The sequence below is a fragment of the Callorhinus ursinus genome, unplaced genomic scaffold (genome assembly GCF_003265705.2).
Source record: "Callorhinus ursinus isolate GAN/ISIS: 27379988/994484 unplaced genomic scaffold, GSC_fseal_2.0 scaffold26, whole genome shotgun sequence".
Classification (NCBI taxonomy): Eukaryota; Metazoa; Chordata; class Mammalia; order Carnivora; family Otariidae; genus Callorhinus; species Callorhinus ursinus.
In genome coordinates, this window is record NW_027397088.1 from 14,209,078 (window position 1) to 14,277,853 (window position 68,776).

Here is a 68,776-nt window from a genome sequence, read left to right on the forward strand (position 1 = left end):
CTGATACAGAGTCTAAGTTAAGAAAGGCAGCATCCTCAGTTGCAATAAGAAAACAGTAAGAAAAATTTCCTAGTGTGACATGTACCCTCATTCTGTCTAACTATGTCATAGCCATGTTGTTTAAGGGGGTTGCTTCTCATAGATCCTTCAGTGCTACTCAGCGCATGGAGCTACACGTGATTTGAATTTCAGACTTATTAGTAATAACATCAGTAGTTTGTCTTATAATAAAATCCCTAGTGGGGCACCTGGGTGACTCAGTCCGTTAAGCATCTGACTCGTGGTTTCCGGTCAAGTCATGATCTCCAGGTTGTGGGATGGAGCCACCCATGGGGCTCCATGCTCAGTGCGGAGTCTGCTCAGAATTCTTTCCCTTTCTCTCCCTCTCCTCATGCTCTCTTTCTCTTTCTCAAATAAATAACATCTTTAAAAAAAAAATCCCTAGCAACTGCATAGGGGGTGGATATTAGTCATCACCACAGAATGTTAACTAGTTTGACCCACGTCACTAAAATGCATCAGACCTGGACAATCTTGACCTTCTGACCAGTTGCACCTTCCAATAGTCCTTGTGGAGATTACTGTCATTTTTTTTTTTCTTGCTGGTGTTCACAATGAATGCTAACATACTGGCTGGGTTTGGGTCGTGCCTCCTATTGGGGTGATATTCTCAAGCCTTCCCTAATCACCCCTATCTAAGACCCCGGCTGGTCAAAACAGACCCAAAGCAGAACATCAGGTCATCCTGACATGCAGTACCCCCATCCCGCCCCTGCTGGGGTGCTCAGTGGCAGAACTGCTCTCCTTTAAAGGCTGGAAGCAGGGAAGAATGCACGTGGGTTGCCAAAACAGCATGTGAGCCTGGTGAAGAGGATCCCGAACTGAAAGCCTGTGAAGAGGGCGAGGCAGAACGTAAACAGCAGTCTTTCTTCTTGGCAAAAACAAGAGACAAAAGCCACCTCGGAGGGGAAACAAATACTATTTTTAGATGTGAGAGTTATAGCCATTTTTAGAGGATTGTCCTATCAAACTGAAATTTGTGTTGGTTTGTTTTTGTTTTTAAAGTAGAACATTTGAGGCTGGTTCTGTAAAGTAATTGGATACACATGTACACACAGAGACCACTTGCCCATTTAGTTGGCTAGGGGGTATCTGAGGAAATCCAACTAGCATTTTGACTGTGTTATGTGTGTCAGGGATCACAGTGGGTGCTGCTGAGTATTCTCGTTCCCTCTGAAACACCGAAGGGAAAGACTGCAGGAGTTTAGGACAGGGTTGGCCCTGTAAGGATCTGCTTGTTGAGGTTCTCCTTGTCCTCGTTTGCTTGACATTCGAAATCAACATACTCTCGTGCTTAGGAAGAGACCCCATGGGAAGGCGGCCAGCCAGCAGTGGACGGTATAAACCAACTCTCAAACACACAAGTGGTTGGAAATGCTCCCGATCTGGAAAACTGAGCAGCTTATGCTCAAGAGAGGCTTTGCGATGAATTCTTTTGGTTAGCCAACACCCCAAAATGATTTTGGCAATGCATCCGAACCTTCACTTACCAGGTTCTCTTAATTTAAGTTCCACCTGCATTGAATCAGATTGTTGTTGAAAAAGACCGCCAACGATTGCTTTTTTTCATTTGCCAGGCTAGTCGGGAGGGGGAAAAGGGCTTGACTTACGGAGTCAGACCTAAGTATAATCCACTTCTGTCCCTCAATCCCTGAGTAAGAGCAGGCAGGTCAGTGAGCCTCTCTGATCTTTAGTTTCTGCATCTGCAAAATGGGGGTCAATTTTCCCACCTCACAGAACACTCTGCAGTCCTCAGCACATTTCTGGCCCAGGGCAGGTGCGCAGAGAAGAAAAGTGATGTTGGCTTTTGTTAATTAGAGAGTCAGAAACCTACAGAGGTTGCACATCATAGAAGGTCGGCAGCTCTGATCTAATTCCTGCCTAGGCCATGAAGGGGGACGAACTGCAGGATGTTTGTCCTTCAAAACCCATGGGAGACACAAAAGGACAAATAGTGTACGATTCCACTTAAATGAGGAAATTCATAGAGACAGAAAGGATAAGAGAGATTGTCAAGGGCCAGAGATCATGGGAGTTATTGCTTAATGGGTATAGGATTTCAGTTTAGGGTGATGGAAAAGTTCTTGAGTTGAATGGTGGTGATGGTTGCCCAACCACGTGACTGTACCTAATGCCCCTGAAATGTACATTTAGAAATGGTTAAAACGGTCAATTTTGTTATGTTTATTTTACCACAATTTTAAAAATAGGGAAAAAATGCACTGGAATGATGCAAATCAAGATACATTCCCGGGGCACCGGGCTGGCTCAGTCGGTGGAGCAACCGACTCTTGATCTCGGGGGTCATGAGTTTGAGCCCCATGTTGGGGCTTGTAGACATCACTAAATAAATAAACTTATAAAAGAATATACATCCAATTATGGAATATCATATAGCTGTTAGAAAGAATGGGGTAGATTTTATTCTATTGACATAAAAAGATGCCAGTAAAAAAAGCAAGCTGTAACAATATGTGGGGTATAATGCTAGTTGTTTTTCCTGCTTCACACTTATTAGCTCATCTTATCTTTGCAACGCCCCTATGATGTGTATATGATTGTCGTTACCCCATTTTGTAGATGAGGAAACTAAGCCACAAGCGAGGTGTGGTGTCTTGCCCAAGGACATGGATCTAACATGCGGCAGAGCTAGAATTTTGATCCAGCTCCAACTATCTGGCTCCCAAAGTCTGAGTTCTAGATGCTTCCATATCATCTTCACCTGGGAGCTTTTTAAGTATGCAGGTTCTCTGGCCCCACCCCAGACCTACTGGATCAGATCTGCAAAGTTCTGAGATCCAGGAAGAATTCTTGTATATCTCGGAGGCTGAGAGGACTGCAGCCCAAACCACCAGGCAACACTTAGTGTCTGTTTCATGAGAATAATAAATGTTAACATATGCATAGGCAGGGGCACCTGGGTGGCTCAGTCGGTTGAGCGTCTGCCTTCAGCTCAGGTCCTGATCCCAGGGTCCTAGGATCGAGCCCCACGTCGGGCTCCCTGCTCAGCGAGGATCCTGCTTCTCTCTCTGTCTGCCGCTCCCCCCTGCTTGTGCTCTCTGTCTCTCTCTCTCTCTGACAAATAAAATCTTTAAAAAAACAAAAGAGTTATTTTGTCAATTTAGAAATGTTTTTCTCTCGAGACTCCTGCCTCCGACCTTCCAAACTCAGTCTTCAACAATAGAGTAAAACCTTATCAAGTTGAACTCAATTCTGACTTGCAATGTGTTCATTTGGAATTTGGTGAAGTCTTTGAGAAATTGAAGAAATTGTTTAGTAAATAACTTGTCAAGCTAGTCACTAGACTTGTAGGGGGGCATATTTAACCCGCCAAACAAAGCCAGCCCAGCTTCTTTTTTCTTTCTTTCTTTTTTTTTTTTTTTTTTAAGCAGGAGTAGTAGTCATTTCTTGGCAAATGTCCAGTACAAAATCCAGACATTCACATCTGTACTCAAGGTATCAAGCAACAATGAGGCTGGCTAGGACAGAGTGCAGCAATCAATCGCTGGGATGCAAGTCAATGGTAGCTGTGGGCTCTCCACCATTTATTCCTTATTAAGATATGGCCCATCCAAAGGGAATGTTGGTCTGTTCAAATGAGGTCGCTTTTCCTTCCCCAGTGCAATTAATCTTTTCATCATCTTCTTATTTCTCTTAGCACATTCAGGACATAACATATTGTCTTCTAGGCCTGGGGATGGGAACGTGCAGGCAGGTAACAGGAAGAGACAGATCATCCTTTTGGGAGTGTCAGGCACCCAGGCCTGACCTGCATGAAACTGCAGGCGAACCCAGCCTTGTGTGTCTGCCAAGAGGGGTCTGCCATGGACCACACACCACCGGACACCAGAGGCTTGCAGCAGAAAGGTCTCAACAGAAGCAGGAATGGAACGTGAATTCACAGACTTGGATTGACTGGCTCTTGCAGCAATTCTTGACCATGCTGCCAACATGCCTTCCTGTACTGAAGTTACCACCTCGACGGTATTAATCCCTTCCTCTCTCTCACTCTTCTTACAACTTTTCCAAAGCCTTGCTTTCTCGGCCACCATCTTGCCTTTCCTCGAACATGACTGCAATTTAGCTTCTGGTGATGTTTCAGGAATATTCTGGTTTATTCCAGGGTAAGCATGTTTCTGGAGACTCAGATAAACCTCTATTTTCCGGCCATCGGTACTCAAATTCAATTGTCGGCACCAGCTCCGCAAAGTGTCCCAATGTACTTTATTAAATGGAGGCAAACTGGTTGGCAAGGGAAGGATTGGTGTATTACAACAACTATGTTTTGGGCAAAACTTGAATTGTTCATTTATTTGAGGATGACAAACTTCTATCATGATTCCCGATGATTCCCAACTCCAGCTATCATCAACTCTCACTGGTAGATGCAATAATTTCCTAGCATTCCAAACTCCATTCTGACACCATTCTTTCTGAAGATTGCTCTCCTGCTGCTCGTTGTTCTCGTAAGTTGAGTGCGCCATTTCCCCCAGCTTCTTTTTTCAGTTTTAAGGATCTTAGCACATTAATGGTGTCTGATTGCAAATGAGACATTGACCTTCATTAGGGGCCAGAACTGTTTTTGGATAGACATTCTGGTAGTACTTCAGTTTTTGTTTTTGTTTTTTTTCAAGATTTTATTTATTTATTTGACAGAGAGAGACAGCGAGAGAGGGAACACAAGCAGGAGGAGGGGGAGAGGGAGAAGCAGGCTTCCCGCGGAGCAGGGAGCCCGATGCGGGGCTCGATCCCAGGACCCTGGGATCATAACCTGAGCTGAAGGCAGACACTTAACGACTGAGCCACCCAGGCACCCCACTTCAGTTGGGTTGATGTAATTTAATGCACTAATGTCTTAGAAATGACTCTACAACTCACATGTTTTCCAAGTCATGTAAATTCTACCCCCTTTCCATACCCACCCTTGCAACTGGGCTGATTCATGCAATTTTTATCTTATCAAGTCTTGAATATAGTATTATGTAGTTGGGGTGCTTTTGATTAAACCCTGAACTAAGAAAGTTTCCCTGAACATCTGCATGCCTCAGTTTCTTCTCCTGTAAAATGGGTATATTAAGGGTTATAGCAGGGTCACCACACGTGGTTGTGTCGACTGAGAGCAGCATAGGGTTAGGGGGCACCCATCACAGCTGCTGGCTGTAGGCCGCTGCTCTGCTTGGAGGGTTCCTGAGAGTATATTATGAGCTAATAGACATGGATCAAGTGAAATTGTGCCCGGCGCAGGATAAGTGCTGTTTGAGTGTTTGACAAATTTTAACAGAATAGGTCTTGACTCAAGGGATTATTGCCCTCAAATAAATATGGCGATGAATGATAAGAGAAATGAACTTGGAGAGTAAGATGTGCTTTCCTCAATCAAAATCGTTGATTTGGTATGCAATTAATATATTCTTCCACTAAGAAAAAATTCAGAAAACCTGCCTATCATACAAGATGGAAGCGTAATTTCTGCCTTCCGGGGGCACACGATGAAGTGATAGACACAGGAGTACAACTTGCTGGAGAGGCAGGGATCTTTGGGAGGAGTTAGATGCTGGGACCACACAAGCTCTCAATCCCAGCTATAAGACCTTCATGCTAACTTCAGATGAACCCCCTTTAAACCTCAAGTTTCTTTATGAGTATAGTGGACAGAATGATAACTTCATCAACCGAGCTGTCAGGAGGGTAGAAGGAGAGAGGCATACAAGGACTCACCACTGTTTTGGGCACTAGTGAGCTCCCAGCAAGCCCTTCCTTGCTTGCCTGCTTATGGTCTTACCAACAGCATCATAATTATTCCAGAGGCAACTCTCTTCTCTTTCCACTTCGCTTTCTACTTCCCTGCATGCCTACTTTTTTTCCAGAGGGCACTCATTCCCACCACTATGATGTCTATCCATTGTTTTCTCCTGCCTGGCTGTTTTCCTCCAGCATCTATTCTAAACCCTTGAGTTGAACCAGATACAAGACTCATCTCCTGGGGGAACCAAGAAAGGCCAAGAGAGATGGAAGTCCACTTAGATGACTTACCAACAGTTAGCCTCCATTCCTATCCCTTAGGAATAACAAAATGACCATGGTTTTTGTCCTCATGATGTAAAATGTGGTTTCCTCTTCATCATGTCCTCACTATGTAAATATCCTCAAATATAGAAAATATGTCCTGGGTTTTTCTTTGTATCATGTTTAACTATTTCTTGCACCTAAGCTTTAAAGTAGAAACACTAATGGTTGCCCCACTTCGTAAGTTTTAAAAAATGGAATTTGTGAAAAAAAATCATTGCTCGTTTGGTTATTAAATGAGTCTACCGGCTACACGTTAGCCGTAGACCAAAGAGAAATAAAGTTGAGATTGGCCTCCAGGAATGTATATAGTCTTGTAAGAAAAGCACAAGGGGATGACAGTTACGTAGCGGGTGCTAGGTTCTGTGGCAGAAATAAGTTCCGATGCTAAGGGGTGTTCACCGGTCACCACAGGTGGGTGCTTAAGGTCTGCCAGTTTCCCCAGGAAATATGGAAATGTTTGAGTCCTTGGGAAAAAAAAAAGTGTCATGTCCAAAATATGAAAAGGAAATGGCAATATCAAATACATATGTAACTGAATGCCTGCAAAACGTACCATATGTCAACTGCATCCAAATTATTTATAAGAAGTGATTCCATCTGAAGATGATTTGTAAGCTGGGTTTTTTTTTGCTTTCCATTGCCTCTCCCCCAGTTCCACGGGGTTTACAGGCAATCTCTGGGGCTTCTTGGCTTGTGGCGGCCTGGCTCCTGTCTTCCGATGGCACCCTCTTTGCAGTTCTGTGTCCAAATTTCCCCCTTTCCATAAGGACATCAGTCTTCTTGGCATAGGGGCCCAGCCCACTGCAGGGTGGCCTTGCCCTAATTTAACTCATTACATCTGCAGTGCTCAGTTTCCAAATAAGTTCCCGTTCTGAGGTCCTTGAAGTTAGGACCTCAGCATATGAATTCTGAGGGACACAATTTACCCGAGAAGAGTGGGCAAAGTAGTCGTAGGAGGAAGGCCAGGGAGGCATGTGCAAAGGCCCTACAGAGACCAGAGAGCACAGGGCCATACGGGGAAGAGAATCAGGATGAGCCTGAGGTGGGGGCGCCTGGGTGGCTCAGTTGCTTAAGTGTCCAACTCTTGGTTTCAGCTCAGGTCTGATCTCAGGGTGGTGAGTAGAGCCCCACATCAGGCTCCGTGCTCAGAGCCTCGTCTGCTTGAGATTCTCTCTCTCCCTCTCCCTTTGCCCCTCCCCCCACTCGTGCTCATGTGCATTCTTTCTAAATGAATAAAATCTTAAAAAAAAAAAAAAGATGAGGCTGAGGTGTGTTCAAGGGCAAATTACAAAGCACTTTATAAACCAAATACAAGTTTCCTCTAAAGGCCAGGGTTTTCCAGTATGAGATTTTCAGATCAAAATGAAACAATAAAATGATCCTTATGCTTTCCTGCCTTCCCTTGCCCTCCTTTTACCCAAACTCCCCTCACCCCAAGATCCTAAAAGCCAACCAGGAAAGAACCAAGCTCAAAGGTGTAGGGAGTCACAGGGCATGTTCCCGGCACAACCCCGGACAGAATCGGAGGCACTGATCCTTGTTCGAAGGGCCTCCTTCTACGCCCGCCATTTTCCTTTGTCTCATTTGGAAGGTAATTCTTTGGTTGTTGTTGAATCTTAGATCATAATTTGTTAGGCCAATTTTTTAAGAAGTAGTATTCTGTAATGCTAAATGAAGCAATCTCATCAGTATCACTACCTGTATTTAAATGTTTTATGAAGGGGACGCCTCGGTGGCTCAGTCAGTTAAGCGCCGCCTTCAGCTCAAGTCATGATCTCAGGGTCCTGGGGTGGAGTCCCATGTTAGACTCCCTGCTCAATGGGGAGTCTGCTTCTCCCTCTCCCTCTGTCCCTTCCCCCCACTTCTGTGCACTCTCTCTCTGTCTCAAATAAATAAAATCTTTAAAAAAGTAAATGTTTTATGAAGGTAGAGAAGAAATGGGAGAAAACTGAAATGATCTGCTTATGTGTCTGTTTCCTTCACTCCCCTGTAGGTACCTCCGGGACAGGAACTGTATCATTTCTATATCCTGTATCATTCCTGTATCCCACTGCTAAATACCATGCTCAGTAGATATTAAAGGGGCGCCTGGGTGGCTCAGTTGGTTAAGCGACTGCCTTCGGCTCAGATCATGATCCTGGAGTCCCGGGATCGAGTCCCGCGGGGGGGGGGGGTCTGGGGGGGGAGTCCCTGCTCAGCAGGGAGTCTGCTTCTCCCTCTGACCCTCCTCCCTCTCATGCTCTCTCTATCTCATTTTCTCTCTCAAATAAATAAATAAAATCTTAAAAAAAAAAAAACTAACTAACTGAAGGCCAGAGACCTCAGCTCAGGAGGGCTGCTGTAAGTTTGGTTCCCCTCAGTGCCCTTCTCAGACCAAGGAGTTAATAGTTTATAATGTCCAGGAGGCCCAGACTATTCCAGAAGCAAATCCCATGGTATGCCCCAAACCTAGGAGTGATCCTGTGATAGAAAAGTCAAATGTGCTTCAAACATTCTGAATGGAAAAAAAAAATTCTGAATAAAAACTATCCTAAAAAGACACAATCCACAAGCCACAAGAAAAAAAATATAGGTAAAAAAATATAAACTAAGAAACAAAAGACATTAACAGACATAAGACAGGCTTGAATAAAATATTTACCTCATCTATTTTAGACTAAGGTTTAGTATCCTAAATGCACAAGCAATTCACGTATTACAAGTGGCTGGTAAACGATGAAAAGGGTCTGCTACTGATCCAAGACATGCACATTAAAACAGCAGTGAGTAACTTTTTTGCCTCCTGGATTGACAGAAATGGAAAAGATCCAGTATTGGTAAAGGTGGGGGCAAAAGGCTTTCTGGGAGAAAGTATAACTTGGTTTATTTCTGGAGGGCAGTTGGCAGCATCTATCACAATATAAAAGGTAAATGAACTTGTGTCCAGAAAGTACAGTTCTAGAGATTCATTCCAGTGATATAACAACAGACAGCCTTCATAGAGTGCTTACTGTGTACCAGGTCCCATGCCAAGTGCATCACAAGGACGTCATCTGCTTCACAAGATGACCTATCATTACCTCCATTTTCCAAGAAACTGAAGCTTAGGGAAGTTAAGTTTTCGAGGTTAAGTTATCTTAGTGAAGCCAAGATGTAAATCCAGGCAGTCCAATTCCAAAGCCTGTACATATAATCGCTCCCTTTAGCATGCCTCACACCTGCACGGGGAGGCTCTATTATAATATAGAGACAAAATCCAAGATTCTAACATTAGAAGGATGGGGGGGCACCTGGGTGGCTCAGTCAGTTAAGCATCTGCCTTCGGCTCAGGTCATGATCTCAGGGTCCTGGGAGCCAGCCCCGCATCAGGCTCCCCACTCAGTGGGGAGTCTGCTTGTCCCTCTCCCTCTGCCCCTCCCTCCTGCTTGTGCTCTTGCTTGCTCTCTCTCTCAAATGAATAAATAAAAAGTATTTTAAAAAATAATCAAATCAAATCAAATCAGAAGGAGGGTTTGATAAATAAGTTACAGTCATACCTTGGGATACCCGGCAGCAAGTACAGGTAGTTTTGTTTGTACCGATAGGGAAACTACTCATATCATTTTATTAAGTAGAAAGAAAGCAAGTTGTAAAGTGACATAGAGGGGTGTGAGAAGGACACACCCCAAGTCATGTACAGTAGTTACTCCTTAAATGTGGAAGCAGGGGGACTTCCGCTTCTTTAAATATGTATCATTTAGGTCTCTTGACTTCATAAGTGACAAAAAGCCTAACTCAAACTAGTTGAAATACTACAGGGGAACATTTGTTCATGCCACTGGAAGGTCCGGAGGTCTGGGTATGATCTGACAGCTTGACAAGGCTGGGATTGGTGGGATTTGGCAACGTGGCGATGTCTTCAAGGAGTTGGTTTCTTTCCATCGTTGTCCTCAGCCTTCAGCTGTGTCAGCTGCATTCATAAGCAAGATTCCCTCATGGTGGCAAAAAGGTTGCAGCTGTTCCAAGCTTCACATAAGCACTCCCATGGTATCCAGAAGCAGGGATGTGTTCATGTCCACTGTTTCTCAGCAAAAGTCTTCAGGTTCAACAGCAATGGAACCAACCCTGAATGAACTCCTGGGGGCCAGAGGAATGGCAGGGGTATATTGGCTTGGGCCTCTATACTCTAAATAAACCACTGTGGCAAGGATTCCTACTTAGATTGATCAAGGTGTCCCCTGGAGCAGGGAGTGCGGTCAATCCCATGCGAATCATTCATGGCTGCCACGTGGTAGAGGAGGGGTAGAATGTTTGTTGTGGAAACAACACTACAATACACAACTGCATTATTTAAATTTTCTACCAATTCAATAGACACCAAAGCATCTAATACTTTGGTAATTTTAAAAATACAACAATGGACCTTTTTTTGGTTCATGAAAATACATTGCAGATGATATATTTTTTTTAAGATTTATTTATTTATTTGAGAGAGTGGGTGAGAGAGCCTGAGGAGTGGGAGGGGCAGAAGAAGGGAAGGGGGAGAGACGAGAGAGCACAAGGGTGGGGGAGGGGCATAAAGGGAGAGAGAGAGAATCTCAAGCGGACTCCCTGCTGAGCTTGGAGCCCAAAGATCATGACCTGGCCAAAATTCAAGAGAACCAGCTGAGTCACCCAGGCGCCCCTGCAAATGATCATTTTTATAAATATTTTTATTTCTTCCTCACGTTCAAATTACAGAGCTAAACTTCCTGCACCAAAGGGTCATCTAAGAGGTGTGATGCAGCGTGTTGTAGCTAGAGGGACCAGTGCTGGACTGAGAATTAGTAGCCCGAGCTCAAGTTCTAGCTCAGTCAGCAACCATGAGGTCTCAGGAGGGTCACAGAACTGCTCTGGACTCAGTTTCTTTATCAGCAAATGATGGCGTTGGAGGAGATGATCATTAAGGTCCCTTCTATCTCAAGTATTCCTTTCTCTTTGTTTATAAGATATTCCTATCTATCTATCTATCTATCTCCATTCATTCGTTCATGGCTTTTTTCTTTTGGAAATAATACTATATGCATAAGATAAAAATATTCTAACAATACAAAAAGCTTCACAGTGAACAAGTTCATTCTTCCTCCTACCCTTGCCTCCCGGTTTCTGCTTTGTGCCCTGCCCTAGCCCCTGTTAACAATCTATCCTATATGCATGGATTCTCCCCCTGCCTCATTTATACAAGTAGTGACCTGCCGCCCCTGCACCCCCCAGTCTGCTTTTCATCTATCTATCTGTAATGGACCTCTTGGGTCAGAAAGTTACATGCATTTTGTATTTTGATCGAAACATTGCAAAATGACCCACCAAAAAAAGGATGATGCTTATTTCTCCACTACGTCATCAACACCTTAGGTTATCACCGTTTCATTTTTGTTATTGTACAGGATCAAAAACCACATCTCCTTGTGGTTTTACTTTGCCTTTCTTTCATCCTGCTTGAGGCTGAGAATGTTAATATGCTTCAAAGCCATCAACAGTTGTTATTTTCTAAATCATCTGTGCCAGCACTTGGCCCGTCGCTCTTGTGAAGCTACCAGTTTTCTTGGAATACCGACGATGGGGCGTCCTTGACATCCCCTCTCCGGGGACGGTGGAACTTAGGGACCATCCCATTAGGCTGTGGGGTTACAGGTGGGTGTTGAGCAGGGGCAGTGGGCAGAATAGCCACAGAGGGGGGACCCACGGAGTGAGGGGGGCACCACCTAGACGGGGAGCACGGCTTTCACAATGGAAAGGGGTTGGGACATCAACAAACAAACAAAGAACAAAAGAATGTGCGATAGGGACCTGAGGGCCTCCTAGACCTGAAATATTGCCGACAGGGAATATTTGCAGAAATAGTTTGCAGGTCCTGGAAGGGATAAGGAGACAAAAGCAGAGGCTGGGAGGCAGGAGGGGACTCAGACAGATGGCAGCTCAGAAGGGAGGAATCCCCAGTTCTCTTAGTTGGAGAGCTTCATGGTGTCAAGTCTGGCCAAGATTCAGGAAGGATCGAGATTCAATCTGGGGCGCATGGGTGGCTCAGTTTGGTAAGCGTCTGCCTTCGGCTCAGGTCATGATCTCAGGGTCCTGGGATCGAGTCCCGCATCGGGCTCCCTGCTTAGCAGAGAGTCTGCTTCTCCCTTTCCCACTCCCCCTGCTTGTGCTCCCTCTCTCTCTCTCTCTCTCTCTCTCTGTCAGGTGAATAAATAAAATCTTTAAAAAAAAGAGTGTTCTGGAATCAGCAATGAGGAAGTAGGTTACTGTGACCTTTGTAGAACAGGTTTGGGGGAGTGTTGATGGGCAGGGTTTTGAGTCACAAGAAAGAAAAAAAACAAACAAACCAGAAAGGGAGGGAAGGCGCTGGGAGCGGGGTGGGGTGGGGTGGGGTGGGGTGTGGGAGGAGAGAGACAGAGAGAGAAAAATAGGGAGGGAGAGGCCTAGACAGAAAACATGAGTGCTTAGCAAAAGTTAATTGGAACAAAGAAAAAACTGGCAAGACTTCTTTAAAACAAATAATAATTACTAGATAATATTATATAATCATAATTATTATTATGGATGCAAATACTGTTTCCTTCTTTAAAGCACATGTTAGGTCCGTCTGACGTAAGCTGTAGATGTCCCTTCTTCAATCTCTCACTCTGTAGGAAAGGAAATCCCTGATGGACGTAAAAACAGAGCGTCAGTCCCGGGGCGGGACCTTCCTTGGGTGCAAGCCAGTCCAGCCCCCACATGTTTCATGTGTCCCTCAAAGAGGAAAATGACACGGCCAGGCCACCCAGTGATCGGGGCAGGAACTACAACTCTGGCTTTTAATCTCAGCTCTTTTTCTGCCGTATGGCCGCCATGTCTATCCTCTTTGACGGCCCCAGAGCCTCTAAAGGCCAGCTAGCATCCATAGATCCTCCGTCAATTTTTCCAAATTTTATATATTCACTTCCATTCATTTCCATTTATATGTTCATCCCCAAGGCATTGTAGTTCATTCTTTTCCAAACTTCTATTTGGAATACCCTCTTCCATTTTTGTAAAATTAATGTTAGGGAGGTAGAATTTTTTGCTTAAGGTTTTATTTATTTATTTGACAGAGAGAGAGAGAGAGAGAGAGGGTGCGCGATCATGGAGGGGAGGGGCAGAGGGAGAGGGACAAGCAGACTTCCGGCTGAGCGCGGAGCCCAACGCAGGGAACATTTTCACAGCCCTGAGATCATGACCGGAGCCGAAACCAAGAGTCAGATGCTTAACTGACTGAGCCACCCAGGTAGAATCTTCTTTATTGTGGTAAAATATAGACAATGCCAAAATTATCATTGCAACCGTTTTCAAGTGTACCATTCTTTGGCATTATGTACGCTCACATTCTTGTTTAAAAGTTTATATGAAGAATTTAAAATTTACATTAAAAGTGACATCTATCACCACCATGAAAAGGCTGAACTTTTTCATCATCCCTGACTGATACTCTGTACCCATTAAACAATAATTCCCTATTCCCCTGGTTGAGGTACAATTTGTATCCAAGAAGATCCCCCATTTTAAGTGTACATTTTGTTGGACGTTGACAAATGTATACTCTTGGGGAGTCACTCTCTCATCAAAATATAGAACATTTCTATACTTACCTGGCAGGGGAGACACCATGATCAAAATATAGAACATTTCTGTCACCACAAAATGTTCCCTTGTGGCTCTTTGCAGTCAGTCCCCAAACTCTGCCTCTGACCTCTAATCTAGATTTGTGCTCTGCTCAAAGCACATTATTTTTGCAGTCCTGCAGATTAAGAAACCACACCTCATTGTGGTTTTACTTTTGTCTTTTTTTTTTTTTTTTGTATGAGGTTGTGAAAATTTTTTTTATTATAGGTTTTTTTTTTTCGCTTTTCTAGAATTTCATAAAAATGAGATCAGACAATATATGCTCTGGGGTATTTGGCTTCTTTCACCGAGTGCAACGTTTCTGAAATTCACGCATGTCTTGTACATCAGTACTTTGTTCCTTTTTATTGTTGAGAAGTATTCTAGGGTATGAATCTACCAGAATTTGTTTATCTATTCACTGGCTGACAGACATTTTGGGTATTTTCAATTTTGTTTTGTTTTGCTATTATGAATAAAGCTTCCATAAACACTCACGTACAAGTCTTTTCGAGGACACGTATTTTCAGTTCTCTTAGGTAAAAACAACAGGAGTAGAATTGCTGGGTCATATGGTTAGTGTAACTTTATGAGAAATGGCCAAATTGTTTTCCAACATGGTTGTACCATTTTGTTTTTCACCGGCGATGTATGGCAGCTCAGTCGCTCTGTGTCCTTGCCAGCACTTGGTGGTGGTGTCAGTGTTTAACATTTTAGCCATTCCGGTGGATGTGTAGTGGTGTGTTTTTTGTGGCTTTAATTTGCATTTCTCTGATAAATAAAAATGTTGAGCATTTTTCCTGTGCGTTTCAGTCAGTTGTATATCTCCTTTTGTGAAAATGTTTGTTTAAATCTTTTGCCCGTTAAAAAAAAATTGGATGCTTGTCTTCTTATTATTGATTTGTAAGAGTTTTTTTTTTTAATATCTCTGGATACTAGTCCTTTGTCAGATGTACATGAATATCAGAAGTTAAAATTTGTCTAATTTGCCCTCCACAGAGGCAAGGGTGGGACTTTTTTTTTTAAGATATATTTATTTAAGAGAGAGCACGCATGCACGCACGTGTGGGGGGAGGGGTGGTGCTGAGGGAGAGGGCGAGGGAGAAGCTCAAGCAGACTCCCCGCTGAGCACGGAGCCCAACGCGGGGTTCAATCTCACCGCCCCAAGATCATGACCTGAGCCGAAACCAAGAGTCAAACACTCAACTGCCTGAGCCACCCAGGGGCCCCAAGGGTGGGACATCTTAATTCCCCAGGAAAGCAAGGACATCCTCACCAGGCTTTATACCTGTGGATGGCATTGCTCTGGAAGAGTAACCAAGGGGGGCTTGGTAGCTGCTGACATTTTTGAGCCCTACACCTAAAGTGGTAACAAGCAGTGACTGTGGTCTTGGTGGACAAAGACATGTTGTGGCTCCCTGGCATTCCAGGAAGCAGCCTCAGGACCCCATAGCCCAAAGCCGTGGAGAGCCTTCTTGGGTGTAGGGTCTGAAGTTTCTAAGCCACGTTTGTCTTTGGGAGAAGGAAAACCTGAGAGAAGTATAGCAGGCCTAGGGACGCTGGGTGCCCTGGTTCAGGTCCTGGACAGGGCACTCTAATGTACATGGTCTGGGTGTTGTCCTGATTACAGTGAGGGAAAGCAAAGAGCACTGATGCACGGAAGGTGATGGAAGGTGACAACTGGTGTCCTCACATTCTCGCTCTTCTCCTTTCAGTAGACTATTTGAAGTCATCAATGACGTGGGACCTCATGGAGTCCTCCCATATGTTCGTTCTCTGTTGGTGCTTTAGTCAGAAACTCATCAAAACGAGGCTCCTAAAATCCTACACAGGAAGGTCTCCATGCAGCAATGGGAAGTCGCCAGGGTGACCTCTGTGCAGATCGAAGTGCTTCTCTATGATTATCTGGAATATTAGCTGCAGGAAAATCTTTGGTTAGGGACTGAAGTTTCCCTTGAATGTGACTAGCAAGCAGGAGGGCACCTTTGCCAGAAGAGACATGGCGCAGCTGAAACGCTCTGTCCCATAAAACGGGTAGGACAGACCTCGCGGAGCAGCTGGAGACCGCAGTGTGAGAGCAGACTGCTTGTCGGGGGCTTGCTTTGATCCAAGGGGAACTAGAAATCAGAGCTGGGAGGAAGGAGAGAAGAACCAGGGTGGGTGGCAGGTGCACAAGGACCAAGCAAGGAAGGAGAAGCCAGGAGACCACATCTGCACTACAAAGAAATAAAACGAGGTTGCAGGGAGAGGAGTCAGGATAGCTACGTCAGGTTTCAGATGAGACCTCAAGGATGAGTAAGAGCCAGCTAGGGGTGGAGGGGAGGGCTGAGTAGTCCAAGCAGAGGAACCACATGGCAAAGGCCCCTAGGTGGCCGGCTCTTCTTGGAGATGTTACTTTCACAGTGACACCTTACAGCCTTGAAGCTCCAAGCACAGGGTGGGCACCTTCTCCTTCGTGTGAACCAAGGCTGTTACTCCCACATGCTCTGCAGCCACCCTCGGGTGGCAATATCTTCTGTCCCCCTGCCCCGTGCTGCTATCCAGGGTCCTGTTCACATTAGATGCTGGTCCTTTAATTTTCAAAGCCCTCCCTAAAGCCTTGGGGCTCCTGATGTGTATCTATCTCCCTTGGGTCCTGAGGACAACTGGCCTTCTGGCCCCAAATTCCTGTTTTCTTGCTTCGTTGCCAGGCTTGGCCAGGCTTCTTCGGGGACATCTGGAAAAGAACTTTCTGACGCCATGTTTTAGCTTTTAAAAACGACATGCTATTCTATAATCTCACAGTCATACTGGGATGGCCTCAGTTTCTTTGCTGAAGGGCCTTTGAAGAAAATATTGTATAATGATATTTAGTTTCATACTAGATGTAGCCAAGAGCCCAAAGTGCAATTATGGGGGTCCCCAGGTTTTGGAAATACTGATACATGGAAATTCTCCTAACACGGTTCTATTCAGAGAGGATTTTTCACATTAAAAAAAAAAATCACCGCTGGTTTCCTCTAAATACTTCCCCCAGTGTAGTTAAAAGAAGATCAAGTTTTCAAAAGAAATCCAATCCATAGTCAACTTCTCAGCATCCGTAGGAGGCTAGTCATTGTATAAAGAGATGGGCCACTCAGCCCATCAGGATTTGGCATGGCCTCCTCTTCCCGAAACCCTGCCATCTCCAGCCTTCAGTTGGGCCCCTCTGTGCTCACCCACGGACTCCCCCCAGCCCAGACTCTGGAGCTGAACTGTCCCTGGGAGACCCGAGCCCCACCGGCCTTCTCTTGATCCCGAACGCATTCCAGGCTTGCCCCCATTTTTCTGTTCCTCTTTCCAACAGAACTCTTCAGGAAGTTGTCTATACTGATTGTCTCCAATTCCTCTCCCGTTATCCTTGAATGCGATTTCATCAGGTTTTCACCCCACCACCCCCCTGACACCACTCTTGTCCAGGTCACTTGCCAGGTCTCATGGGCTCTGCTCTTCCTCCTCTTACTCAGCTTCTCACTGGCTGATTCTTCTCCGCTGTGGAACCCTTCCTTTCCTTACTTGGCCTCTGGACCACCACTCCCCCACGCTTCTCCTGCAGCCTCACTTGTCTCTCTTCACTGAGTCCTCCTCATCTCCCCAACCCCCAGCCATCGGAATATTCCGGAACTCAGTCCTCAGATTTCTTCTCTCCTCCCCTCTGCATTCACTCCCTAAGTGGTATCTGTGGTCACGTAGCTTTAAATGCATCGCGAAAGCTACCAAATTCGTGTCTCACTTGAGACCTCTCCTCTGAACTCCAGGCTCACATAAGCCTTCTTCTGTCCCCTCTGCTCATCTACGGCCCATTCCACTCAGCTGCCAGAGCCATCAGGTCAAAACATAAGTTAGAGCTTGTCATTCTTTTCTCAGGACCTTCCATGGTGCCCCACCTCGTGTGGGATGAAAGCTTGTCTTTAGGAAGGTCTCCAAGGCCTGCACGACGTGGCCCCTGGATGCCTCCCTGAGCTTGTTTCTGTCCACGCTTGCTCCCTTTGCTCCCATGTCTGGCATGCGCTAGATAGCACTGCTGGAGGACAGCCCTCAGATGCTGAGGATGGCCTCGGGGCAGGAGAGCTGGCCCCCCTCCAGCAGCACCCCCGCACCCCATTCCCACTGTTGAATGACAGGGGGGTGCAAGGACCCAGCCCCCTCCCCAGCATGGGATTGCTCTGCACGGTCGTCCTATCTTCAGAACTCCCCACGGGAGACAGCTCCTCTTCCACCTAGTCTTGCTCCCTTCTCCCTTCCCTTCCACGAGTTGATCCCAAGAGCACTCCCTCATGAACACCCCAGCCACCAGTCACTACCTCAGGCACTGCTTCCTTGGGGAACCCGACCTGGGAAACTGATCCCTTTGCTGTTTCTGGAAACCACCAGGTACCCTTTGCCTCAGGGCTTTTGCCATCGCTCTCTCTTCTGCCCACATCTTCTCCTAGATGTTCTCACAGCTCACTCCTCCCTCCTTCCCGTCTCTGCCGAATGTCCCGTAGGGAGCGGCCTTTCCTGCCCAAAATAGCAGGCCCTGCCATCATCAAGTCCTCTCTGCCTGTTATCTCTTGGACACAGTTTAATGAGTGGTCACCCCAGCACTGCTCGGAAGCTGCTCCCATGGAGGAGCCTCATTGGGCTGCATGGTTTTCTACTGTTTTTATCATCATGTGATAAATATTTCCTTGTTTATTTCTCCCATTGGACACGCGCTCCATGGGGCAGGGACCTTACATATTTTATTCACTGTTATTCATTCCCATGGCTCCTGCCACAGGGTAGAGACTCAGCGCCAAGTCAGGCCGGTGCTGGTCTTGCTCTGACCCGATGCTAGTCATTGGCCATTGTTATGTCATCTGTGACAAAGTCCTGCTGTGTGGGTTTCCATCTTGACTCCTTGGATCCCTCTGATGCTGACTCATTGTCTCCATGGCTCCCATTGTACCCTCCATGACTGAGGGTCTGCCTTAGTATCTCCTCTTCAGCCTTTCTAGAGATAGGATCTTGCCCCTACAGTGTAGTTCCCTCTCTATCTGCTGTTCGATTAGCAGGAATCCTACCTCTCACTCTCCAGACGCCCTTGTGTTGTTGAATACTGGAACCTCCCCCCTGCAATCCAAGTCCCCATTCTCATCCATGTGCCACCCATGGTCTGGTCAGCCCCCCGGAAAGCCTTGTCCAGACTATGAGCCACACCTCAACCTGCAGCATCAGAGCATCAGAGAGAGCACTGAAAGTGTCTCCACTGCGGGGAAGGAAGTTCGCATTGGGGTGCACATCCCAGCTCTGCTTACCGTGGGGCACCCTGGTGCTAGTCCCTCATTTCTCTGTGCTTTACCTCCCACCACCCCCCCCACCTTGGAAGGCACAGTCAGTGATGTCAGCCTTGGAGAACGGCTGTCAACAACACATGATGACACATGAAGATGTCTGGCACGTTGCTGGCGGTCAGCAAACTTCTCCCCACTATACAGAGATCCTCGGTAACATCCGGCCCATTGTGTTCAGGGGAGTAGCACCGTGGCCTCAGGAGGCAACTTTCAGTCTGGGTAGCTCTGTGTGCAAAAACAAAACAAAACAAAACAAAACAAAAATCTAGTATTTCCCTTGGGAAAACATTAGCATTACGTGAAGTCATGATAATTTCAAACATCCTGAAACAATACAACAGTGACCTGTGTGGCAAAGTTACACCATCAGCCATGTACACTGGATCCAAGCATTTATCTCATGTAGTGGAAAGCATGGCTTTGTCTTTATTTTTTTTTAATATTTTATTTATTTTTTGACAGAGAGACACACAGTGAGAGAGGGAACACAAGCAGGAGGAGTGGGAGAGGGAGAAGCAGGCTTCCTGCTGAGCAGGGAGCCCGATGTGGGGCTCGATCCCAGGACCCTGGGACCATGACCTGAGCCAAAGCAGACACTTAACGAATGAATCACCCAGGTGCCCCAGCATGGATTTGTCTTTAAAAGGCAGCCTTTAACAAACAGGTAGCACTAACGCATACTGAACACTGTCCTCGCTTTCGCCAGATCTAATGGAAACATTTATACTAAACCTTGCCAAATACACAGAAGCTTTTCTAGTTCCCATTACTTTGCTACTCAAAAAGAAGGGAGTCATGGTTTCGGGGGCAGGCTGTGGTATATTCAACAGAGCGCTGAAAGCAAGTTCAGCACAAATGACCAAGGTTGGCAGATTGCATAATTCTCAAGTTATTTTTGTGATGGGCAGTGTTTTTCTTTTTTTATTCTCTTTTCCTCCCTCTCGAGTTGGCGAATGAGTTCCAATGAATAGCCTCTGTCGGGTCAATCCAGTCCGCTTGCGTTGCATACATGGTGTCAAAGAGAGGGGCTGTGTAGTGAGAGACACTCGTTATTGTAATGGACTCCCCGTAGAGTGACGACGGAGGAGGAAACGTTGGGGTGTTCCCCTGTAATTTGCACTCTTGGTTTGGAAACAGGGCATCAGCTCAGCAAAGAGAACGGAAAAATACACAACAACGTCCCCACAATTTCTGAAGTCTGAGCCATCATCTATTAGGGAATTGAAACATGTGTAGGCATGTCATGACGGTTTTAATATTCTTCTATGTGACCAGGTATAGAGTTTCCCTGTCCAAGTGCTGTGCTTTCTCTGTGAAATTGCCAGGCGGAATGTGTTTAGAGTCATTATTGATTGCTCCTGAATCTGACAGGAGCAGTATCCTTCCAACATACTTGGTCCATTATAATGGCTAGAGGTAAAGAGTGTTCTGGAGAATATGTAGTGTGCATCCAAGAAGGCAGTCCGGTTCCTTCTTCATATTCAGCCCAAGATGGTTCAAAGGTTCCCAATTTCCTCCTGGGGAGCTGAGTGCAGAAGTCAAGGGGGAGGTTTGAGTCCAGTGAATATTTTCCAAGAGAAGTTTCAGCATTTAAACTCAGTTTTCTTTTCCTTTCTTTTCTTTTCTTTTCTTTTTTTTTTTTTCTAGAGGGTGGGGAGAGGGAGAGAGAGAGAGAGAGAGAGAGAGAGAGAGAGAGAGAATCTTAAGCAGGTTCCACCCCCAGCATGGAGCCCGAAGTGGGGCTCCATCTCACGACCCTGAGATCATGACCTGAGCCAAAATAGAGAGTTGGATGCTTAACCGACTGAGCCACCCACGCGCCCCTCCAGTTTTCATTTTTAAAAAAATTACATGCTCATGTTAAAAAAAATTAAACAGCACACAGTGAAGAGTAAGCCTCCCCAGCACACTGACCCCTCCCAGTTCCCTTCCCCAGAGACAACTACTGTTAACCATTTTTTGTGGGTCCTCCCGATAGAGTCTAAGCATACAAGAGGAGATTTGATTTTTTGAAATGCATTTTTATAGGTTCAGCTGAAGTGGTTTGTAAGATAGCTTTTCCAAATCACTCTCCATGGTAACATAACTTTGGAACATACGCAACAACACACACTCACACCAACATACACATGTACACACACAGTGGTCCTCTAAAGCATAAAATGGAGGGGAAATGATGCAACAGCATGACTAGTAGGTATATTCCAGTAAACCGCGGTGGTGAGTGGATTCTCAGATGGTTCCAGACAGCTTTTTGTACAGAAATAGCCCGGTGAGAACACCCAGCCTACTCAGACAGCAGAACAAATCCCAGGAACTTGCCTTCATGCAACCTTCCCCTTCAAGCTCAAGTCTAAACACATCAGAGCTTGGCAGGGCCGCTCGGGTACATTGGCCGACAGACAGACACTCGAGTTCCTCCGGCTCTCCGTGCTTTCCCTTCCAAACCAGTAGATTCTTATGGTTTGAGTTGCACCAGCCCTTCCCCTGTCGCCAACACGCGGAAGCTATAAGCCCCTCGAGTTTCCTTCCATCGTGCAGTTTGAATAAAAACCCAACTCGCTCCCACTCGGAAGGAAAGGAAGAAACACCAGCAGGTATAGAGTTAACACATGTGTGTGCATGTTTGGCGGAAACAAGAAACATCATTCTGTCTAGGAGGCCATTCTGAAGCTAGGTCCTACACAGTATCGCTCAAATTGGGAGGTAGTGTATTTGGCTTCAGGATAGAGGTGGCTGGATGGGAATGATATGGAATAACTTGAGAAGCTGTCGTTCTAGAGACTTTTCCATAACTAGCATGGGAGTGGGAACACCGGAGGACTCGCTCTTACCTAAGTCCTGATACAGAATAATAAAAGAGCTGTCCTAATTTTTGGCAAAGTCAGCCAATCTACAGGAACCTGAGTAAAAATCTCTCATCAAAAGCCAACACTCTAAAATAGGAACCATATGGAAGGCAATAGAAAAGGAACATTTCCATCGTATAGCAGATATACTTGGGAGTGCAGGTCTTACTCCTGGTTAAGGAAAGAGTGACTTGTATGTCTGGTTTCGGGGACACTGGAAAGATCACGTTCCATGGAAATACTGCCTTACCTGCTGGCTACTGCCTGAAAACCCTTTCCAAGTTGAGAAAGCCTTAAAGTCCTCAACAGCAGAGAAAGCGAAATAAGCAAAATCCCCTGAATAGAAGAGCGATCAGGATAATGCTCATTTCCTGAACATTTACTTATGGTAAATGCTTACATTCATACTCAGGACTTTGCATGAATGATCTCCTTTAATCCCTGTGGTAGCTGGTCCCCAGGATGACCCCTCTGCGACCTGGCCTCTACATACATAGATGCCCTTGGGTGGCGCGCTTCCCTCGAATCTGGGCTGGGTCTGGGACGCCCATGTAACCAGCAGAATGGGGCGGAAAGGATACTGTGTGGTCTCAAAGGCTAGCTCAGGAGAAGGCTGAGAGCTCTAGCCTTAGTCTCTTGGAAGGGTCATTCTGGGGAAAGTCAATTGCCAGATGAGAAATCCATGTTGGGAGGAAGCCCAAGCAAGTCAGTGGAGTGGCTGAGTAGAGAAAGAGATGCTGGTGATGGCTCTCGGCTATATGGGCCACCCCACACCGGGTGCCAGACATGTGAATGAAGAAGCCAGCTTCACGCCAGTGTTCAGATGATTCGGCCCCCGACTGACATCTGATTATAACTGTATGTGAGACTCTAAGTGCCCGTTGCCCACATGAGCCCACTCAATCCACAGAACCATTAGAAATCATAATAAACTGGAGCTTTATACCACTAAGTTTCAGAATTGTTTGTTATCCAGCCATAGATTGCTGAAACATTTACTCTCCAAGATTCTGAAAATCACAGCAACCTCTCCAACATCCATTTCACCCCTTCTTCACTGTGCAGTTTGGGGAGTTGACCCCAGTCTAGGGGTACCCCTCATCAGACTATGCTAGTGGTTTTCCAAGTGTGATCCACAGGCTTCAGTGTCATCTCAGAACTCATTAGAAAGGCAAATTCTGGGGCACCTGGGTGGCTCTGTCAGTTAAGCATCTGCCTTGGGCTCAGTCATGATCCTAGGGTCCCGGGATCGAGTCCTGCATCAGGTTCCCTGCTCAGCGGGGAGTCTGCTTCTCCCTCTCCCTCTGTCTGGTGCTCTGTCTGCTTGTGTGCACTCTCTCTCTCTCTTTCTTTCTCTATCTCTGTCAAATAAAAAGTGAAAAAAAAAGGCAAATTCTCAGCCTCTTCTCTGGATCTATAGAATCAGAAATTCTGGCACCGATGCTCAGTTATCTGTGTTTTTATACGTCCTTCAGGTAATCCTGATGTATGTGCAAGTTTGAGAACCCCTGTCTGTATGCCAACCCTGGTAATCCCGTCCACACCTTGCTAGTAACTAGTTTAAGGACCCTGGCCCAAGTCAATCAGCACCGGGCATTCCCTTGGTGTCAGTCCTTAGTCCGGTGGTCCCCTCCGTCCTGGTGATGGCCACTCTGTGAAAGGAGCAGGCCTTAAGATGTGGCTGCCATCGAGGAGGGAAGGCAGGGAGGCAGAGCGAGCCTGGGTCCCTGGCAGTAGGGTTCAGGAAGACTGTGGCACCTTTGAACTTTCAATTAGGGCGGGAGTCCATTAATTTCCTTATTGCTTAGACCCATGTGAGTTGGCTTGTGGTGACTTGTAGCTGAAAGGGCACCGCCAGGCACAGGGAGTGTGATGATCTGTCTTTTACGGGGGAGAGGCTAGCTGATTTGCGGTAGCTCGGACCCCTAGGAAGCAGAAAAGCTAGGGTTTGAACCCGGCTCTCTGTGTTGTCAAAGCCCCCCCTCATAATGAAGCCCCGAAAGGGTGAGATTTGCCCTCTTCTTGAGTGCAGAGGCTTCTGAGCATACTTTTGGTGGGTTAGGGCATCTGGCAGAAGAAGGGATACCACGGGATGGGGAAAGGTCCAGGGAGAGAGAGAGGTTGCCGAAAAGATAGTTCCTGCTGAATTCTACTCAGGTCTGGCCTCTGCTCCGGTATTTCTTCGTGTCCCTAAATTGAATGATGTCCTTTCTCCTCTCCTTCCCCACCCCCCCAAAAAAAAGATTGTCATATTCTGTTGTTTTGCAGGGAAGGCGCTGGGAGAGGGTAAGGCGAGAGTGTTCCTTGGGGGAGTAAGCTGATGGGTCCAAGTAGTTCTATAAACTGCGTCCACCCACAGCAAGCTACTCCAAACATGGTTTATAATCACAAAAGGAACAATCCGGAAGACTCTGGCTGTCAACACAGCTCAAATGTAGCAGCCACCAAACTTGCACATAGGCCATGGCACGGATTGGGGCTTTTCTAACCTCGGGGATCCCCAGGCTCTGCCCCCCCCTCAGGGGACACCAACATTTGGGGGGGCGGCTCTTGCCTCTATTCCCCTACACTGTGGTCTCAACTGGAGGTCTGCTTCAGGCACTCCCGCCACATCCCGGCCTTCTGGTACAGTCCGCGAGAGTGAGGTGGCTCATTTTAACCTGTAATCTGAGGCCCAGTTCCGGGCAGTCCCTAGGTACCAGGGTGCTGCAGCTAGAGGGCACTTTCAGGGAAAACATGAAACAAGGCTTATGAGAAACAAGGCAGACGAGAAGATGACAACTCTTTTCTCCGACGGTCATCCAGAGTTTGAAACACGTACAGATCAGCCTTGATAAAAGTTCCGATAAATGTTCTCCTAATTTGAAACCGATGGCTCCAGGAAAGAGCAAGCATTTCCTGAAGCCTCTGCTGGGTGCATGGCATTCACTCAGCACTGGGAAAGGACATCAGTTAGGGGACAGTCCTGCCAACGATGCTTAGAAACAACTATAAAACAACGTATCAACAAGTAGGAGATAGAGCTGATAAGACACACGGTTTCTAGGTACTGACGTGTATAAACTGATGTAATCCCCATAATGAGCCTGTGACATTAGTCCTGTTATTATCCCCATTTTACTGATAAGGAAACCGAGGCATTGAGCGCTTAAGTCATTTTCCCAAGGTCAAGGGATTCAAACCAAAGCAGCCTGGCTCTGGAGGTTTGCTCCGGACCCTGACGCAGGATGTCATAGGGAGGAACGCAGGGAAGAAGGGGGTTGATCCAGGCGGCCTCCTGGAGGAGGTAAGTGTTCACACAGAATGATGGGGACTCAGGGCCATGTTGGTGGTAAATGAGAATGAGCAAGATTTAAAAAAAAAAAATAGGTTTTCCTTCTTGCTAAGCCACGTTACTTTTTTTCTTAAGATTTATTTGAGAGAGAGAGAGAGAGAGAGAGACAGCGTGGGGGGGGGGGGGGAGGGAAGGGCAGAGAGAGAATCTCAAGCAGCCGTGAGGCTGACCGTGGAGCCCGACCCGGGGCTCGTTCTCACGACCCTGAGATCATGACCTGAACTGAAACCAGGAGTCGGAGGCTTAACCGACCGTGCCACCCAGGCGCCCCTGACCCATGTTACTTTTAATGATTGTAATGGGCATCCTTCAGTGGGAGGTCTCTTCCCTAACTTCTATCACTGGGCAAGCACCAGGCCCTGGGGGACGTGTTTTCCCGGACCTCCATGACTGAATCAGAGCTGTGGGTCTGGAGAGAAAGATCCAGTCCCTGAGTTTACCCACCTGATTTCGTAGACAAGTAGACAAAGCTGAGAGAGATTCCGTGGTGCCCAGAGCAGCCCCCACCGTCCTCCCCTCTGGCCTCCAGGCTTCTGTGGAGAGGCCTTCCAGCAACCCCACACCGGCCCTCGCCTGACAGGCCCGGGACAGGAGGGGCACCACGGCCCGGCCTCTCTCAGATGGCATTGCAAATCCAAGAGGACGGGTCACAGGTGGAACCTGAGCGCACTGGGCTCGCCCACCTAGTCCAGAGCTGGGGGCATGCGGAGAGCCTGCTGGAGGGCCTGTCAGAGGACTTTCCTGTGGAGCCCGGTGGTCTTGGTCTCTGGCTGGCTAACCTCTGGGCCTTCCTGCCAGTGGTAGCGCCCCCCTTCTGGCCCCCATAGTGACTCACTCCCTGGAAGAGAGGACTGTGGTGAGGATGGGTGGCCCCCGCCCATGGAGGCTGCCCTGTGCGTGAGGCTGGCCGCCGGGCTGAGAGCCGAGCTAGCGCTGAGCTTGCCCTGGGGGATTTAGCAGCAGCCAGAGCATCATCTTGGGAGACTGGGCAGGAGTCCTGTGGTGTGCAGGGAGGGCACTGAAGGAAGGGCTGGTCCACTCCCGGCCGGGGTGGGGCCTCCAGGGAGGGACCAGCTGTGTGACCCACGCAGTCGACTGCACAATTCTCTGGCTTGGGTTCTTCATCTGAAGATTGAAGGTGTAGGATGGACATATTTAAAAAAAAAACAATAGTTTTAATGAGTTCAACATACAATTTACTGATTTGAAGGGTGTCCTCAGTATATTCGTGGAGTTGGGCAACCATCACCATAATCCGTTTTTAGAACATTGTCATCGCCCCAGAAAGAACCTTGTACCCTCTGCATTCACTCTCCACCCCTCAGCCCTGGGCAAGTACCAAGTCCTTTCTGTCTCTATGGATTTCCTCATTCTGGTGAAGTTGTGTGTGTGTGTGTGTGTGTGTGTGTGTGTATGTGTGTACACACACATTTTATACATACATAATTTTTTTTAACATACAAGAAGCTGAGGTAAAAGGCAAGTGTGCCCCTTCTTCCTACCATCTGAGATCTAAATTCCCACTTTGCAAGACATACGTGGTTTCCATGGTAAGCTGAAAGCAGGCAAGAAGGGTTTTATGCAAATAAAACAGAATTTGGATAAGATGTGAACGCTACCAGGGGCCCAGTCAGGATTTGGATAGCCCAGCTTTCTGGGAAACTTTTGAAAAGTGGCTGAAAAAAAAATTTTTTTTTTCTCATGTAGTGCTACAGATAGATGGTTGACTTGATTGATGAGGAATGAAATATCCTAGGGGCCCCTGGCTGGCTTGATCGGTGGAGTCTGTGACTCTTGATCTCAGGGTTGTGAGTTCAAGCCCCGCTTTGGGTGTAAAGATTACTTCAAAATAAAATCTTTAAAAAGGAAAAGAATGAAATATCCTAATTAATGATCATACCACCAAGAAAAAGGGTACTAACTAAATAATAAGGAATTATTTAAGACCTACAGTTTGGATGAATCTAAGGCTTAGACAGTGGCCTTCATGTCCACATTAATCCTTTTATATAAAGACCCCCAAATAAACTTATGAACATTCACAGTCACCCTAGGATTTATATGAAGGGCCGGTCTAATATAATACTTCAGAGCTTATGGTTATTTCCTCGAGGTTATCTATATTCCTCCAAAACCTGCTATAATCTATACACCAGCTTTTCAAAGGATTTGTGTTATTTACTCATTTATTTATTTAAGAGAGAGAGAGCACAAGCAGGGAGAGGGAGAAGCAGGCTCCCTGCTGAGCAGGGAGCCCGATGCGAGGCTCGATCCCAGGACCCTGAGATCATGACCTGAGCCGAAGGCAGACGCTTAACCAACTGAGCCACCCAGGCGCCCCAGGACTTTGCTAGGATACTGCATCTTTTTCAGTAACTTCACATGTCTTGGTACTCTGGGGAGGTTTCTAGGGAGCAGAATAAGGGAAATGTACTTATTTGAGTAGTGGTATAAGCAAAGTTACTAGTAAATACTAGTAAGTGATTCCAGTTACTGCACGTAGGGTTTTATAGTTTATAAAACATTTTCACTGGGCACTTGGGTGGCTCAGTCGTTAAGCGTCTGCCTTTGGCTCAGGTCATGATCCCGGGGTCCTGGGATCGAGCCCCACATCAGGCTCCCTGCTCAGCGGGAAGCCTGCTTCTCCCTCTCCCACTCCCCCTGCTTGTGTTCCCTGTCTCGCTATGTCTCTCCCTGTCAAATAAATAAATAAAGTCTTTTTAAAAAAATAAAAAATAAAAATAAATAAAACATTTTCACATTTTTGACTTCATGTTGATCCTTAGCAAGTGCTGTCAGTGGGTAGGGTCTCCATTCCTCAGAGTCAGAACACTTGGGTTTGAATCTGGAGTCACCGAGTATGAGCTGGATGCTTGTGGGGTGTGTTACTTCCACTCTCTCTGCCTTGATTTCCTCCTCTGTAAAGAGATCATTTCAGTGCTTACTTCAGAGACGTGACGGAGGGTAAATGAGCATGGGAAGACTTTAGAACTGTGCCTGAAATATACTAAACCAGTGCTCCATAATTATCCCCATTCTAGTTATTATTGTTGCTGTTATTTTAGAAATGTGGGAACCATCGGCTTGGCAAGGGCCAGTGTTTTTCCCAAGAGCACAGCAAGTGGCCACGCTGGGAGCTGAACCCAGAGCTCCTGACTCATTGCATTGGTGACTGTGAAATCATCTGCCTATAAAAACTGACAGTTAGCGACCAGACCAAGATATTGCACTGCTAAAACAAAATCATCATGGTTTTATTAATTGGCAGGGAGAAGTTAATGGACTTTTCCCAATCTTAAACTTTTTGCCTTCGAGTTTGCTTAACCTTTGAGGACTTGCCACCATTCTGTCTACTAGCACTTGCGGTGTTCATACCCAAGCAAAGGCATTCACATAAATATTAACGGAGGAGACTCGGAACTACCTGACCATGCTCCGTTCAACAGCTTTTCGTTCTCACTGAGCACTGACCTTCTGATCTAATTGCATTCACGCATCCTAAGCAGACTTTCTGCAGGTGCACCTGTCCTGGGGTGCATGAAAGAATTGGCTCTGCTGGGAATCTACAGCATCCCACAAAGAACGTGACGTTCAGTAGCGTCCACCGCCCTCTTCGCAAGCCTGATGGTCATCGACTGTGCCACAGCCGTTCCTCCCCAAGCTCAACTTCTACCAGATGTAGACCCATTTTTTTACACTTTTCCCTCAACCATGCGAATTTCAGATCCAGTATGTATGTTCTGAGTTATTCTTATGGGAGATAGTTGGAAAAGCAGGAAGCAAGAAGCTGGGAACAGAGGCAGAGAACAGATAGGAGTGAGTGGGGGACGCATGTTTCTGCCATGCAGCTGACAGCAACTAAGGCAAAAATAAACCTCGGATGCAGAGGTACAGCACCCGTTGGGAGGGGAGGGGAGTGGCATCTGGTTTGTGCTGTGTTTTGGCCAAAATAATTCGGCAAAGCTGAGGGTATATACCCTGCAGACTGGGGAGGAGTTTTGAGAAATAAGCGTGTATGTAAATTTGTTCATTAACAGATTTACTTTTCCTCAAATATGTAAGTTATTTGGAACAAATCCTGGGAACTAGTTTAAAAATTAAAAAAAAATGAAGGAATTAAAGATTTGGTTGGAGAACCAGTAAAAATATTCTGTGGCATAGAATAAAATAAAATTACCCACAGGTTCTTGGAAATAAAGGGAAAGGACATCCTGAAGCGTTTCTAGCCACTAAAGTGTGGTAACTTAAAGCCATTATATCCTTCTCCCTAGAACACAGCCTGTGTTATTTTCACAAACACTGTAACCAGCACTGTTGAATGCCAACCCAACAACCACTTCCAGCTTCCTTCTTCCTTGCCCGCCTCCCACCAGAAAGGCTGCAAAAGCTAAACATTCTCTTTTGCAACCTGTCTTGCTATAGATGACCATGTGACCCCATCCTGCCCTACAAGACATCAAGGGTTTTCTGTGGGAGTGGGATAGATCTTTCTCCTTGAATAAAAGCCCTTGTGCACCTCGCTCTCTTTTCGTTTTGCATGCTACCATGTGAGGATGTGATGCCTGGAGCTGTGGCAGCCATTTTGTGATCAGGTAACACCAAGGCTGAAGCTGAAAGCTAAAACACAGAGGAAGCCAAGAATGGAAAGAGGAAAAGAGCTGGGTCCTTGAAGGCAACGTTGAGCTGCCAAACCAACCCTGAGGATCACCTATATTTCTAGACTCTAAGTAATAAAAGTCATTTGGTATAAGCCACTGTTCGTTTTGTGTTACTTACAGTTAAAAGCATCCAACTGCTATGATGTAAAAAAAAAACCCCAAAAGTGCTCTCATGGGTTCGCTGGACATCTTGACCCCCTAGCTTCCATCTTTTCTCCATAGAGTCTCATCATTCCTTTTCACAGATAGCACAGGGACACCGCCTGTTACAGCATCTCTCAGGATGATGTGAGGCTCATGCACACTATAAACTTCTGTAAAAGTAAGAGAAATAGTACAAAATGCTTCTGTAGTAGGTAAAGACACCGACTTTCATGCAGCAAGGGACAAGATGCCACTCAGCAGCTGTTTCTTCTCTTCTGGGAGGACGCACGTTGTGGATGGAGTCGGAGGTGGGGAGGTGGCCGAGGAAGAAGTCGAACACCTGTGCAAGGCAATAAGCGCGGGAATGACCTGCTGAGGGGCAACCGTGAGTGCGGCTCTCTGGGCTTTGATGTTAAGTTGACCTGAAGCTTCAGAATCATGAACCGATGTGTGTGTGTGTTAGTTTAAACTGAGAGTAAAAGAATTATGACCTTGTAAAAATGCCCCTGGACTTCAACTCCTTGTTCCTGAGAGTGCTGGCCTAGAAATAGTTATGTGTCTGTTTGCAACATGCACAAGGCGACCCAGAGCGGAGTGCCTCCTGCTTACATCAAGGATGCAGATGCCCAGGCCCGTGTGGTGGGTGGCCGCCGGGACCCCTCCCCAGCATCCCACGGTCCGGGACCCGCGCTGGGAAGCTGCGGAATTAAGGTAGGGACGCGACTGGCCGACTCTGCTTTGGTTCCAGAGAGAAAGCTGTTTCTAGAAAATGGCATTCTTTCAAGCTACGTTGTTATTTTGAAAGATACCAAAGGGCCCTGGCAAAGACGAGGTTTTCAGGTTGCCGCACCCTCGGATGTGAAAGCAGGACCAGGTGAGAGGCTGTGCACCCACGCCCCACACCCTGCCCCCCCCCATGCCCCCTCTGCCAACAGAGGCTGAGTCTGCAAATCATTTGGGGCCTTTTAGGAACTTTACAGCTCACCCTCAAGTTTAGTTTATTTGACTCTCTTAACTTTGGTAGATTTATGGTTGGAGAAAATGAAAGGTACCTATCATTAATTTCTGGGCTAGTTCATTCATCCATGTTCCCAAGGGGTTTGCTCTCCTCTGGAGCAGACGTTGTTACACCGAAGGTCACCTGCAGGGAGATGACTCACCAAGGGCTCCTCTCCCCTTGCTCGGCGGGTCCGGCGGGTCCGCAGGGAAGAAGCCCGCACGGAGGCCCCGCAGCATCCCTCCCTGCACGCTTCTTCAGCTGCTCGCTTCGCATCCTTTCTGCAAGGCCTCATCTAGGTGAATGAACCCTCTGATCACTAAGTGGTCCGCATGTGTGTGTTGGTGTTTCAGTTCTCCACAACAGAAGCTGGTCTGAGAGAATTCTGCCCACCCAAAGGGGAGGTAGGAGGTGCAGAGAGGAGTTCTGATGGCCTTGGGAGTTCTGCCCTGCCTGAACGTGGATCATAAGCCAGAAAGGTAAATTCCCTCTTGCTCCAGCTAGCCTGATTGGGATTTCGATTACTCGCAAACTGAGTCAGCTCAGCTACTTCTAAAAACTTGTAACTGAAACTCATTTCCCTTCTATGGAAGCCCCCATTTCTAACCATCTCCTTGAGTCACATTTTTTTTCTGTGAATTTCGATGTACATAGATGAATAAAAAAAAATCTTTTTCTCTTAAAAAAAATTTCCCCTCAAACAAGTATTTTACACGAGCATGCTAATTCTTTTGAATAAAAAATTTATTTTGTAACTCAAGTAAGCACTTTCAAAGTTATCGTCTATACAAATAGGGTATTAGGTTTTCTTATAATACACCAGTGTTGTCATATACAATGGAGGGAGTAACAGTAAAATACAGTGCAGGCAGTTCTTCTCAATTTGCCAATTCACTGAATAATTCGAATGAAAGGTATAGTAGTCACATAGAAAGAACTATTTTATTTTCAATAATAAAAATATTATACCCACTCTATTATATAACAAAATGTAATTGACTATTCGCTTAAGTGATAAAACAGTTAATAAATTGATTTAGGTTATAATCAGAAGAACATGAGTGTAAATCTGTAGGAAGACAGGTATTTTCAAAACAAAATTCCAGTGAAAGGCTAAACATTCTCAAACATAAAGAGTACAACAAGAATAAATGGCTTCTGTTTAACATGTTTTTGCTTTAGTGTCCGGAAAGCCACAAATTTGATAAACATATGGTAAAGCCAAAGTTTTCCGGACATGAGTTATGCGATATTTGTTCAGAAACGATGCCAACCATATCGACAGAGCATCACAGGGGTGGGGGGGAGGAGCGCTCGCCCATGCTGACTCGGTTAAGTAACAGGCAGAGGCAGTGATGGAGGCGGCTGGAGGCCGGGAACGGGAGGGAAGCTCACAACACTCACAGCACAGCTAGAGAGGAAAAAGCTGAGCCGGGCATAACCCAGGCAGGGACACGTTCTCTGCAGCTCGGGTTTTTTATTTTTAGAGCGTTCTGAGACAAATTCCAGCAAGATGTCTGGTTTGAGCCAAGCCTTTCTTCTTGAACTTGACTTCTCAACTGAGGTACTTGGCATACTTAAGGGAAAAAATGAATACACTCAGATTTCATTTTGTTAGATATTAAGCTAGAAAAGCAGCTGAAGGAATAAGAACAAGCCAGAAATCAAAATCCTGTTTCCTGTAAAACACCGTACAGACAGGTTTTGCTTATTAATGGAACAGGAAAGGAGGGAGAATTGGAGTTGAGGCTCTTTAAACAAGCAAAGGGAAGGGGAGAGGAGTGTAGGAATGCAGAGGCACCCCCCCCCCCAAGGATGGAAAGGAAATCCAGATTCTGTCCATTTGATGTCCTGCTTTGGGCATTTGTAGCAAAGGCACCTGTGCCTAGAGGAGTACATTTGCAGTATCCGGCTCTGGTTAATTTCCCAAGTGCTACCACATGGGTTAGCTGGGAGTTGTGCCAGGCATCTTCCCCCTTCTGAAATTAGGCTACAGCCTAAGTTCCTAAGCGATCAGAATCCCTCGGAACCAGGCTAGTCAGGAAGCTGTCCCACTGTGTCCAGTCCCAGCGTGCTTCTGCTGGTCACAGAAGTTGGGGCCAGCCAGCAGGGGGAAGGGTATGCTTGTATTTCTGGCTCATATGCTTTTCAAATAAAATGCATTTGACCAAAGGGAACACAGTCCCAAACCTTCCTAACCTCCATATATGCATGCAACCCAAGCCACCAAAAGGCGAGTTCATTGTTCCCGAGGTTGCGGGTACGGGGAGTCTGTTCTGTAATGCAAAAGACTACACACCAAAATCCAAGGCCCAAATTAAGTGACTGCTGCAGCCCGCTATAAACCAGTAGGAATGCCATTTATACTTCTGGCAGATCAGAGTGCCACCCCACTGAATGTTATTTAAAAAATATTTTATCAGGAAGTAAGGTCACTTTGCTTGTTTTTAACCTGTACAAGTTAGTGTTTGCTTTGAAACATAATTGCATACAGTGCTTTTTCCTCCTGGGGATTCTTTTAATTTTGGAGGCATGTCTGTGTTCCAGGCCCTTTCTCCAAGCTCTTACTAACCATAGTTCTATCTATATTAAGTAGTTGCAAATGTGGTCTTAATGGGATGTCATTTACTTAAATCTCTAATACTTAAGGCGACTGCTCAATGTGCAGTATTTTCTGGGGATCCTTCTCTGAAAAGGGAAGCACAAATGGCTACAGTATTTTATGAAGCAGTTGAGATAATTTGGGGTTTTTTTTTAAGATTTTATTTTATTTATTTGACAGAGAGAGAGAGAGAGAGCACAAGCAGAGGAAACAGGAGAGGGAGAAGCAGTCTCCCCACTGAGCAGGGGGCCTGATGTGGGGCTCGATCCCAGGACCCTGGAATCATGACCTGAGCCAAAGGCAGAGGCTCAACAGACTGAGCCACCCAGGCGCCCCGATAATTCTGGATCAAGTTGAAGACAAATCATTATTCACTTTGAAACTGATACCACTAATGCCAAAGAACTTGATTTTCAGGCTCATCTGGAGTTCAGAAGCTTTGTGCTAAACATAAAAAAAAAAAAAAAAAGACAATGACTTAAATTTTCTGAAGTTTAGAAACGACATCCAAAGGACAAAGGTAACTTTTTTGCCAGTGCGGTTAGAACAGTGACAATGGATGATTTATCCTACCAATTCGATCAACAAGTGCCTTTGTGGTTTCTCCACTGTACCGGATTAAGTGCACATGCGTGTATGCGGAGAAAAACAAAAAACAGGCTCTCCATGTCCTTGTTTTTAAAATGCGTATTCTCTCCCACGCCAGTCATTCAAATAACATGAGAATGTGCTCCTCTAAAAGAATCCCAGCTGTATCTAGGGATTTATTTGTTTTAAAAAATAGAAGTAAGGTAGGTACGGGAATGTCTTTAACAACCAAAGGAATCGACCTTAAGATGATAACCTGGAATGACAGTTCTCTAATTTTAAAGCCTGCAGTCCAAGCTTGTAATGCGCAAAGGCATATTCATTCAAGACTTTTGTAAGAAGTGCATACACTATCTAAATATTGCTGAAGGAAAACTGAGTGCCTCTCTTATATACAAAGCAGATGAAGACCAGAAGCAAGTAGAGCTTGTCCCACAAACCGAAGCAGATTTCCATGCCAAGACTTAGCAAGTTTCATAGGCAGGGAATGCTGCCTGTGGAGTATGGTTACAGTTCTCGAGCCGGGGGGGGGGGGGGGGGGCGCACATGAAGTGAGCGGGTGGGAGAGAAATCTAGCACTCTGAGAGGTAAAAAGAGAGTCCCCATTTGTAATGAGTACAAAACTTGATTAGGCAACAAGATTTTCTGGCTGGAAGGCACAAGAAAAATGACCGTGACAATAACTTACTAAGACAATGGAAATTAAGGGAAAAATAATTGCTTTAGGGGGGCAGTACAGGTGAATCATTAGCACATCAACCCACTGGGGCTGAAACACAGCACCCTAATGTGGGGACTGGCCGAGGGGAAGGACTGGGTCAGAGGGACAGAGGGTTTGGTGCTCTTGGTTTAGTTTCAGTGACTGTTCAGCACTTGGTGAAGCCGTTGTGCCTTTTAAATGGAGACCCCCAAAATCCTCTATGTGACAGAAGACTGAAAATTGTAGAGAGTTATATAAACATTTACTGTTGATATGTCCCAGAGGTTAGACCAAGTTCACTGGTCTGGCTGAGTGGGGTCTCCGGATTTTGTCCACCACCACTCAGCGGTACAAAGGCAACTAAACAGAAAAGACGAAAGGAATCATTATGACTTCTTTCCTTCGTTATATGTCCATAATCTGCATAAAATAAATAACACATGTTAAGTCAATACTAGGGTTAAAATCTGGAAATGAGGGGGGGAAAAGAGGCACAGCAATCTGGTATTCTTAAGGCAAAACAATAGGGATCTCTTTAAATAGACACTTTATTATATCCACAGGCGATAAAATCCCAGAGCTACTGTTAGGCACGTAAATACAGATCCTGTAAGAAGAAAAAAAAATGAGCAAAGTATTAGTTGTGTTAACAGTTACTTAAAGGACAACTTTTTATTAAGAAAACATACAGGTGCTGATCCACCTACCCACCAAACAGAGAAACACACACAAGAAACTCAGATCACCGGCTGATGGGCCACATTCCACGAGACACCTGCCCACTAAAAAACCCTGTTCCTTGCAATCACCATCTTCAAAGCAGAACTGTATCCAACATTCAACAAAACTTTTCAATGAATGTCAGAAATTCTGTGATCCCTCTTTTGGCTCAAAAATTGCAAAACCAAAATAACTCCTTACAAGGAGTGTCACCAACTGAAGCAGAAAGATCACAACTCGAAAGCCTTTCATTCCATCCATAAAATATCATCTTGAATTTCACTAAAAAAAAAAAATTCCAAGTAACTACAGTTCAATGGCAGTATCTTATAAAGCTTAAGATTCCACCGGTTGTAAAGCACATCATTTTACTACTAAGGAAAAAAAACTACCGATTACCGTATGATATTTGATCTATCAGAAATCATAACCTGCCTTCTAATTTCAGGGATGTTAAAATGTGAAAAAAATGTGTTAGAATCAATGAAACGCAGTATCTGTCTTTGACTTATTTTCCAAATTTCATTTATTTTCTGCGTGTTTGAACTACCTAGACACAAAAGAGCTTACCTGCTAAATACTTAATGTTATCGAGCTTGTGCGACTCCAGCATGGTTTTGAGGCCTGCGACCTCAGTGTCTATCTTCCTGTCTGTCTGGGTGACAGCACGATCTTGCTGGGCATGCTTTTAGAACAAAGAGATTCACAGCATTAAACCACTTTGGATCCACCTGCCGTCCCCTCGGCTCCCACCGTCCTACAGGCCCTCCCCTGCCAGGGAAAGATCGGGTACGATTAAGGAGACGTGGGCTTTAGCTTTAGTTCTACTATTCTCATGTTATGTTGTGTTGGTCAGGGCCTTGAATATCTCTGGGCCTGTTTACTTTAATTTGAAAAAAGCAAAAAAACTCAACAAAACCCAAAAACAAACACACACCACTGGCCCTGCCTTCACACAGGACAATCAAATGTGATAATGTATGTAAAGCTTCTGTAAATGATAGATTGCTCTACAAATCAAGGTTAAAGTTAAAAGGCAGTCTGTTCTCAAAGACTATAAAGGTACCTCATCTTTCTAAGTTCCTCCCGATGAGAGGTATACAAAAACTGCTTTAAGAAGTGAACACAGGGACGTCTGGGTGGCTCAGTCTGTTGAGAAGTATGAGTGTCTGCCTTCGGCTCAGGTCATGGTCCAATGATCCTGGGATCGAGCCCCACATGGGGCTCCCTGCTCATCAGGAAGTCTGCTTCTCCCTCTACCTGCCACTCCCCATGCTTGTGTTCCCTCTCTCTGACAAATAAATAAAATCTTAAAAAAAAATGAAAATAAATAGTGAATGCAATCTTAGATATTCTAAAAGCAACAGTGTTTGCCTTGACACAATTCCTATTCACATTTTAAGGTTTTCTTCTTTCATAGTTCCCAAACACGAAGTATTTTATTAGTATGAGGCTTGGTTATACCAAAGGCCTATTTGTGTTCTTTTCCAAATATAATACAGTTAAACTACATACATAACCAACCCCTAAGGGTGGTGAGTTTGGCTGATGTTATAAAGGGGTTGTAATATTTCATTAATGCATAAAAATAATTCACTAAATATCCTAGGACAAGTAAGTACAATTGACCCTTCAACAATGTGGGTTTGAAGTGCATGGGTCCACTTACACCTGATTTGTTTCGATACGGTACAGTACTATAAATGTATTTTCTCTTTATGATTTTAATAACATTTTGTCTCTAGCTTACTTTTAGTGTACAATACACATAACATACAAAATACGTGTTCACTGTTTATGTTATCAGGAAGGCTTCCGTTCAACAGTAGGCTATTAGTAGTTAAGTTCCTGGGGAGTTGAAAGTTATATGCAGATTTTTGACTATGGGGGAGGGTCTCTAACCTCCCTATTGTTCAAGGATCACTTGTATGTAGTTCCTTATGGCTAACAATCCTGGTAATGAACAAGGATGAGTAGAAAAGTATTCCAGAGGAATATTCTACTATTCTCTGATGTAAGTGTCTTGCAAGTTTTGGAGGTCCCAGGTAATAGAAGATGGAAAAAAAGTATAGCAGGTCATTAAGTCCGAAAAATAATTTAAAAAACCACCATTCCTTATTATTCTTCAATCACTGGAATTTAAACTTTCATTAAGATAAACAAATATTCTATTAAGTGCCAAAAAAATTCTAGGATCCTCCACTTCTGAGTACCTACCCCCGGAGAACTGAAAACAAGGAGTCCAACAGATATTGGTACAACCGCGCTCACAGCAGCATTATTCACAATGGCCAAAAGATGAAGGCAACCCACGTGTCCACTGACAGGATAATCCAAATGTGGTCTACCCGTAAAATGGAATGTTATTCAGCCTTAAAAAGGAGGGAACTTCTGACAGGCTATAGCATGGATGAACCTTAAGGACATTAAGCTGAGCGAAAGAAGCCAGTCACAGGACAAATCCGGTATGAGTCCACTTCTATGAGGTCCCTGGAGCAGGCACACTCACAGGGACCGAAAGCAGAATGGAGGCAGCCAGGGGTTGGGGTAGAAGGAATGGGAGTGAGCGTGTGACAGGTAGTTTCAGGTCTACAAGATGTAAGGAACCCTGCGGATGGACGCCAGTGATGGTTATACGAGGATATGAATGTACTTAATGCCACTGAACCGTTCACTTAAAAATGGTTCAACTGGTAATTTTACGTGTACTTTACCACAATGAAAAAAAAAACACCCCCCTAGGACACAAAACTTGAGCATCCCCTCCCATTAACACATCATTACAAAGGACAGTAAGCATGCATGGGATGAAGCCAAGATGAACACAGTGACCAAGAAAAGTAGTCTCATTTCTTACCAATGCCACCATTTCTGTCCTCATTTCCAGCAGCTTCCTTTCATTCAACGAGTACTGAAACAAACAAACGTGTAACATAGGTCAGATTCTGATTTATTCCTTCCTCCCTCTCCTTCTCTGATGCTTCCAATATTCTGTACTTCCAAGGATACAGGACACTAGACATCACCTCTGGAATCAAGCAGCCTACTTGCCCCTCTCCTTTAGATGTGTTTTCTGAAGTTTCTCACTTCTAGCCACTCACTGCTCCAGTACAGGATTCCCTTTGTCACCCTTCTCCTCTCTCTTCTGCTCTTGTCATCTGTTCGCTGTGATGCCATTTGGCCCCTCCCACTAGTGTAACAGCATTTCCTGGGGACCAACTTGCATGGCTGTTGAGTCCATATGCTTTTTGGCTTTGAGAGGGTTGAAAAAAGTGGGGAACAATTTCGTTTGGGAGTTAACCCATCGCAATCACAAAATTGGTCACTACCTGAGGCTTAGACAAAGTTGGGAACGTTATAAAGTTGAGGAAAAAAAGTTTCAAGGAATATTTTATGTGACATAGACATTGCCTAAAGATAAATTATAAATACACCGGTACAAGAAATGCACTAAACCATCACATGTTGGTTTTAATTAAACAACAACAATCCACTCCGGTGTGTCACAATCCAGTAGTACTAAAGGAACTGACTAGCACTACTCAGAATCAAAGTGGTATCTCGCCTTAATGTTTATGCAAAGATTTAATGCAATTTTGTTGAATTGAGACCAAAATCAGACATCTTCTTAGCAGTGGGCATTAGGATTTAACTGAGCAAATGAAAATCTATAATTTAAATGAAAAATTAGCATTTAATTCTTCACTAAATTAACACTGTGATAGCGGAGAAAATTAAGGCTTAAATATCTAGAAACTTTCTAGCTATAAAATGTTCCCCTGGAACTACCAGGGGACTAGACTATAAAAACAGTATTGCTCAGAAATTAAAAAAAATTTTTTTTAATTTTTTACAAAATTGGGGGAAAAAAACCCAAAACCCCAAACCAAGGACTAGTCCAGGACCAAAGAACGCTCCTCTCCGTCTGTAAATGACAGGGTTTCAGATGAGGAAAGAGCTATGCATCGAATGGCCACAAGAGGGCAGGGCGGACTGGATTTTTCTACACACCCTTAGACTCCCGTCTTCACCAAGTCAGTATTGACTCGTCCACAAGGGAAAAGAAAAGCCTAAATCCTGACACTGCTGTGATTTTTAAAATCACACCTATGGGAGTCCATCTCCCTGCACCCCCCAAGCGGCTTACAGGCCATACTGCTCTGAACTGGCTGTAAGCACCACCAGTTATAGAACTTAAACAGAACTGTATTCAACAAGGAGAGGGAGGGTCACATAACTCCTTACCAATGCACACAGAATACGTACTACTGCCCTGTCCTTCAGAGTTTAGGATGACCAAGAACCACTTCTCAGCTAGGTTAGTAAATCCCATCAATTCACTGGCTCTCACCCATGTTCATCAGTCCCACATCCTCCTTAACTATGGGCATCTTCCTAAATCAAGTGCATTCAGATTTTTTGCTAAGTACACAACCCATAAGGACGCTCCTCCTTGGGGAAGGGGGTAGGGGGATGGGGTAACTGGGTGATGGACATTAAGGAGGGCACGTGATGTAATGAGCGCTGGGAAATATGTAAGACTGATGAATCACTGAACTCTACCCCTGAAACTAATAATAAACTATATGTTAATTAATTGAATTTAAATTTTAAAAAAATGTTAATATGGTTAAAAAAGAATATTTTAGACGAATTTGAATTTAAAATTCTAAATAACAGTGCTATGCAGAGCCATCCTGACACCCGAGGCAAGAGGAAAAATTAGTAATTATCTTAAAGTTTGGGTATTTCATCTGTCCGAGATTTTATGTTAATTTAAATATTTTACTACCGCATTAAAATATTATTCATCCTAATTTTAAAAAGTTTCTCCTTTTCTAGAGACTAATCATACGCTAGCAACTGTTAAATATTTTAGTGATACTAGGTGAATTAATCTTTATGGTCGAAAAGTGTTTTTTGAGGGACACCTGGGTGGCTCAGTCCGTTAAACATCTGCCTTCGGCTCAGGTCATGATCCCAGGGTCCTGGGATTGAGCCCCGCAGCATCGGGTTCCCTGCTCACCGGGGAGCCTGCTTCTCCCTCTGCCTCTGCCTGCAGCTCCCGCTGCTTGTGCTCTGTCAAATAAATAAAATCTTTAAAAAAAAAAAGGGGGGGTTTTGAGACAAGAGAGACAGGTGACATGGGAATAATGATTTTGTACAACAAAGCTCAGTTTAACTCTTGAAATCCAGAGGTGGTTCCAAAGTAGAGTTAAGTACTTGTTTGAATTTCAGTATTAGCTTCATTTATCATTGCAGCACATTCTGGTTAAAAGCAAACTGAAAAATCAGAAGACAATGAAAAACTGTGCATACTCAGTTTCTACACATGTATCCAGTTCCATGTTAGTAAAAGATGCTTCACATGGCCTATTTCTCATTATTCTAAGAATAAAGAAGGTATCTAACTATTGCTATCAAATTCAAATAAAGCCTGAACAAGAAAATAGATGGGTTAAAAGTCACTAGAGGCAACTCAACATTATTTTTATTAGAACACCCATGTTCATCGAAGCATTATTTGCAATCGCTGAGACATGGAAGATATAAGTGTCCACTGATGGATGAAGAGATGAAGAAAATGTGGGGCACATATATACCTGAATATGACTCAGCCATAAAAAAGGAGGAAATCCTGCCAATTGTGATAACATGGATGGGCCTTGAGTAATTACACTAAGTGAAATAAGAGAAAGACAAATACTGTACAATCTCTCTTCTCTTACGTGTGGAATCTAAAATCTAAAAACCCCCCCAAAACCAAAAAGAATCCCCAAAAAACCTGAGTTCACAGATACAGAGAACAGGATGGTGGTTGCCAAAGGTGGGAGCTGTGGGGTGGGTGAAATGGGTCAAAAGGTACAAACTTACAGCTGTAAAGTTAGTTAAGCCCTAGGACGTAATGCAGGGCATGGAGACTACAGTGAATAATACCACACTGTCTATTTGAAAGTTGCTAAGAGAATAAATCTTAAAAGTTCTCATCACAAGAAAAAAATTTTGTATCTATGTGTGATGACAGACGGTAACCAGACTGACGGTGGCGCCCATTCCGCAGTGTATGCAAGTATCAAATCATTATGCTCTGCGCCTGAAACTAATGTAATGCTGTATACGTCAATTATAACTGAATAAAGAATTGAAAAAAAAAGTGTTGCTGTGCAAACTCTGAGGGGAAAAAATAGTACTTCTATGTATTATTTTTTAAAAAGCAAGGACAGCAGAACGCTATCTGCACGGCTTTCCTGGGTCCTGTACATGATCCCACAGGGGCAAGTACCCTTCCGCTTACTTACTTACAACCTGTATTTCTGAGATCTTTTTTTTTTTAAGATTTTTATTTATTTCAGAGAGAGAGAACACACATGAGCAGGGGTAAGGGGCAGCGGGAGAGGAAGAAGCAGGCTTCCCGCTGAGCAGGGAGCCCAATGCAGGGCTCGATCCCAGGACCTCGGGATCATGACCTGAGCCGAAGGCAGACACTCAATCGACTGAGCCACCCAGGTGCCCCTCCTGAGATCTTTTTGGTAACAAATGTACAGAAGTACTTTTCCTAATTAAAAATTTCAATTTAATATAACTTAAAAAATTGTTTCGAATTTGCATTTCAAAACAATGTAATCAAGTCATTAAGATTTCTCTATTTAAAATTTAAAAAAGACTATGGAAATATTTTTTTAATTTTGAATTTCAGTGTAGAATTTAATTTAGTATTATTCAAGACAGATGATCAACTTAACTTCTGAAAAATCTGGACCTGTGGAGGTTGAAGTTAGATGACATAGGGTGAGACTGGGTTTGATTTCTTTTGTAATGTCTAAGTAACACATAATTTAGTCTCTCTCTCTCTGAAATAAAATGAGATTCAAACTTGATTTGACCAAGAGTTTAGTTTTTTTTTTTTTAAGATTTTATTTATTTGACAGAGAGAGAGACAGCAGGAGAGGGAACACAAGCAGGGGGAGTGGGAGAGGGAGAAGCAGGCCTCCCGCCGAGCAGGGAGCCCGATGCGGGTTCAATCCCAGGACCCTGAGATGATGACCTGAGCCGAAGGCAGACGCTTAAAGGACTGAGCCACCCAGGAACCCCGAGTTTAATTTTTTTTTAAATTTTTTTAAAGGTTTTATTTTTAAGTAATCTCTACACAATGTAGGGCTTGAACTTGAACTCATTACCTCAAGATCAAGAGTCACACACACTCTAGCAACTGAACCAGCCAGGTGCCTCCCAAGATTTTCATTTTATTTTTGAAAGCATCAAATTAGAATACAATTATAGGGAAAACTGTGTCTAACAATGACGCACAGGTAAATGTTTAACAGTACTGGTGAACTGTCTATATATTCAGACCGGACCGAGCATTCCATCCTGCAAAGAGATGAATTCACACTCTGTTTATAATAAAGGAACATACCAATTCCTTCACTCTGCTCTTTTCTAGATTGAAGTCTAACTTGGTATCTGTTCGGACTTTGACCACTTCATCCTGGCAGGAGGGCAAACAAAGAGAGAAAGAAATCCCAAGTGAGAAATGGAAACCCTCCTGGGATGTGAAGCCTGGGACTTCTCAGTCATATATAGAAATAATCCCTGCTTATACTCAAGTCAGTCCAGAGTGGGTTACTGCTGCTTTTAACCTCGAGATTCCCAGTGAACTCTCCTTATGGAATTTATGAAGCTGCTCCCTGGACAACTCTGGAAAGCAGAGATGGACTCAAAGAAGGAAAATATGAAATTCTGGTTTAAATAAAGCCTTCTTTCTTAACACTTGTCAGAATCTTTTCTTCCTTAACATCCATGTCCTTTCCACTTAAAAAAAAAAAAAAGAGAAATCGAACAGCTGCTACTAGTCAGCATTTTGAAATCACATGAAATTCTCTAAAGCCAGTCTGTTCTAACGGAACCTAAAGGCTCCATATGGGGCAACTTCAACACTTTTTAATTTAAAGATGACTTCATTCATCCTAGAACACAATTTTCTTAATGAATTTGGTTACAGACATCACCAACTTATTCACTGACTATTCTCAGCTAAATCTTTCAGTGCATACTTTTGAGACATATTACACAACTATTTAACATAGGATTACGTTTTTAAGAACACCTAAAGAACTTCTGACACTGTATTTATTACTATGTTTATGTAACCACCAACAAGCATGCAAAGAGGAGTGAGGGTCTCACCATTATTTGTTGTTTTAACCGATGTAGTTCCACGTTTATCTTCTAAAAACACATTAAAAAAAAACAACACGAAAACAAGTCAAGGATATGGCTAGAAGGTTAGAAAAAAATACATAAAACTTGTAATAAACATACATTAGAACATGTTTTTGCACACAGTTCTAGCTGCATTCAGAATGAAACATGAGCTGAAAAGTCTTAGGAGCAGACATGATTATCTGTCATGCCAGGACGGTATTACAACACATGCGCCTACTGGGACAACTGGGTGGCTCAGTTGTTAGGCGTCTGCTTTGGCTCTGGTCATGATCCCAGGGTCCTGGGATTGAGCCCCACGTCGGGCTCCCTGCTCAGGGGGAGTCTTGCTTCTCCCTCGCCCACTCCCCCTGCTTGTGTTCCCTCTCTCATTGTCTCTCTCTCTCTAATAAATAAATTAAAAATCTTAAAAACAAAAAACAAAGAACAACGCATGCGCCTATCCTGAGATCAGTTTTAATTCATCCGAAAAGTTACATAAAATCAGTAACACAGTTTAATTTTTTTTTTAAGTAGGCTCTCCAGCGTGGAGCCCTATGCGGAGTTTGAACTCATGACCCTGAGATAAGACCTGAGCCAAGATCAAGAGTTGGACGCTTACTCACTGAGCCACCCAGGCGCCCGAGTAACAATTGTTTTTAACATACACGTTTGCCTCCAGAGGCCCTGCTGTCTTTAATACCTTCTTCAATTTTTCTTTTAACAAATTCTGCCTTCAAATAGCCAATTTCACGGGCAAATATAAGTTTCAAACTACTCTTTTCTAGCAAAAGGCATCTTTTGCTAGAAGGCCTCTCACAGGACTAAGACGAACTGCTAATAAATGGACTTCCTTTATGAGACTTTAGCTAGGACTGGAAATAAAAGGAAGGATGCAAACAGAGCACTTACTTCAATGCTGAACCCTATGCCACACTTTTTTTTTTTAATTTTATTATGTCAGTCACCATACAATACATCATTAGTTTTTGACGTAGTGTTCCATGATTCATTGTTTTCATGTAACACCCAGTGCTCCATGCAGAACGTGCCCTCTTTAATACCCATCACCAGGCTAACCCATCCCCCCACCCCCCTCCCCTCTAGAACCCTCAGTTTGTTTCTCAGAGTCCAGAGTCTCTCATGGTTCATCTCTCCCTCCAATTCCCCCCCCCTCATTTTTCCCTTCCTTCTCCTAATGTCCTCCATGCTATTCCTTATGTTCCACAAATAAGTGAAACCATATGATAATTGGCTTTCTCTGCTTGACTTATTTCACTTAGCATCATCTCCTCCAGTCCCAACCATGTTGATGTAAAAGTTGGGTATTCATCCTTTCTGATGGCTGAGTAATATTCCATTGTGTATATGGACCACATCTTCTTTATCCATTCATCTGTTGAAGGGCATCTCGGCTCTTTCCAGTTTGGTTCTTGTGGACATTGCTGCTATGAACATTGGGGCCCTTCTTTTCACTACATCTGTGTCTTTGGGATAAATACCTGGTAATGCAATTGCTGGGTCATAGGGTAGCTCTATTTTTAACTTTTTGAGGCACCTCCATACTGTTTTCCAAAGTGGCTGCACCAACTTACACACCAACAGTGTAAGAGGGTTCCCCTTTCTCCACAACCTCTCCAGCATTTGTTTCTTGCCTTGTCAATTTTTCTACGCCACACTTTAGAAACCAAGGGATACATGTGCAATGATGTGGATGGAACTAGAGGATATTAGGCTAAGTGAAGTAAGTTCATCAGAGAAAGACAAATACCATAATTTCACTCATATGTGGAATTTAAGAAACAAAACAGATGAACACAGGGGAAGGGAAGGAAAAATACAATAAGATAACAACAGAGAGGGAGGCAAACCATAAGAGATTCTTAATCATAGGGAACAAACTGCGGGTTGCTGGAGGGGAGGGGGTGGGGGGATGGGGGAACTGGGTGCTGGGCATTAAGGAAGGGACTTGATGGAATGAGCACTGGGTGTTATATGTAAGTAATGAATCACTAAATTCTACCCCTGAAACTCATAATATACTGTATGTTAACTAAATTGAATTAAAAAACAAAAAACAAGAAACCAAGGGATATTTTGCAGCAGCACTTTGTGATAACCAAAAGCTGGAAACAATTCTAATATGCAGTTGGTCCTTGAACAACGCAGGGGGCTAGGGGCACTGATCCTGCCCAGTTAAAAATCTCCATACGTAACTTCTGACTCCCCGAAAACTCAACTACTAATAGCCCACCTTTGACCAGAAGCCTTACCGGTAACATGACACATATTTTGAATGTTATGTGTTACACACCATCTTCTCAGAATAAAGTAAGCCAGAGAAAAGCAAATGTTATTAAGAAACTCATAAGGAAGAGAAAACATTTACTGAACTGTGTAAGTGGACCTGTTCAGTTCAAACTCGTGTTGTTCAGGGGTCAAGTGTACATCACAGCAGAAAAATGTGGCACATTCATATACTACTACCGACAATGAGCAAGACTGATCTACGGTAAGACGCACCACAGGATTCTCCCAGATGTAGTTCTGGAAAAGGCAAAACTGGTCAACGGTGACGCAGGTCAGGATAGCGGTCTTCCTGTCAGGGGATTAGCAAGCTTCTGGGGTGCCAGTAATACTCTACTTCGTGACCTGCTGGTGGGCACTTGGTGAAAACACATCTAACTTGTGCCCTTTGGTCTGTGCATTTATGTCTCAATGTCTCGATAGTGAGCATCTTAATATGACTGGCTCTTTAGTTTTACCTCATTTTCTGCTCTGAGGGCTGAAAATTCGCTCTTCTCCAAAATAATCATATCTTTTTTCACGTTGGCAATCTGAGACATTATTTGCTGTACGGTGATCTCCTAGGAAAAAAAAAACAAAACATATAACCTAGGCTGGCCTAGGATGTCTGCCTCTTACCCGGAATCATCTTAGTGAGAAACGAGGAGAATATGGACACAAGAAGAGAGGTTCAGCAAGGTCATCCTCTATTCCAGAATGAAGAAAGGAAAAGAATAAAGACTCCAGTCCAGTATCATCAAGTGAGCCAGTTCAAAGGGTGGCAGTCTGAAGACCAGCAGCTCAAGAACACACTGCTGTAATTCCAGCCACATCTCCCTTTGTTAAGTATGGTGGACTGGAATAGGTCATTTTCAAGCATAGTTGAGTTTTCCAACATGACTCTGCAACAGCTGACAAAAGAGCTTCAAAAAAAGAAAAAAATATAAATATATTTTTTAAAGTAGGCTCCATGCCCAGTGAGGAGCCCAACGTGGGGCTTGAATTCACAACCCTGAGATCAGGACCTGAGCTGAGATTGAGTCAGATAGTTAACCGACTGAGCCACATAGGTGCCCCTCGAATAAAATTTTTTTATAACACTGGAATCATTTGTCTCTCAACTATGGTTAAAAGTACTATATGCTTTTTGGGACGCCTGGGTGGCCCAGTCGGTTAAACGTCTGCCTTTGGTTTGGGTCGTGATCTCAGGGTCCTGGGACTGAGTCCTGCATCGGGCTCCCTGCTCAGCAAGGAGTCTGCTTCTCCCTCTGCCCCTCCCCCTGCTTGTGTTCTCTCTCTCTCAAATAAAGAAAATCTTTTAAAAAAGTACTATATGCTTTTCAGTGGAGTATTATCCAAAAATACATATTACAAATAACATCCCAGCTTTAGACTTTAAATTTGCTACCACTCCCCCCAACAAAGCTAACCTGCTGCATCTTGGTGACCATATCCTTGTAGACAATATCCATGTTGGCGTCCGTGATCTTGACCAATGCAGAGACAGTGATTTCTGCTTGCTGGGTGGAGAACCCTAAGCAAACACACAAAAGATAATCACACTCTGGAGACTCCATTTGTTGGGGAAAAAAGAGAAAAAACCCTTCACAGAAGGGGAGAAAATGTTTGAATTCAGAAAGACTGGAGTCCTAGGCTATGATGTGTCTGTCACTCTGGATAAGCATGACATATCTGTTTTTTCATGTAAAGATAAAGGGCCGGGCTGGTGTCCTCTACCGTCCTACCTAGCTGCAAAAAGTCGTATTTCCTGAGAATGTCTCATGACGTAGAGGAAGCCTGCAATGTGGGGGTCAAGGAAAGGAAAGCAAGATCAAAATTACAGATGCAATTTACTGTAACTTAACAAAGATTCTAGGTAATCTTTATTTCCTTCCCCCTGGCCTAAATTTTCCAAAATAACGTGATTTCCTTATTTATTTTTATTATGTTAATCACCATACATGTGATTTCCTTATTTTAAAATGTACACGTTAGTAAGGAATAATTTACTTAAGTAGGAAAGCTCAGTTATTTCACATCCAGCATAAAGCCATCAAATCATTGACCATATAAAGATAACTAGTAATTTAGCTGTCAATTTATCTGATGTTAAAAGGCAAAATCCATTCTTTTATTTTTCCTCCTCAAGTCTCTTCGGTCACTTGCACAGAGGGGACGAGGCTGGAAAAAAATATATTCTTTGATACTCAGTAAATGATGCTGAATTGAAAGATCTAACTCAGCAGTGTTACTACTTTCAATAACTTTAGATAGTACTACCTAGAAAGCTAATAATACCCTATATGTTAATTAACTGAATTTAAATTAAAAAATAAAAAAATAAAATTGTAAATAAACAAATAACTTTAGATAGTAATTTATATTTCACATTAGAAATTCTAATAAAATGCTTGAAACCAAGTCCCTGGAAAGTAATTTTTTTCTATTAAATACTTCCATCCATAAGAACTACAGAAGAATCTACTGATTCTAGTAATTAAAGGCACATTTGTTTGAATAAAACTGTAACTGATACAATTTGGATAAGATTAAGCACAGACTATAATTTTTTTAAATTTTATTGAGAAAGTGAGTTCACACGTGCACACACATACACGAGTGGGGGGGAGGGGCAGAGGAGAGGGGTAAAGAGAATCTCAAGCAGACTCCCTGCTGAGCATGGAGCCTGGAACTCAATCTCAAGACCCTGAGATCATAACCTGAGCCAAAATCAAGAGTCTTAATGGACTGAACCACCCAGGCGGCCCCTAACTATAATTAAGAAACAAAGACAAAGATTTAAAAGAGACAAAAAGACCTCCAAAGACCTACGCCCTTCATTTATTCAAAATCCTTTGATTTTCAACATATGGGTCATCGGCATCTAGAAAAATCATCCAAAAGGTTACCCACCAAACTGTTACATTGGTTTGCTCTAGGGTACTGGGATTCAGAATATTTTTTCCTGTTTCTTTTCTGCCTTCCTAATTTTTTTGAAAATGAAAATGTGTCTTTTAATTTTTAAAACTTTATGAAGAAGCGTTCATAGTTAAACATAGTTAGGTTTGGCAATTATGAAGAAAAGAAAAAGAGACCAGAGGAGAACTTAGGCTGATAATAAACTCCACAGCCTTATCATTTATAACTACCTATGGGAAGAGAAAGGCATAAGAAAAAGTAGAAGTTAGGCCTGAAAACCTAAAGGGTTACCAGATACAAAATAATGCTTTGTAGGAACGAGAGAACAAGACACGATCAGGGTTAGAGAGATTACAGACACCCCAGAAGTTCTGTGAAGCAGGAGATGTAGCTCTAGAGAAGACAAGGACAGAAGGTGGGAGTGCTCCTGGACAGGTCCTTCCAGGCCTCACCCTGCCGCATCTTAGATTCATCGTTCACTTAAGAGGCCTCATGCCCTACACTTCGGTGGGGTCCTCACGACACCAGTCTTGAGATACACGAAGACTCATGCATCAAGGTTTGAAATCAAGAAAAGCAGGAAGTACGTCTGTCGAAACATCACACTTTAAACATTAAACATGAACAATTTTTATTTATCAAAAGTAAATAAATAGACTTTTTGGGGGGGCCATCTCGAGCCCACTGCCGCCATCTTGCCACTTAACAAGATTCATGATGCTCCCTTACTCTCATCCAACCCTAGTGTGGAGTGAAACGCCCCCCTTCTCTCGAATGTGGCTTTTTACAATGGGTTACTCTGAATGCAAAAATACAAGGTCCACAGAAAAAAGGGAAAAGCAGGAAGACTTCTGCTTATCCACATAATTTCTGATGCCTCTCTTCTCCATTCCACTTTTCTTTTTTAAATTCTGAGCTGAAAGAAGTTTTGGTGAAAAAGGCCTAATGTTTCAAGTTTGAGAAGGAAAGCAATGAAAATTATGATACGGCACTTAACAGTTTTTCCAAAGTGCACTCAAGTACACTGTATTTCCTTTAATACTCAAAGGAATCTTTGGAATTCTTATTGTGCCCACCCTGCTGATGAGATGAGGAGATAGAAACCGGGAAGGATGGGGTGCCTGGGTGGCTCAGTCGGTTAAACGCCTGCCTTCGGTTCAGGTCCATGATCTTGGGGTTCTGGGATTGACTCTGCGATGGGTTCCACACTCAGCGGGGAGCCTGCTTTTCCCTCTCCTTCTGCCCCTGCCCCCTGCTCGTGCGCTCTCTGTCTCAAATAAATAAATAAAATCTAAAAAAAAGAAGAAAAAAGAAACTGGGAAGGACGAGAGAACTGCCTGGCTTTGCAGCTGGGTCCTGGCGGAGCTTGAACCCAGAGCTTCTAACTCCCCAGTGCTAGCACAGAGCCCACTCCATCCGCTTGCCCTGGGCAAGCAAAGCACAGCTACAGCGTTAGTTCTGCAGATACGAACACGCACAGCTGGAGAAAGAGCTATGGCGTCGTGAAGAGTCACAATACAGAAAACTAGCCTCGGTCTATCTGCCTGGAGGAGATGCAATGAGCACGTTACCTATGCACCGAATGCACCTTCAATAAATGTCATATATGTTAGAGCATCTTTTACATAAATTAACAGCAATAAGGAAAAATATTAGTTGGACTATTAAAAAAAAAACACAAGCTGAAATTATTAGCCATTGCTGCTCAGCAACATTTTCATTTCGTAACAATTTTAAAAGCACACAACATGCACGGTAACAAAACTACCACTTTGTGCGTCAGGCAGGTGTCATAAGAACCATTCCTGAGTTTTGCTAACTTGTGTCTAAATTTTTATCTGTAACACTCTACCTCCGGAGGGATGTTATAAAAATACACTTCTCACCGACAAAGAAAAATGTGTGCAAAAAGTCTCTCAACTATACTGGCGGAAGCAAAAATGTCCTTAAACAAAAAATAAGAACTTAAAAAAAACCAGAGATTGACCAAAAGCGTGTTATCTGTAGACTTAAACGCCAAAGAGAAACAGAAGTTAGATAAGATCACGAGAACTAAATGTTTTTCCGAGTGACCCACGAAAGGATTACCATTTTCTTCCAGTAAACACACTAAGGCATGGGTGTCAAAGTAGAGCTTCTTGTTCCCACAGGAGGTGAAATCTCTCCTTTTGTGCTCCAGATCTCTCCTGCGCTCCAGCTGCAGGCTCCCAGCAGAGAGGCTCAGCTCTAGAATGTAAAGGACAATTAGGCTCAAAACAGGATCTGATGGTAAAGAAAAGCCATGAAGGAATATGGCATACCTCAAAAGCCTACCTGGTTGGGGCTTTATGACATGAAATTCACATACCATACAATTCACCCATTTCTTCACCCATTTAAGTGTTCGATTTGATTTTTACTGTAGAGTTCTGAAATCTTCTGCACAATCAACTCTAGAACATTTTCATCATCCCAAAAAGAAACCCTATACCCTTTAGCGATCATGCCCCAATCTCCCTACTCCCTCAACCCCAGGCAACCCCTCATCCACTTTGTCTTTATGGATTTGCCTACTCTGTGCATTACACATGAATAGAATCATAAGGGATGTGTACTGTGTGACTGTTTTTTTTTCACCTAGGTGAGGTTTTCAAGGTTCATCCACCTTATAATTATGTGCACTTTATAACTTTTTGCTGAATCTGTTTTAGGAATATACCAATTTTTTCTTACCTACTGATCAGTTGAAGGACATCTGAGTTGTTTCCACTTCTTGGCTGCTATGAACAATGATGCTGGGAACATTTGTGTATGAGATTCTGTGTGAACAAGTTTTCAGTTCTCTTGGGTATATACCCAGGAACTGAATTGTTGCATCATACAGTGACTATGTTTATGAGGTTATGCCAGACTATTTTGCAAAGTGGCTACACCATTTTTCATTCCCAACAGCAATGTCTGAGGGTTCCAATTTCTCTATATTATCAACATTTACTGCCTGTCTTTTTTATTATAACCATCCTAGTGGGTATAAAGTGGTATCCCATTGCAATTTACTTATTATTTTTTAGGTATCTCTTCAACTAGGTATTTACTTACTTGTTCTCTATAATTAAGAGTGTTTCTTAGCTTGTCTCTCATCTTTTCCCTTTGTTCCTGTGTTTCTTAAATCCCACGAGTGAAATCATATGCTATTTGTCTTTCCCTGATTGACTTATTTTGCTTAGCATAATACTCTCCAGCTCTACCACATCATTGCAAATAGCAAGATTTCATTCTTTTTTATCGCTGAATAATAGTGTGTGGTGTGTGTATATATATATACACATATATATATATCACCTGTTCTTTATCCATTCATCTATCAATGGACACTTGGGCTGCTTCCATAATTTGGCTATTGTAAATAATGCTGCAATAAACACAGGGATAGCACACTGCAGTTTTGATTTGTACTTCCTTGACGCCTAATGATGTTGAGCGTCTTTTCACTGTTTATTGGCCATTTGTATATCTTTGAAGAAACATCTCTTCAGACCCTTTGCCCATTTATTTTTTTTTTAAAGATTTTATTTATTTGAGAGAGAGAGAGAGAGAGAGAGAGAATGAGAGACAGAACACGAGAGGGGGGAGGGTCAGAGGGAGAAGCAGACTCCCTGGTGAGCAGGGAGCCCGATGTGGGGCTCGATCCTGGGACTCCAGGATCATGACCTGAGCCGAAGGCAGTCGCTTAACCAACTGAGCCACCCAGGCGCCCCCCCTTTGCCCATTTAAAAAAAATTGGGTTATCTTTTGGGGTACCTGGGTGGCACCTGAAACCAACTCTTGGTTTCAGCTCAGGTAGTGATCTCAGGGCTGTAAAAGCGAGCCCCGCATCAGGCTCCAAGCTCAGGGCAGGGTCCGTTTAAGATTCTCTCTCCCTCTGCTCTTCCTGCTCATGCTCTAATAAATAAATAAATCTTTTTTAAAAACTGGGTTATCTTTTTATTATTGAGTTGGTTGTTAAGAATTCTGTATACATTTTAGGGTCACCTGGGTGGCTCAGTCGCTTGAGTGTCTGCCTTAGGCTCAGGTCATGATCCCAGAGTCCTGGGTCAGGCTTCCTGCTCAGCGGGGAGTCGGCTTCTCTGCCCTTCCCCTGGCTGGTGCTTTCTCTCACTCGCTTGCTCACTCTCTCTCTCAAATAAGTAAATATTTAAAAAAAGAATTCTTTACATATTTTATTTTTATTTTTTAAAGGTTTTATTCATTTGAGAGAGCGAGAGAGCGTGAGAAAAGAAAGCACAAGGGGGAGGCTCATAGGAAAAAGGAGACTCCTCACTGAGCGGGCAGCCCGACGTGGGACTCGGGACTCGATCCTGGAACTCCAGGATCATGACCTGAGCAGAAGGCAGACACTTAACTGACTGAGCCACCCAGGCGCCCTTCTTTATACATTTTAGATACAAGTTCCTTATCGTATATATAATTTGCAAATATTCTCTCCCATTCCGTGGGCTGGCTTTCACTTTCCTGATGGTGCCTTTTGAAGCACAATAGTTTTTAATTTTAACGAAGTCCAATTTATTTATTTTTGTTCCTTGTGCTTTTGGTGTCATATCTAAGAAACTACTGGCTAATTCCAGGCCACAAAGATTTACACCAATTTTTTTTTTTTAAGAGTTTTACAGTTTCAGCTCTTACTTTTAGGTCTCTGATCCATTTGAGTTAACTTTTATGTAGTGTGAGATGAGGGTTCGACTTCTTTTGCGTGTGGATATCCAGTTGTTTCAGCATTATCTTGGAACTTGTCAAAAATCAGCTGACTATAAATCATCTCTGGGTTCTCCATTCTATGCCACTGATTTATATCTGTCTTTATGCCAGTGACACATTTTCTTGATTACTTTTAGCTCTGTTTTAAGTTTTTGTATCAGGAAAGGAGTCTTCTAGTTTTATTCCTTTTCAAGATTGCATTGGCCATTCTGAGTCCCTTGCATTTCCATATGTATTTTAGGATCAGCTTATTAATTTCTACAGAGAAGCCACCTGAAACTTTGAGAGATTGTTTTAAATCTATAGATCAATTTGGGGGGAGTACAAAGTCTTCCAATCCATGAACATGGGATGTTTTTCCATTTATTTAGGTCTTTAATTCCTTTAATAATGTTATATAGGTTTCACATAGTACAGCTGACCCATGAACACAGGTTTAGACCACATGGGTCCACTTATACATGGATTTTTTACAGTACGGTATTTCCTCTTCTTTATGATTTTCTTAAATGTTTTCTTTTCTCTCACTTCCATTATTCTAAGAATACAGAATATAATACATATAATATACAAAATATGTGTTAAGTGACTGACTGTTATGATAAAGTTTCTGGCCAACAGTAAGCTATTAGTAAATTTTGGGGAAGTTAAAAGTTATACACAGATTTTCAACTGTGTAGGAGTTGGCACTCCTCAGCCCTGTGTTGTTCAAGGGTGGTTAATCACATAAGTTTTCTGAGTTTTTTGTTAAATTTATCCCTAAGTACTTTATTTTTTTTGATGCTACTATAAAGGGAATTGTTTTTTAGATTGTTCTAGTGTAGAGTAATGCAACTGATTTTTGTACTTTTTGTTATATTTTTTATGTTCATCTTGTACCTTGCAATCTTCTTGAACTTGTTAATTAGCTCTAAGGGTTTTTTAGTGAATTCCTCGGAGTTTTCTATGTACAGGGTCATGTCACCTGTGAACAGTGATAGTTTTACTTCCTCCTTTTCATTGTCTTGCCCTGGTTAGAACTTCTAGTACAATGTTGCATGGCTGGTGATAGCAGACATCCTTGCTCCTGACCTTTGGAGGGAAAGCATTCATCCTTCACTATTAAGTATGATGTTAGCTGTGGGTGTTTCACAAATGTCCCTCATCAGTGAGGCAGTTCCCTTCTATTCCTAATTTGTCAAGTGCTTTTCATCATGAAGGGGTGCTGAATTTTGCCAAATTCCTTTTGTCTTTTGAGATGATCACATGGTTTCTTTTTTTTTTTTTTTTTTTTTTACATATGGTGTGGTACAGGAATTGATTTTCAGATGTTAATCGAGCCTGTTGTTCCTGGGATAGAATCCCCTTTGGTCATGATGTATACTCCTTTTTAACATATTGCTGGATTTGATTTGCTGAGTATTTTGTTGAGGATTTTTGTCTCTATTCATAAGAGGTATTGGTCAATAGTTTTCTTTGTGATGTCTCTACAAAAGTCTATCTTTAGAGAGATGTGTTCTAACAATTTGTATGTTAACCTTTCCTATGAATTTCTGTGCATTTAGCCACAGATCCAACTCTTTTGTAAACTTGTTTCAAGGTGCTCATTTGAAGAAGGTAGCATGGTAATGGTTCTCTGGCTTTTGTATTTCATGAACCATAAAAATAGTTTAAAAAAAATATGTAACAACTGCAATGCCAACTAGTAATTCTGTCCAGAAAGGACATTTAAACACAATAGCTCCTTACTATTACAATCATACTATAAAAGACATTTGGACAACAGAAGAAAAAAAAAGAGATGGACAATATAAAATAAAAAATTTTCATTTAGGGGCGCCTGGGTGGCTCAGTTGGTTAAGCGACTGCCTTCAGCTCAGGTCATGATCCTGGAGTCCCGGGATCGCGTCCCGCATCGGGCTCCATGCTCCGCAGGGAGTTTGCTTCTCCCTCCGACCCTCCCCACTCTCATGCTCTCTCTCTCTCTCTCTCTCAAATAAATAAATCTTTAAAAAATTTTTTTCATTTAAATGTAATAAACATAGCTATATGAAAATTTTGCTACATATTTGTCCTTACTTTTCTATGATGCCAGGTGTGTAGAAGAGTGGTAGAAGAAAAAATAGTCACTACTAACTCAAAGTTTGAAAATCCCCTAAGGTAAATCCCCTAAGTAACCAGAAAGATACTTCAGCTAATCAGCTCCTATTGTCAATCCTTCACCTCTAAGCACTCTAAAGGAAATTGCATGTAAGCAAAAAATGTGACATGGACAGAACCCTACAGATCATTTGTCTATAAGCCTACAGCAGTGGTTCCCACCTTGAAAAGAAGGTCACAATCAGTGTCAAGGTAAGTATTAAGAAATCCAATCATTTTGTACCAAGCCCTGTTTGCAGACTGACAAAATATAAAATCCAACAACTGTTATATGTATGTGTGAGTTAAATGGTTTAAAAAAAAAAAAAGGCCTTATATTCAGAGAACCGCTGGCCTACAGTATCAGGTCCTTGGCAAGGCACACAAATACAAAGCCTGTCCTTATTTAGCCCACACCTACCCTTTCAGCTTTCTTTCCAGCCACCTAAGTTATTCTGTGTCCTGTACTTGCATACCTTGGTACTCCACCCTTAAGTCTGGCTTGCCCCCCTTTTTCGACTGGCCAATTTTAAGCATCATTTTACCCCTCTCCGTTTAATTTTACAATCTGCTAAGCAAACATTATGTTCCAGGCAGGGCATTATGCTACACTGAGTGGTTCGGTCTGCTAGTTCCACCCAGGTCAGAGGGCCACCTTGATTGCTCCTTATCTGTGTTCGCAGCACAGTTCAGACAGCTCTATCGCAGTACTTACCATATTGTTTCCACATCTGTATCATCTACTAGTCCAAACATCCCAAGAGCAGTCAGTCTTAGTCATTTTCACATTGTTAGCATCTAGCAGAGGGCCTGGCAGACTGCAGGCCAGAAATAATTTTGTAAGAGAACTCTGTAATCTGGATCATGAGATGGTCTAGAAAAGAAAATCTGAAATCCACCTCTTCACCTATGATCTTCCCTTTTTACATAAATTAGCTCAGTTAAATCTGGTCCCTCTTTTTTCATTCTTTATCCCCAGTCCTGAGACAAAACTGGCCTCCAGGTTGAAGAGACTCCAAATGTCTGCCTGATCACAGAACAGACCTAGCTTGAGAAACAGTGGTGGTGAATGAATGAATGAACAAATCTCTTAAGGGGCTCTCTAAAGGCTAACCCACCCATCTTTTTAAACTGTGCTCAACTGTCCCATGGATCAGAGAGCTTGAAAACATTTGAGTCTAGAACTGGCTGGTGAAGAGTGATGGGATTTTTCTAGTACCAAATTGCTTGTTTCTAAGAACAAATTAATCATTTGTGTGATTTAAAACGTATCTCTCTCTCTCTCTCTCTCACACACACACACACAACATATACATCCCAAAAATAAACTGTCATGACTGTTTTCTAAACAAGAGCTAATTCCAATTCAGATGCTGCAGATTTTTTTCTCATCCAAAACAACTGGAATTCATTTCAACTGCAAGTTTACTTCAACAAAATATGTACTGTCATGTGAAAAGTGGAGAAAAGCGCTGGCCACTTCTCACTTGGCAGGCCAACCCCTGCTGATGGAAGCTGAATGCCATCTTGCCTTCTGTCAAAGGGCGAAGCCTGAGGAGGAGCAATACTCTGGCATTTAGAACACCTCTGACTCATTTTTCCTCCTTTATTGTGACAACAAAGTGAGGCTCAAGAACTAGGAATTCCCACTAATAACCAGGAAGCAAATAAACTGAGCTATGTTAAAGTGCAATGCGTAATTCTCCTTTGGAGGGACCTTCAGGATATCAAAAGGCTATTAGAACACACACACAAAAGAAGCCCAAAGTTAGCCTTGAACGGAGGAGGAAACCAAGTACAAACTTGCTATTCACAACATCCTTAAGTCTCAGTAGCCCTACTGAGAACGCTGGCACCAAACAAATCACTAGGCTGGAAGTAAAGGAACAAAACTCATTGGCTGATGGTCGCTCCTTAACTGTGTCTTGGCTGTTTCCCCATATTTATGCATCTGTCCTCACTCTGTGAAGAATGAGATCCTGAGCCTAATCCAATAGTACCACCTTCCTGATAAAACCCGAAAACTCATGAGAAAGAATACTCTTCCCTTTTGCCCCATAGTCTTGAATGAGGAGATGAAAATAAATCACAAATCCCCAGCTTGTCAAAAAAAAAAGAGCAACAAAAGACAAAAGAACCGAAATAAAGACCAAATCATCTCTAACTCATAATTACTGCAGAACACTGGCAAAGTTCACCACTCATTCCCCACTCTTTGTATGTAAAGCTTCCTTCCTTCACTTGTTTGCCCTCCCAATCAGTTTCTTCCCCAGCCGAGGGTATTTTTATATTTTAGAAACAGTCAACGTCTACTGGGCATGTCTATTAAGAAAAACATGAAAAAAAAAAAAGCCATCAGTGTGGTTACTGATGGCTTTTGATTGATATGACAGACCACCCAAAGTGATATTTTTGCCCTTTGCTGATAAAGATTACCCCAAATGATATTTTCATCAACAATGTCTTATCTAATACATTGAGCCTGTTTCAGACTTTCCTAATCTTTATGCAGGGCAGTGACTGCTCTCACCTCCTTCAAGTATTTAATCCAATGCCACCTTCTCAGCATAAACTATTCTGCTAACCCCATTTAAATTCACTGCTGGCGGCCTCACTTCCTAACCCTTACCACCTCCATTTTTTTCCTACGGTATTTATCACTTCAGTACATAGATTATATATAAATCCTATGTGTATATATAAATTATAACGATCTACCTACATCAACTCCTCTGCTACAGTGTACGTCCGAGATTTTGCTAACTGATATATGCCAAGTACCCAGAAAAGCGCCAGCCAAGCACAGAACAGGCAACTAGTGTTCAATGAGTTAATAAAGCCACTAGAGTTGGAAGTGAAATTGTAGTTCCTAGAGCTTCGCTCCTCAATCTCGCAAAAGCCCCGCAGCAGCCCGCACCCGAGTGGCGACACGAGGGGCGCGTCACCGGCGCCCGCCCAGCGGCTCCACACCCCGGCGAGCACCAGCACCCCGCCCAGCGCGCACGGCCCTCCCGGCATCCCGGCCAACTGCGCTCCACACGCTTGTGCCCAGGACTCCGGGTCACCAGGGCGGGGGCAGACAGACCTGCGTTCCACGCCCTAGAGGAGCCCGGCGACCAAGGCTGACCCGACCTCTGGGTCGCCGAGCTTCCCCCACCCGCCCAGCCCGGAAGGTCAAAGCCCAAGCTGGCCCCGCCCCCTGCCCCGCGAGGCGAGCCCCCTGCTCCCCGCCGGCCGCGCGGGCCTCACCTCTCCTGGACGAAGTGAGGGCGGCCACTCGGCCGCGGCACAGGTGGAGGGCGCCGGCGGCCCAGGCGATGCCTGGGGCCAGGCCCCGCAGGTACCTCCCCGCGCCGCCACGGCCGGCCGCGGGGACGGAGGGCCTCGGGCGCGAGCGCTCCGGGTCCGCGAGGGGCCGGCGCGGGGCGACGGCGGCCAGGCGCGGGGAGGGCACGAGCAGGAGGAGGAGCAGCGGGGAGGCACGTGACGCGCCGCCGCGGGCCGCCGGACCACGAGACCGCAGCGCCCCCAGACCCACGGACAGCGCTGACAGGCAGTGGCGCGCCGAGACGCCGCGGCCGCCCGGACTTCCGCAGCTGCCTGACGGCAGGAAGAGCAGAAGCCGCCGGCGGCCCGGCGGACTCTTCGGCCGCCCGCCCGCGACGAAGCCGCGGTCCATCGCCACGGCGGTCACCGGCCCGAGCGCGCGCTCATGCTGCTCGCGCGCCGCGCCGGCCCGAGTCCGACGACAGGAGCGAGCGTGGGCGGTGGCGCCGGGCCCGCCCTTTCCTGCCGGGCGGGCGGGGCGCCGGGCGGGCGGGGCACCGGGCGCGCGCCGGGGCGGGGCCGGGCGGGGCGGGGCGGGGCCAGGCGGGGCGGGGCCCCACGAGACAGGCGAGCCCGGGCCATGAGCGAGTCTGCGACCCGCTCAGTGGAGTGGAGGCCGCTCCCGGACCTGCGATGCCTTCTGGCTGCCACGATTTGCATATTCATTACGCTGGTGTCCTTACGAAGACGTTCATTACCCTGGCGGCTTTCACAGTCCCGAGAAAAGTCCCCCCACTATACCAGGCTGCCCTAGATTTTACTATCCCCATCTGAAGTCCCCCAAGTGTGGCGCTGGGGTGCATGTTAAGGAATTAACAGGGCCAACGGAGCGGCGTTTACATAATCAATACATTTTAAAGGCTAAACTTCAGAGGTTTTCTTTCCGGATTAGCACACCAAGAAAGGAGAAAGCCTCAATCGGGAATTTAAAACGGGCATGGATGTTAACTGAGACCTCTCAGCAGAAGATGTGAAACTAAGGGTGTTCACTTCAGGGTGCTTTTTTGAATGCCTGATGCGCCTCTCTCAGTTAATGGTCCATTGCGTGAACTCCGTAGATGTTCCTTGAGTGAAGGAATGAAATATGCACAGGACTGCAAGTTTGGAGGTAGAAGAAAAATGAGATTGTTCTTGTCCTCCAGGAGTTTTCTGATACACTTATATTTGCCCACATACGTGAGGGAAGAAAAACATGTTATGAGCCATAAGAACTACAAAGTGCTGATTAGACAGAAGAGAGTGCATAAGCCTGTGGAAGAGATGTTTAAGCGGCTATCAAAATATAAAGAATTAGGAATATTAAGGTGCAAGTAGACACTTTCCTAAAAAGTAGGAGTTACACGTTTGTAGAACTGGTAGGGAAAGCAATTTAGCAATATGTATCAACAGACTTTTGTGTTCATAAATTGATGGCATGTGGTTTGTTTCCAGTTTTGGGCTATTACGAATAAGGCTATTATGAACATTCTTGTATAGGTCTTTGTGTGGACATATGTAATTTATCTCTCGTTAAAGAAAAAAATTATTCGATGACACTTGTTAATGCACAGTAAGGAAAACTTTATTCAAGGGTGGGGGACGATCTTGACAGGTATCGGGAGCACTCCCGTGGAATTTTGCAGTGGGGGAGAGAGAGATTGGGCTCAACTTCAAATATAGCAGAGACAGGTGGGAATTTATAGCCACAGAGCAGGGTGGGGGTCAGTGGGTGGGGAATTAACTTCGAGGAAACATCCGGACTAAGATTCTGGCTGGATTCTGGCTAAACCAACCTCACAGGATTCTTACTGAAGGCAGATCAGGGTGATCAGATACGGAGGATGGGGGATCCTGGTTAATTGTTTGTGGGGAATTTTGCTAAAACTGGACCGTGCAGAGAGGAACAGGGAAGTCCAAAAGTCAGGCCTAGTTGGAAAGGAGTTCTGTAGAAACTGAGCAACGTTTGGTCAATGACAAAATCTTGGTCATCCTCTTGGGGAAGGATCTAGGAGTCAAATTGCTGATTCATATGTTAAGTGTAGTTTAAATTTTTTAAAATTTTACTTATTTAAGTAATCTCTACACCCAACATGGGGCTCAAACTCCTGACCCTGAGATCAAGAGTTACAGGCTTTCCCAACTGAGCCAGCCAGGTGCCCTAAGTGTAGGTTAACTTTACCAAAAATGCCAAATTGTTTTCCAAAGTGATCATACCCCTTTATACTCTCACCAGCGGTAGCTGAATTTCAATTATTCCATCTCCTAGCCAAGTTATGGTATATTCTCTCCTAATGGGGTAGTATCTCACTGTGATTTTAACATACGTTTCCCTGATGAATAATGATGTTGAGTACCTTTTCGTGTTGTTTTAAAAACTGTTATCGTCAGTATGAAATGCAGTCATAAATGTCCAGTGCTTAGCACAGTGCCTGGCATGCAGTTGAAGCCTAGTAAATGTGTCAGTACCAATTGTAGGTTGGATAAGACTTTTCCTTGGTTAAAACATGACACATGTTACTGGCTTTCCAAAGCATCTCCTTTTTCTCGGTCTCAGCACCCCATTTTTCCACGGGGAGACACTTGTCCCTGCTTTCGGTCCAGGTAGTTTGGGTTGGCCAACCTTTCTCCAGGCCACAGACATGGGCATGTCACCCAATGAGAGTCAGTGAGCTTTAAGACTAGGAGTTTTCTAGGAGTTATTGGGAAGTAGAAGGTCTTATTTTATGCTGATACCTAGGTATAGGATGTTTTGAACCCTGAGCTCTTGGTGTTTCCATGTGGCCGGAGACTGAAGCCATTATGAAGAAAACAGACCTGAAAGATGAAGAGCAATGTCTTGGTTCTAGCTTAACCTGAAACTGACATTTTTATTTATATAAACCAACAAACTTTTTTGTTTAAACCAGTAGGGTTTGTGTCTCTTATTCTGACTAATGACATGAATCTAATGAAAGGAAAGACTAGATACAGAGATCTAATGGCCATATAAAAAAGAAGTATCAACATATCGAGGCTTCAGGCAAGGGCCAAACAACCTGGAAGGTTCAGGACTTTCTGGCAAAGTTGAATGGGAGAATATACTTAAACCTGGAGCCAAGCTGGTGCCCTCTGACTCTCACCCCACATCTAGACTTGGGGACCTTCCATGAGCAGATTTGGGTTCACAGAACAGAACCTCTGAGACACCACAGCTGTGAGAACTCTAGGTGGGCCACACATACTCTGAGGTGCCAGCAGAGAGTAGAGGAATGATGGCCAGAGCTGCCCCTGGAAGAGGCCCTGGGCCTGCCCTTATGTGTAGTTATGTGGTGGTGACAGAAAGATCCAGGGCTCATTGTCTGGGTGCAAGCAAATCAAAGACAGAAGAAAGGAGCTGGAGCGTGTGAGTGTGACTTTCAACATAATGACCCTTTTTACAAGTAAACACTGACCAGGAGAGATCAGCTTCCACTAATCAGATTAGCTCTTCTCCCTAATGGAAGAGTAGTAAAGGGTGAGGAGAGGATTCTGGCTCTAGGTAAGATGGAGTAAGCACACGCCATCCCATCTCTTCAACTCAATGCAGCTATAAAATCTGGATAGAAAGCATAGAGCAGGTATTTGAGGACTCTGAAAACTGAATAGTAGCAAGCAGATCGGTGAAGACGAAATTTCAAAGTACCACCAAACTGATGTTCAGTTCACAGAATTTTTTCCCCTGTGGCATCCTTCTAGCCTTTAGTCTCAACCCAGAATCCTATCTCCAGCAAACATTCCATCAGGAATGAAGATGGAATAAAAATGTTCTCAGATGAAGGAAATCTAAGACGATTTTTTTTTTTTTTTTTTTTGCCAGCAGTCTTGTTCTAAAAGAATTGCTAAAGGAAATTCACTAGGTAGAAGGGAAATGATACCAAAAGGAAGGTTGGAACATCAGGAATGAAGGAAGAGCAATAGAAATAGTAAATACCTAGGTAAATTTAATACACTTTTCCTCTTTAAAATATGCTTAATGGTTGGAAGCAAAAATTATAACAGTGTCTGGTGGAGTTTTCAGTGTTTGTGGAGATAAGGTATAACATAAGTACAAAATAAAGGGGCAAGAATAAAGAGATTTATATGGTGGTAAGCTTTCTACATTGCACTTCAAGTGCTAAATACTGATTCCAAATGGACTTAGAAAAGTTAATACGGATATTGTAATGCCTAGAGCAGCCCATAAACATACTATTCAAAGAAATAGAGTTAAAATACACAATAGATAAAATCTAATAATAAAAAATGTTCAAATAACTCAAAAAGAGACAGGAGAAGAGAAATAGAAAATCAAAAAAAAAGAGGGAACCAACTAAAAGCAAATAAGGAAATGGTAGATCTAAATCGAAACATAGCAATAATTACATTAAATGTAAATGATGTAAACCAGGGGTCAACATAGTTTTTAAAAAGGACAGATAGTAAATATTTTTGACTTTATGGGCCACATACGATCTCTGTGGCATGTTCTTCTTCTCTGAAAACAGGTGGTGGGTTGGACCTGGCCCAGGGGCCATTGTTTGCCAACCTCTGGTCTAAGCACACCAATGAAAAGACAGAGATTATTGGATGAATTAAAAAGTAAAAGAAAAAAGAAACAGTGACCCAACTACACAGTTTACAAGAAACTCATTTCTGTTAGAAGGATATAAGTAGGTTGGAGAGGTAAGGAAAGAGGGGATGCTCCTCCTTAGTACTTCCCTGGGAGGTAAAAATCCCAATGAACGTACCTTCTAATGTGTGCTGAGATGGGAACTTGACAGAAAGAGAGGGAGTTCTCCTTGCTATTTCCTTCCTTTTCCCTTTTAGGGAAGCCAGATTTCTGACAATTTCAGAGTTTAAGAACATAGCCCTGAAACCGAAAGTGAAGGATGGCTCTGAGTTATCATCAGTTACCCCGATCAACCCTGAGCAATTTATGCCAGACAAGGGCCTTTGGACACTCATTCTGTGCCCATTTACTCTTAAATTACATATGATATTGAATACATTAGCTCCTTCCACAATCTTATCAGGTAAGAAACAGTAAGTTAAAGGGGAGGAGAAATAAGAAACTAATGTATAAGGTAGAGTAAGGAAGGTATGTGACAGTGATGTGGGAAACAAAGGCAGAAGGAAATGTAGATAAAATTAAATGCCCTTAAAACCTGCTGCCCGTTGACAAATACTTGAGGCGGGCAGAGTATAAAGTTCCTCCCGGAAGTTCCCAACTGTCTTAGTGTTAATGCATGGCTACAGGGAAAAACAACCTTGGTTTGACAATAGCTAAGCCTCAGGTTTCCTGAGTCTTCTTTTAGCATATGAATATCCTTTTGAAACTTCCCTTATCTTTCCTTCCCCCAACCCCAAAGTATATAATCAGTTGCCTGTCACACTCCTAGGACGGCAACAGCTCTTTCTGCCCAAGGGTCCTGTCCCCCGCGCTTTAATAAAACCACCATTTTGCACCGAAGACATCTCAAGAATTCTGTCTTGGCCGTTGGCTCCGGACCTCACCAATGCACCAACCTCACCAAAAAATATTCCAAAAACTACATCAACAGGGGGACCTGCCTGGCTCAATCGGTACAGCGTGTGGCTCTTGATCTCAGGGTTGTAGGTTCCAGCCCCACATTGGGTCTAGAGATGACTTTAAAAAAATAAAAAATAAAATAAAATCTAAAAAAAAAGAAAGGTATGTTACAGTACAGTTCACACTGAAGAATATGATGGTAACTTAGAGGATTTAAGGAAAAGTTTGAAGAATATGATGGTAACTTAGAGGATTTAAGGAAAAGTTAAGACATAACCACCTTTGGCTGAGTTTCTAATTTGGGGACAACTGTCTATATATTGGATCACTTTTATTTTCTGTATCTATTCTATTCTTTGGAATGCCTGTGATTGTTTTTTGTTCTCCTGCGTTTACTTTGATCACCTCAAGTCTTCTTCTCTGGGAATAATTTCATTTTTTGCTATACCAATTCTGTTACTTACTCTGTGTTCTCTACATTTGTAGGGATCAGAGCAAGAGAACAAATGGTAGAACCATTACCCATATATCCAAATATTTAGAAGTTCTCAATCAAACCAAGAGACTGTTAAATAAAATACGGTCCAAACTCCTTTTTTGCAGAGGGTAGCAGAATTTGCCACCCCCCAAATATGCTACTTTGGCATAAGGATTGTTTTTGAACTGAACGCAACGGAGAGGAAGTCAATACAAGAAAAGTTCTCTGCTTTCCCCCTATTTTCTTAAAAGCAGGACAAAGATCTGTAAAGGTGTCCCCTCTCTTTTCTGTACCAGGAAGGACAAAAGTGAATCATCAGAGGGAACTCTAGATCAGTGTCAGCCCAGAGATTGAATCAGAGGAATCTACATAACAAACCTTTTCTACCACTAGCCCTTAGTTAACTACCATTACTTCCCCATAGATTTGTCTTCCTACAATTTGCTGTCCCTGGAAGGTCAAAGCCCTTGTCCTTTGTCTTGCCACTCCGCTACAAAATAAGGGTTCTTTGCTAAAATGCTGTCTAAGCCCAAGTTCTACCCACTCCTATGCATTACTCATTTCTAACCACGCCCATGTGTGTGCTTGTACTTGTTAATAAACTTCTGTTTGTTTTTCTCTCCTAGATCTGTCTTCTATCAGTCTAATTTACGGACTCCAACCAATGACCTTAAGATGGGGGAGGGGGAAATAGTTTTTCCTCCCTTACGCTTGGCAAATAGACTTTCTTATTGACAAGATACAAAATATGTGGATAAACAATGGTTTTTTTGTGGTTTTATGTTGTTTCAAAATAAAGAATTCCCTAGTTAATAGGTTTTTATCTACTCTTTAAAATTACTTTCTTCACTTGAGCAAAATCACTAGGTATGTTGTTATAATGAAGATTTTCACATAATTTGTTTTCTTAGTGATGAGGGAGAAGGCTAGCTGAGGGCAAAGCACAAGCTGACACCTGCAACCTCCCCTCCTCCCCCTCCTTCCTGGGTGGGATATGTGTGACATTCCTCCAGCAACTTTAATAAACCACCATTTTGCACCAAAGATGTCTCTAGAATTCTTTCTTGTTTGTCGGCTCCAGACTCCACCCCACCAAACCTCACCTATATCCCAAAATTACATCATTAGGACAAGAAAGATCTAAAGGATTAGCAAATCAAATGTACTCAAATTAAAGAAAATTCAAATAGTTTACATAGAAAACCTAAAGTAAATGGAAAGAAGTTTCAAAATAAATTGTTTCAATGGTTTTTATAGTTTTCTCCAAGATATTGTAAGTTTTTCTGTTGAAAGACAACATAGTTACAATTAACAAAAACAAAAATTAAAGTTGACATTTTACTTAATATTTTAAAATTTTAACACAGGGGCGCCTAGGTGGCTCAGTTGGTTAAGCAACTGCCTTCGGCTCAGGTCATGATCCCGGAGTCCCGGAATCGAGTCCCACATCGGGCTCCCTGCTTGGCGAGGGGCCTGCTTCTCCCTCTGACCCTCCCTCCTCATGTACTCTCTTTCTCTCTCTCTCTCATTCTCTCAAAATAAATAAATAAATCTTAAAAAAAAATAAAATAAAATTTTAACACAATCGAGATGCCTGGGTGGCTCAGTTGGTGAAGTGTCTGCCTTCAGCTCAGGTCATGATCCCAGTGATGTGGTTTTGGAATATAGGTAAGGTTTGGTGGGGTGGGGTCTGGAGGCGACGACCAAGAAAGAATTCTTGAGACGTCTTTGGTGCAAAAGCTGGTTTATTAAAGCCCGGGGACAGGACCTGTGTGCAGGAAGAGCTGCTGCTCCAGGGTTGTGAGGGGTGGCTGATGATATACTATGGGGTTGGGGGAGGTGAGGAAAAGGGAGATTTTCTTCTTTTTTTTAATTTTTAAAGATTTTATTTATTTATTTGACAGAGAGAGAGACGGTGAGAGAGAGAACACAAGCAGGGGGAGTGGGAGAGGGAGAAGCAGGCTTCCCGCTGAGCAGGGAGCCCGATGCGGGGCTCGATCCCAGGACCCGGAGATCATGACCTGAGCCGAAGGCAGACACTTAATGGCTGAGCCACCCAGGCGCACCACGAAAAGGATTTTCAAAAGGATTTTCATATGTTAAAGAAGACTCACAGGGGATGCCTGGGTGGCTCAGTAGGTTGGGCATCTGCCTTCAGCTCAGGTCATGATCCCAGGGTCCTGGGATCAAGTCCCGCATCCGGCTCCCTGCTCCCCGGGAAGCCTACTTCTCCCTCTCCCACTCCCCCTGCTTGTGTTCTCTCTCTTGCGCTGTCTCTCTCTGTCAAATAAATAAATAAAATCTGTTTTTTTTTAATTTTAACACAAAGTAAATATTTTCATATTGATAAACTTTTCTCAGTTTTGGTGTTTAATATCCACAGAATTACCAATGTTAGGAATTAAAACCATGTTTCACACATGTGGTGTCTTGAGCGTACATCCGTACACATTTAAGAATAAGGTGTAATATGTGTTGTTTAATACTACAAAACATTCCTTGATACCATGTGCCATTATTGTGAATAATGCTCTAATTTTTTAATGTTTCTGAACCAAAGAACTGGATGCAAAGAGAAAGATGAAAGGATGCTTGACCTTACTGGCAAACAACACTGCTTTGGCAAGAGTCTCATGGATTCATCATATCTGAGACTAAGTATTGGACAAGTTAATTAATTGGTCTTTTATTTTTCCTAAAGACTTCAGCTCAAATCCTTCTCATACTCCTGAGCAGCATCCAGCTCTGATGCTATAGTCAAGGCACAAGAGCCTTCTTGGCATTTGGCCTTCTTCAGCGTATTTGAAGAAACATTTCCTTGGGGCCTGAGAAGGGTCATTTATGAGGGCAGAGTTTAGGGTTATGGGTTTCACTGTGCCAGAGCAGAGCCCTGGAGGTGACTGTGTTCTGTATTAAGTTTGTTTTCTTGGGGCGCCTGGGTGGCTCAGTTGGTTAAGCGACTGCCTTCAGCTCGGGTCATGATCCTGGAGTCCCGGGATAGAGTCCCACATCGGGCTCCCTGCTTGGCGGGGAGTCTGCTTCTCCCTCTGACCCTCCCCCCTCTCATGCTCTCTGTCTCTCTCATTCTCTTTCTCAAATAAATAAATAAAATCTTTTTTTAAAAGTTTGTTTTGCTTGGATATTTGAGATATCATCGATCCTCTAAAATCAGGGGCCAGGGTCTCTTCTGCTTATATGTCAGGGTATATATAAGAAACTGAATTTATTAGTTATGGTATTCTTTCTGTTCTTAGTTCATTTAGTTGAAATGGAGAAGTGTCTTTTTTTTCGTATTATTATTGCATTTATTTCATCTTCTCTTTGAGTTCTTATTTTATAAAACTCATATTTTTATTGAGTTGCTTTATAGAGAAACCACTACAGAAAATTATCCTCTCTCCTTTGAGTTATATTTTCTTTGACACTGGGTTCTATATCTTCCTTCCTTTCTTTCTTTCTTTCTTTCTTCCTTTCTTCCTTTCTTTCTTTCTTTCTTTCTTTCTTTCTTTCTTTCTTTCTTTCTTTCTTTCTTTCT

The 68,776-nt window shown here is 43.7% G+C and overlaps 1 protein-coding gene and 1 pseudogene across 2 annotated transcripts; both read right to left on the reverse strand.

Moving 5' to 3' along the window:
* Positions 1-3,605: 3,605 nt before the first annotated feature.
* On the reverse strand, positions 3,606-4,544 carry LOC112838142 (developmental pluripotency-associated protein 2 pseudogene; annotated as a pseudogene).
* A 27,243-nt stretch (positions 4,545-31,787) lies between these two features.
* On the reverse strand, positions 31,788-59,715 carry MCUR1 (mitochondrial calcium uniporter regulator 1). 2 transcript variants are annotated; one of them, XM_073877598.1, is made up of 9 exons: positions 59,180-59,715; positions 51,167-51,304; positions 47,590-47,693; positions 46,639-46,740; positions 43,859-43,900; positions 43,089-43,160; positions 38,529-38,582; positions 36,242-36,356; positions 31,788-34,107 (listed from the first exon to the last, which is right to left on the reverse strand). In XM_073877598.1, the coding sequence occupies exons 1-9, from the start codon at positions 59,607-59,609 to the stop codon at positions 34,094-34,096; spliced, it is 1,071 nt and encodes a 356-aa protein (XP_073733699.1). In that variant the 5' UTR covers positions 59,610-59,715; the 3' UTR covers positions 31,788-34,093. The 2 variants fall into 2 exon arrangements, with proteins under 2 accessions (XP_073733699.1, XP_025746834.1); XM_025891049.2 differs by lacking the exon at positions 31,788-34,107 and adding an exon at positions 35,484-35,558 and having other exon boundaries at positions 59,180-59,712.
* Positions 59,716-68,776: the final 9,061 nt, after the last annotated feature.

What these genes read in the sequence shown, in the direction of transcription:
- MCUR1 (XM_025891049.2), bottom strand. Translation starts at nt 59,609, where the DNA reads ATGGACCGCGGCTTCGTCGCGGGCGGGCGGCCGAAGAGTCCGCCGGGC. An exon ending in AGAGCAGAGTGAAGGAATTG is followed by an intron (nt 38,583 to 43,088) that starts GTATGTTCCTTT and finishes TGTTTGTTTCAG; the next exon opens with TACTCGTTGAATGAAAGGAA. An exon ending in TAACATTAAGTATTTAGCAG is followed by an intron (nt 35,559 to 36,241) that starts GTAAGCTCTTTT and finishes TTCTTCTTACAG; the next exon opens with GATCTGTATTTACGTGCCTA.